Raw genomic sequence first — 72,089 nt, 5'->3', positions numbered from 1 at the left:
GCCTGGGCGGCTCTTGGTTTCAGCTCAGGTCATGATCTCACAGTTCATAAGTTTCAGCTCACATCGGGCTCTGCACTGACAGTGCAGAGCCTGCTTGGAATTCCCTTTCTCTCCCTCTCTCTCTGATCCTCCCCTTCTCTCTCTCTCAAAACAAATAAACTTTAAAAAATAAACAAAAATAGAATAGCCATCTGATTTTTACATTTAATAATTGAAATTAAGAGAAATAATTTTCATATATGTATATATTAGAATTAGATTAATTGGATGATCTATTCAGCTCTGTCCAGCAATTGTCAATGTTTACATTGTGATCACATTTAATTTTCTTAAATATCAAGGGAATGCTTTAGGACCCCATTTGCCTCTTCATCTGAGTTATCTTATGGATCTGATCAATATGATGAGCCAAGGTACAGAAAAAAAAGTTCATTTCCACTTCCAACAGGCAGAGTTGAAGACTTGAGCTCTAGCTTTAGTTCAAATTGCCCTACAATTTTACTGTTGTTGCATTTACCTGACTGTGTTGCACTATTTTGTACTTCTCAGTCTGACCATATTGGCATCTGTTTAACTGAGCCACAAATAGTAAAATAGTAAAGACCAAAGAAGCAAAAAGGATGAAACAACAGTAGAACATAGGAGTTAAATAGAACACATACTCAGTTTTACCTCCCTCTAGGGAACCTATAGTAGCTCTAACTTTTACTCCCTAAGACTGAAGTGAAGATTCTCTTTCTGCCTACCTGTTGCCTTGACCAGAATACTTACTGGACCCAACCATCTCATTTGACAAAAACATAATTTGTATGTGTGTGTATTTGCATGGGTCAAATACATTTTTATGCCAATAGTAATGATAATATTATTGTTACAACAGTAAACATTTATGCCAAGTACTATTCTAAATGCTTTATATTTTATCCCCCCAACAACCCTATAAAGTACTACTAGTGCTTACATTTTATAGGCGAGGAAACAAACTCAGAGGAGTTAAATGAAATACCCAAGCCTTCAATGTTGTAAGAGACAGAACTAGGATTCACAGCTGCCTGGCTCCAGAGTCTGTGCTCTCTCAACACTAGCATGGACCGATGCAGCTATGAACACAAAAATCCATTTACTAATGGGTTGAGGCAGAAGACATGTACAGAAACCAAACAAGAAGAGTGAGGCAATTCCTAGGAAAAGAGATTTGGGACATCATTATATTAATTCTAGGTTTTCTGTCATGTCCTCAACTGAAGTGGACACCACATTGAATACTTCCTCAGGTTATTCTTTTTCTCTGTTACACCCACTCATAGTAGTCATTCAAAATATTTATGCTGATTCATCGTCTAGGAAGGCCTGGCACCTTTCAGAGCTAGAAGACAACAAATAAGAAGTCAAGAACCTTACTTTTTGACCTCGGACCCAGTGGTCCGGTCTCAGAGCTAGGTTTCAGGCAAACGAGGCCATACTTTGAAGACTCACCTAATATTTATTGACTACATATTCCTTTATAGTAATAAAATCTTCCTCTTTAATAACATGCAGCAAAACTCCTTTTTATAGACGATTTTGGGGGATAATATTACAACCTGTTTTACATGGGATAAATCTTCCTCTGGAGATATATTTTATTCTACTCCTAGTCTATTCAAATCTGTGTACTAGATAGAATGTAGTATTTTACAGTAAAATTACTCAAAGGAGTTAGGGGATCATTGTGACCCTTTTATCCCTACCTTTTCATTTCAAACCACTTTCAGAGGCAGGAACACCATCTGTACATTCTACTAGCACATGAAGGACATATGAAGGGCTTATTTTCATATCCCCAATGTACTACTTTTGAAATATACTCTCTATTACTGTGATATTTTTCCTAATTACTCATTTCTAATTATATTCACAAGTCATTATTAATAATGACATCTTACTTCCTTATTCAGTTAAGCATTTGCATAATGTTTTTTATACAATTAAACATTAGCACAGGTATTTTGGATTATACACTGCAGGAAACTCTTTAAACTTTATACTTGAAAGGGCATATTTTACTTGTCTCACTTAAAACTATAAAATTAAGAAAATTCAGCAATAATCTTGAAAGGTCTTCTTTAAAAATATATTGAAAATAGATTTAGGGAAAAATGTTATGTGAAGACCACCTATTCATTCAGTATTGGCTGGAGATCTTGAATTTTAATGTAGCTGACACTAGATTTAGTTTATAAGACTAGTTAGGATCATCTTTCTAGTATTCAAATATTCTTACTCTGTATATTTAAATTTCTTTACTGAATTAATCTAATTTTGAAATTCAATTTCAAACCAAGGCTCCCTGGTGTTTTGTGTCTCATACTATAGGCAATAAATGATCACCAGTTCAAGGCAATAATTTATCTTCGTTCTACCTATTTATGGTTAGCACAGTATCTTTGACCCTCAGCAGCTACCTCAGTGATTTTATCTACTTTTCCAGCTTCTAGTAACATCATGGAGAGATAACTCCCAATATAGAATTCTAGACTGACCTCTCTCATTAACTTCAGCCTCAAACTTCCTATATCTTACTGAATATTCTGAGTATATCTCTTGAATATTTCACGTTCACCTCAAACTCAAATTATCTAGAGCTGAGAACATCACCTTTCCCCTTAAATTAGTCTCCCTTTCAGGTTTTCTTTTCTTCTATGAAGATTGTCTTCACTCTTCTGGTTATCCAAGCCTAAAATACTTAAGTGACGTTTGACTCCTATCTCTCCACTCCCTTCCCACCTCACTCATTGTCCATTACCAAGTTTTGTCTGTTACTTACTTCATTAGTGTTTCTTACATCCATCGCTTATTTTTCTATTGCTGCTTTCTTTGTCAAGATCCCCAATATATCTCATAGACTCATAATATCTCATATTAACTATCCTCCTAAATCACAGGATATTTAGATCAGCTATTTCTACAAAATCGGCTGCAATTTTCTTCTTCTGGGGTCTGCTTACTATTGACAACATGAGCATTAAATTCTCTGGGATTTCCCCAGCACTTTTTTTCTTGGTTGGTTTTTTTTTTTTTCCATTGTTAGGGCTAGCTGCTATACCTGAATGCCCAGATTCTTTCTGTTTTTCTATTCATTAAATCTTGTAACAGAGCCCACATCTCTGGCAATACCATCTCTCATTTGGGATTCTCATCTAGCCTTAGATCCCTTGTGTTTACAGTTTTCTCCTTTCAAATTACTGGAGGAGTGAGCCATGGTGTCAAAAGTAGATTACTCTCTCTCTCTCTTCACCTGTAAGCCCCTTGTCTCCAAACCCAAGTTCAATCTTCTCTTCCTAATCAAAAAGTGGGACTTACTTTCCCAAGAGACTACTGACATATACTAAAGTTCACAGGGGCCCAGTTGGCCAACACACTAACCTCAGTTGGCACTTAACATAAATAGTGAGATCGCTTGCATGTTTAGTGATGACAATTGGTTTTTATTCCCTATCCCATTCAGAGCTTTACCATAATGTCTATCTGCTTTGGGGTTACACTATCAACATTCTGCTGCTGCTACACATGAAAGATGAAGTTCAAATATGTGGCACATTCATAAATGTAAGAATATATATTCAGAAATAGCTTCAAATTATGTGAATTAACCAGTAATTCTGGCCCTTTTTCTTCTAATTTTATAAAGCATGCAAGTATTCAAGAGAATGTTATCATAGGAATGATCCTAAATCTTCTCTAAAAAAAAAGAGCACTATTAGCACTTTAGAAGTACATCTATATCTATATCTAGGAAGAAATTACTTGGGGGGGGGCACCTGGTGACTCAATTGGTTAAGCATCTGACTTTGGCTCACGTCATGATCTTGTAGCTCATGAGTTTGAGCCCCACATCCAGCTCTATTTTGATAGCATGGAGCCTGGAGCCTACTTCAGATTCTGTGTGTGTATATGTCTCTCTCTGCCCCTTACCATTCATGTTCTCTCTCTCTCTCAAAAACAAATAAACAGTAAAATATATTTAAAAAAATAGAAATTACTTGGGATATACCACATATCCTTTACAATAGATAGATACACCATTGTCCCATGACCTTGATGTAGACAACATTGCCATTAGTGGGTCAGCTATTTTTCTTTTTCTCCACAAGCTTTACAAGAAAGAATTGGTTAGACCTCGTGCTTAAGCTCAGTAGGGATGTATTTAAGTGAATAGATCCCTTTATCTTTTGATCAGGGACCATAGTCTCAAAACCTATGGGGGATAGGGATGTTATGTATATGAGTGAAGTAGGAAAACAATACTGTGAGCTTGAGGATAAATGACACCGCACACAGAACACAGCCTGGGAGATATTAAGGAGTGATGGGGACTATAAAAAATGGTAGAGTCTTCTGCCCATCTAAAAAATGTAGTTGCTGGGCGCCTGGGTGGCTCAGTCGGTTGAGCGTCCGACTTCGGCTCAGGTCATGATCTCACAGTTTGTGGGTTCGAGCCCCGTGTCAGGCTCTGTGCTGACTGCTTGCTCAGAGCCTGGAGCCTGCTTCAGATTCTGTCTCCTTCTCTCTCTGCCCCTCCCCCACTCATGCTTTGTCTTACTCTGTTTCTCAAAAATAAATAAAATGTAAAAAAAAAATAAAAATTTAAAAAAATGTAGTTGCTACACAAGGATGGAAGTCATTGTTAAGGACTGCAGAGCAAAAAAGATGGAAGGAACCTGGATCCCTGATGATCATGGAGCCACCATACCAATCCAGGACTTCCTACCGCCACACCCAGCTGCTAAGTCCAGGGAAGTGACAGCCTTGGGAATACCAGACCCAGGGATCAGCAAGACTTTCTTCATCTCTTAAGTCTTGCCTTCCTCTCCTTCTCTGTGTCAGCTTTGGCATCTTCTAGATTGGTTCTTTCCACATAGTGGGGAAAATGGCATCAGCAGCTTCTCATTTGGCACTTACATGGGAAGCAAAATCATTAGCAGGCTTCAGTCTCCATGCTTGGATTTTATGATCCAGAAGTAACATTGGGACATTCCTCCGCTCCTAACTCCAGCAGAAAAGTTCTGAGGAGGCCTTTGATTGGTCTAGGACAGTTACACATCCATCCCTGAACCACTGTGATTGGTCCTTTCAGAACAAGGAGGTGGGGGAGGAATTGCCTGAAGGAACTAGGAGGAGGCTGGACAGATGATAGTTCCCATCGTCCATTGCATCTCCTCTATTGTCACTGTCTTTTTAGTTCTGTCTCCTTTACTTTGTAAGGGCCTCGAAGGCAACAACTGTACCTTATTAATTTTGTATCCACCTAGCCAAAAACAGCACATGGCATATAGTAAACCTTCAGTAAATATTTGCTGACAAAAGAAATGAATAACCAAAGCCAGTCAAAGAATTTTAAGAACTCACGACAAAACTCTGAGCAATAGGTATAACCTACCAGCATTGAGCAGTGGCATTACAACACTAAGCCAGGGTTAGGTTTGGGAATTTTATACAGTTGTGGTGGAGGCGGGAACTTACTGCAATGTGGCCAGTTCATGTTGAATAAACATGTGATTAGCATACAAACTTGTGTACACACCAAGCAAATATTTTTTAGCAGGAAGTTCCTGAATAGTATCTCATAATTTGTAACAACAACTAATCTTGTTAAAATTTCCAAAAAGCCATACTTCAGAACGTATTTCAGGATGAAGGGAAGGTAAATCACTATGAGAAATCAGTTAGACTGCCCCAAATGATAACAGGTAATTTAAATTCAGAATGGCTGGAGAACTGTGAGATCATTTCACAGACAAGTCTCAGTTTTATCAACCCTTTTCCAAGCACGAGCCTGGGTGGGACAGCATAATTTAACAGGAGAATTGTGCCAAGAAAAGATAAAAATAAAAACTAACATGAATCAAGTTCAAAATTGACTTGTTTTGAAAGAGTTTGAGGATAGTGTGTGAGGGAGGCTGTGGGGTAAGAATTGCTGTATTCAGGTTTAAGTGTATATAGAGACAAGACACATGCATTAGAGTACTAGCCACAGGATCAGTTTTGAAAAAGGCTAGTTTTGAGGCAATCAATGTTAAACTTGGGGAATAAATCATTTGTTGAAAAGGTAAGTAGGACCCGGGGCATGTCGGTGACTCAGTCAGTTAAGCATCCGACTCTTAGTTTCAGCTCAGGTCATGATCTTAAAGTTCATGGGATCAAGCCCCGTGTCAGGCTCTGTGCTGGCAGAATGGAGCCTGCTTGGGATTCTCTCTCCTTCCTACTCTCTCTGTCCCTCCCCCCCTAGCAAAGTCTCTGTATCTCTCAAAATAAATAAATAAGCTTAAAAAAAAAAAAGGAAAGGAAAGGTGAGCAGAACCTGACATAGTGCTGTGGAAAGGGTAGAAGTAAAACAAGTGACAGGTATGCTTTAAAGAAATTCACTTTAGGAGCGCCTGGCTGGCTCAGTCAGAAGAGCATGTGACTCTTGATCTCAGAGTCATGAGTTCAAGCCCCACATTGGGGGGTAGCAATTACTAAAAAAATAAAGTTTAAAGAAATTTATTTTACACTCAAATTTTGAGTAATATTTCTCTTCTATAGTGTATAAACTATCCCTGCATTTGTTAAACTACTACACTCTGACTCAGTTGTCAGATGTTTGGTTTATGTTACATATTTAAAAAGTAAAGATGCGCTGAGCTTATTTACACACCAGATGTTATCCTGATCTTATGTGATGTTATTAAGGGTAATAGTATCATATTGTATTTGTCTTAGTATTCTTAGCACCTGATAAAGTTCACAACCCACAGTAGACCTTTAATACATTTTTACTGAATGAAAGATTTCTTAACTTCTGCACTGCTTTACATTTTCAAAGAAGTTTCACATGCATGATTTCATAAAATCCCATAATAACCATTTGAGGTATTTATAATAGATTTTTTTTGGGTGAGAAAATAGATTCAAATTAAGAAAATAACTTCCTGAGTCACAAAGGTTTTGAATCCAAATCTATCTTTCTTCTGGTTTAGTTTATTTATTTATTTAAAAAAAATTTTTTTAACGTTTATTTATTTTTGAGACAGACAGAGACAGAGCATGAACAGGGGAGGAGCAGAGAGAGAGGGAGACACAGAATCTGAAACAGGCTCCAGGCTCTGAGCTGTCAGCACAGAACCCGACACGGGCTCGAACTCACGGACCATGAGATCATGACCTGAGCCGAAGTCGGACGATTAACCGACCAAGCCACCCAGGCGCCCCTCTTCTGGTTTAGTTTAGTTATGATGTCTTCTTTCAATGAATGAAATATATATATATATACATATATGTATATATATATATATGTATGTATATATATATACGTATATATACATATATGTATATGTATGTATATATACATATATGTATATATGTATATATATGTATGTATATATGTATATATGTATATATACATATATACGTATGTATATATATGTATATATACATATATATGTATGTATATATATGTATATATGTATGTATATATATGTATACATACATATATATACATACATATATATATACATATATATATATATAATTTTTGAGACAGAGAGGCAGAAAGAGAGGGAGAGAGAGAATTCCAAGCAGGCTCCATGCTGTCAACGTGGGGAGCAGGGCTCAAACCCATGAATCATGAAATCATGACCTGAGCTGAAACCAAGAGTCAGACACATAACCAGCTGAGCCACCCAGGCACCTCATCAATGAATTATATATTTTATTTTATTATTTTATTTTTTTAATGTTTATTTATTTTTGAGAGAGAGAGAAAGAGAGAGCGAACACCTGCAGGGGAGAAACAGAAAGAGAGGGAGACAAATGATCTGAAGCTGGCTCTGCACTGAGAGTGAGAGCCTGATGCGGGGCTTGAATTCATGAGCTGCCAGATGATCTGAGCCAAAGTCAAACACTTAACTGACTGAGCCACCCAGGCTGCCTATAAATGAAATATATTTGAAATCACAACACACGCAGAGATATACAGACATGTATGTGTATCTAGTTTTTGTGTGTTCAGTACCACACTTTAGGGAACTAACGGTTGTTATTCACATTATTGTATCCCTCTGGTCAGTGGGGTAGCAAAATGATCCATTTCCAGCCAGTAATAGTACTCTGATGGAATTGTTTGGCTGAAGTGAGGGTATTATCCAAGCTATGTCAACCTGAGTTCTTCTCCAGCCTTTTTTAAAATTTAGAGGTGAAAGGAATTATTGCCATTTGAAATCACAGAGCCTGAACAATGTGAAGGTGGGTCTGCTTTGGCCCTGGAGAAAGAAAGGCTAGTTGTAGTTGGAAAAAATGAAGCAAGCTGACTGTGAGATGGAGTGAGATAAAGCCCCTGGACTGGTCATGCCTAATGGGTCAGCTCCACCCTAGATATGTTAAACCATATGAAATTGCCATCTTTGGTTTAATATCATTGTTGTTTGGCTCAACCTAATTTGCAAGTTAGAAGACCACACATCAATCTTATCCGGAATCTTATGTTTCCAGCTCAACTCTTTTCTTGTGATAAATGGGAACATGAGGGCCTAGAAATTTCAAAGGACTTGTTCTCAAGGTTAGTAGTAATGACAAGTAATGCAAATATTCTGCATTTCAGTCCAGGGCCCATTCCATTAAGCATAATGATTCACAATTTTAAATTAGTCATTTCCCAATTGTGTAAACCAGTTGTTTCTCACTTTTTTTTGGTTTTGTTTTTAACTTTGTATTTCTCCCCTCTTAAGCCTAGGGAAATATGCTGTTGTGACTCAAAGCAGGCAAATTTATGTGCTATAAACTTTTCCAGGAAAACTCATCTCCAGGCTTTGACTAAAACCATGAACTTTAAAACCAGAAGAAATAATTTTATTCAAGTTAAACACATGGTTGTTTTTTTTAATTATTTTTTTGTTATTTATTTATTTATTTATTTATTTATTTATTTATTTATTTGAATTTAATTTAATTTTTTAAAAAATTTACATCCAAATCAGTTAGCATATAGTGGAACAATGATTTCAGGAGTAGATTCCTTAATGCCCCTTACCCATTTAGCCCATCCTCCCTCCCATAGCCCCTCCAGCAACTCTCTGTTCTTCATATTTATGAGTCTCTTGTGGTTTGTCCCCCTCCCTGTTTTTATATTATTTTTGTTTCCCTTCCCTTATATTCATCTGTTTTGTCTCTTAAAGTCCTCGTATGAGTGAAGTCATATGATTTTTGTCTTTCTCTGACTGACTAATTTCAGTTAGCATAATACCCTCCAGTTCCATCCACATAGTTGCAAATGGCAACACTTCATTCTTTTTGATTGCCGAGTAATACTCCATTGTGTGTGTGTGTGTGTGTGTGTGTGTGTGTATCACATATTCTTCATCCATTCATCCATCGATGGACATTTGGGCTCTTTCCATACTTTGGCTATTGTTGATAGTGCTGCTATAACCATGGGGTGCATGTGTCCCTTCGAAACAGCACACCTGTATCCCTTGGATAAATGCCTAGTAGTACAATTTCTGGGTTGTAGGGTAGGTCTATTTTTAGTTTTTTGAGGAATCTCCATACTGTTTTCCAGAGTGGCTGCACCAGCTTGCATTGCCACCAACAATGCAAAAGAGATCCTCTTTCTCTGCATCCTCGCCAACATCTGTTGTTGTCTGAGTTGTTAATGTTAGCCATTCTGACAGGTGTAAGATGGTATCTCATTGTGGTTTTGATTTGTATTTCCCTGATGATGAGTGATGTTGAGCATTTTTTCATGTGTCGGTTGGCCATCTGGATGTCTTCCTTGGAAAAGTGTCTATTCATGTGTTTTTCCCATTTCTTCACCGGATTATTTGTTTCTTGGGTGTTGAGTTTGGTAAGCTCTTTATAGATTTTGGATACTAACCCTTTATCTGGTATTTCATTTGCAAATATCTTCTCCCATTCTGTTGGTTGCCTTTTAGTTTTGCTGATTGTTTCCTTTGCTGCGCAGAAGCTTTTTATTTTGATGAGGTGCCAGTAGTTCATTTTTGCTTTAGTTTCCCTTGTCTCCAGAGACGTGTTGAGTAAGAAGTTGCTGTGGCCAAGATCAAAGAGGTTTTTGCCTGCTTTCTCCTTGAGGATTTTGATGGCTTCCTGTCTTACATTGAGGTCTTTCATCCACTTTGAGTTTATTTTTGTGTATGGTGTAAGAAAATGGTCCAGGTTCATTCTTCTGCATGTTGCTGTCCAGTTTTCCCAGCACCACTTGCTGAAAAGACTGTCTTTATTCTATTGGATATTCTTTCCTGCTTTGTCAAAGATTAGTTGGCCATATGTTTGTGGGTCCATTTCTGGGTTCTCTATTCTGCCCCATTGATCTGAGTGTCTGTTCTTGTGCCAGTACCATACTGTCTTGATGATCACAGCTTTGTAATACATCTTGAAGTCCAGGATTGTGATGCCTCCTGCTTTGGTTTTCTTTTTCAAGATTGCTTTGGCTATTTGGGGTCTTTTCTGGTTCTATACAAATTTTAGAATTATTTGTTCTAGCTCTGTGAGGAATGCTGGTGTTACTTTGATAAGGATTGCATTGAATATGTAGATTGCCTTGGGTAGTATCGACATTTTAACAGTATTTGTTCTTCCTATCCAGGAGCATGGAATCTCTTTCCATTTTTTTGTGTGTCTTCTTCAATTTCTTTCAAAAGCTTTCTATAGTTTTCAGTGTATAGATTTTTCACCTCTTTGGTTAGATTTATTCCTAGGTATTTTAGTTTTTTTTGTGCAACTGTAAATGGGATTGATTCCTTGATTTCTCTTTCTGTTGCTTCATTGTTGGTGTATAGGAATGCAACTGATTTCTGTGTGTTGATTTTATATCCTGCAACTTTACTGAATTCATGAATCAATTCTAGCAGTTTTTTGGTGGAATCTTTAGGGTTTTCCATATAGATTATCATGTCATCAGCGAAGAGTGAAAGTTTGACCTCCTCCTGGCTGATTTGGATGCCTTTTATTTCTTTGTGTTGTCTGATTGCAGAGGCTAAGACTTCCAATACTATGTTGAATAACAGTGGCAAGAGTGGACATCCCTGTCTTGTTCCTGACCTTAGGGGGAAAGCTCTCAGTTTTTCCCCATTGAGGATGATATTAGTGTTGGGTTGTTTATATATGGCTTTTATGATCTCGAGGTATACTCCTTCTATCCCTACTTTCTTGAGGGTTTTTATCAAGAAAGGATGCTGTATTTTGTCAAATGCTTTCTCTGCATCTATTGAGAGGATCATATGGTTATTGTCTTTTCTTTTATTGATGTGATGAGTCATGTTAATTGTTTTGTGATATTGAACCAGCCCTGCATCCCAGGTATAAACCCCACTTGGTTGTCGTGAATAGCTTTTTTAATGTATTGTTGGGTCCGGTTGGCTAATATCTTGTTGAGGATTTTTGCATCCATGTTCATCAGGGGGTTGGTCTATAGTTCTCCTTTTTAGTGTGGTCTCTGTCTGGTTTTGGAATCAAGGTAGTGCTGGCTTCATAGAAAGACTTTGGAAGTTTTCCTTCCATTTCTATTTTTTGGAACAGTTTCAAGAGAATAGGTGTTAACTCTTTTTTAAATATTTGGTGGGAAAAATAAATAAATAAATATTTGGTAGAATTCCCCTGGAAAGCCATCTGGCCCTGGAATCTTGTGTTTTGGGAGATTTTTGATTACTAATTCTATTTCCTTACTGGTTATGGGTCTGTTCAAATTTTCTATTTCTTCCTGTTTCAGTTTTGGTAGAAACACATGGTTGTTTTTAAGGCAAACTTCACACATGTAAAGTTCTGACTGCTTTTCTCTTCTTCCTTTTTATTGGATCTTCCAAAAGAACTTCTCAAACTTCAGTGTGTACAAGAAACATCAGGGGTTACTTTTTCAACATGCAGATTGCTGAATCCCCACACCACACACTGGATCCACCCACCTGCTGGGGGTGGGTCCCAGGCATCTTCATTCTAGCAACCTTCCTGGGTGTTCTTATACACACTGAAGTTTAAGCAGTAGTGACTTAAATATTGCCATCCTCAGGGATTCTGTCCCTGAGTCTGTTTCTCAACACTCAAAGGAGAGAGTGCTGAGAGCACATTCCTAAAAAAAAATCACCATATTGTCACAGTTACCATTGGGCTGCGATGTATTGTGCAGGTGTGTTGGGCTGGAAATGGTCAGGAACCAGTGTTCCACATGTGGTACAACTCATCAATGCTCATTTTTCAGTTATTACCTATGCATATGTCCTGCTCAAATCTTTGTCCCAATCAACACAAGATTTCTAACAACCAACCAAGCATTTCTACCTCAAACCCTACATATCTTACAGCTCATTTTTTATCATTTTTCGCAAATCTGCTTTTCTTTTTATATTATCCACTTCAGTTAGTGACACCACAACCCACATAACTGATGAAGCCAGAACACTCAGATTTGTCCTCACGTCTGTGTTTTAACTGTCATCTAACTCATCACCTAGTCTGTGTTGAACCTACCTTTCGAACATCTCTCAGATCAGTTTTCTTTTCATAATTCTTATTGCCATTGCTTTAGGGTCCTCCCTTAGATGCTTGTCCTCTCTTCTGGGCTTTAGAAAAGACTTCCTAAAAGGTCTCTACTCCCATTTTTTCCCCGTAATCCATCTTTCACACTGCCATTGGAGATACATTTCCAAAATGCAAATCAGATTTTGGCATTCCTAAATCTGCTCCCTATTACCTCCCAGATAAAGTCCAATCCATTTGTATGACATATAAGGCCCTTTGCGATCATGTTTAACTTTCCAGAGTAATAGTCCTTTGCTCTTCCTGCCAGAGCTTCTGATTCAAATCTAATAGTGTTAGATTTCATTGAACTCTCAAATATTGCGTTAATTTCATCATTTGAAGATGGCCCTAAAAATAATATCCTGTTAGTGTTTATTAACTGTAAAATTTGGGGCTTTCATAAAACATTTTGAAAACTATTAATGCATAACCAAACCAAGGACTCCCCGTGAACATGAGCAAAATTGTGCCCCTGTTTCTATGCAGATAATATATGTTGCTTTATCCTATAATTTATCTATATGTAAAGATACGTTCTCATCATTATGTGAAAACTGGAAGACTTTCTCTACTGGGTCAGGTCAGGATGAACCTGATACTCTAAGCACAGCTCCTGAAAAGTTAAAAAAAGAAAACTGAAGGAAGAGAATATTACTCCCCTGTGTTCAAGGGGAGCACGAGTTTTGTTCAAACCCATACCAACTCGAGCCCCTGAATTGTAGGCATTCCAGGTATTTCTACTATAATTATTCAACTAAACCTTTCATATCTATTTCCAATTTTGCATGCAGCATTTCTTAGTGTCAGTGCTCTGTACTGCTAGTGTAGTGATCTTACAGGTCAAGAAATGATATAAGTAAAGTGGGAAAAGAATAAGACAGCCAATTAGGAAAACACAGTTTGCATTACAAATCTGTATGCACACTTTCGTAAGATTAGTTCACTTTAAGACGATAGGAAGCAGTCATTAACATAAGTGTAATAAATTGAAAAAAGTCTTAAGTAAGAAAAAGCGTATTACAAATGAAAGAACAAATAGGATTATAGGAAAGGAAAAATATACTGGTAAGTACAAAAAAACGGGGTAATTGTCATCAATGGAGTCTAGAAGGGGGAGAATAAAAATGTCATACTGACCAAGGACAGTTCATGAGGCCACAGCTCAACTAATCCTGAATACACCATTAAAGAATAGCTATACTCTTTTTTATTTTTAAATGGAGCATGGAATAACTCTTTAGGCTCTACTGTCATCTTTAGCACTACTATTGTCTTTCCCCACCCTTTCTTAATGTTTTCTCTAAGAGGTTATACTAATCTTAAACTCATGTACCTAATCTCAAATCTCAAGTGAGTTTGTCCCTCTCTATTGGCATCGGTTTGAAAATCATAAAGACTTGTGTTTTAGATGCTGGGAATCTCTTCGGTAACTGTTTTCAGAGCTGGTTAAGAGGTAGGTTTGAATTTGATCCAACAAGATCCTACCTTATTTCGAAGTTGCTTCTCTTTGTCTTCCCTTATGAAACACAGCAGACACAACTGACTGGACCTGGATGGTTACTGGGTATAATAAACACCCTGTGTCCCTCTTTCACTAAACACTGTAAGATAAACACTGTTTCCAGCCGCTCACTATCTGGACTATAATGTTCTTTTGTTTGTATTCAGGAGTAAGGTGAATTATTTGCTTCTCAACTGTGGAAAGCTTAGCCACTAGTATCTTCAAAAACAGTCCAAGATCACTGAAGTCAGCAGTATTCTTAGAATCAAGCAGCACAGTAGAAAAATTTAATAAATTATACTTTCAGAACAGGAAATTTGACAACCTCCTGTGTTAATCCATTTTAATGATTAATAAATCTGCTGTCTAAAACATTGCCATTTATGGCATGACTTCAAGTTACAGGTTAAGCCTGTTTTATCTTGTTTTGTCATCAGTGTACATGGCCACTCTCGGCCACTGTCCTGTTATTATAGAGCCTTTCCCTTATCTTGTCTGTAATTCCATTTTCTAATCTTTTTTTTAACTGTATATGTTTCTTTATAGTTCTCATGTCACCTTAGGTTCTAAGATCTTTACCTTGTTCTTAAAGTGGTGGCTGTCCAAAAAACCACACACACACACGCACACACACACACAAAGACTTGACTATAGAGAACAAACTGGTGGTTGCAGAGGGAAGGTTGGGTGGAGGGATGTGTGAAATAGGTGAAGAGGATTAAGAGTACACTTATCGTGGTGAGTATCGAGTAATGTGTAGAATTGTTGAATCACCATATTGTACACCGAAATTAATATAACACTCTGTTAATTATATGGAATTAGAATATATATGTGTGTATATGTATATATGTGTGTGTGTATATATATATATATATATACATATATATATATATGTATATATAATGTCTTTGGGTGAAAAAAAGTGATACATAGCTAATGTGTCAACCAATAAATATGGTGTCTGCCAGTGTGCAGACAAATGCCTCATAAACTTCAGAAAATATTTGTATAAGAAGCTTTTCATGGTAAGGAGAATACCTTCAAGGGAATTAACTGGTTAATTGGAGCCAGGAACGGAACTGCAGCAGCTAACACAGGATACTAAGTGTGGATGGGGAGGTTTTTCAACAATGGAGGTCATGGTTAGAGAGGAAGGTCATTCACCAATAAGGTCCAGGCGCAAAGAGAAGGCACAAATGTTCTCTCCCGGGATATTTGTTGTTGCTGTTGTTTGTTTGTTTGTTAGTTTGTTTGTTATTTCCCCTGAGTATCTAGTATAGTAAACAAACTTAGAGATTTAGGTGTAGCTCCTCAATGTACTGAGTAGGAAGTGGGACTTGGATACAATGTGCCTTGTCCTTCATAGTTAAAATATTAGGAAGGTTGCTAAATTACTATGCTGTGGCATCAATCACTGTTTATTTGGAAATACAATGGACTTAAAGCTCTCTGAGAAAAAAAGTGGTGGCTGTCAGAATTAGCAGATGTCATGGTAGAGGATTCACTAGCACTGAACACACAAGGAAGCCGACCTGATGGTCCTTGCATACCAGATTCCAGTGTACAGATCAGAAAAAAATGCAGTGCTTCACTGCTCTTTCATGGTCAGCTAGTTATTCACTTTGACCCTACATGTTTCACTAACATGCATCTGTACAGCCACAGTCCCTTTCTGACTTTCCTTTTTGATAGTTTAGTTTGTCCTTGTTGTTTGTGTTGTACCTGCCCTTACTCGGTACTTCATTCCTTGTTTCTAACTCTTCTCCAATTATCCAAGGTCATTTTGAATTCTGGTGCAGCCTTGTGGGTAATGGTTATCCATTGCCTGAGATAGTTGAGAGCATAGCTTTTATCCTCTCATCCAAGTCTACCCTAGGCTCACAACAATTTACTTAATATATCTGCAGGTATCAGTGAGAAAATCTAAAGGGGGGAGTTTCACCCAAAACAGCAACTAACTACATGAAATACCTAGAAGCCAATTTAAGAAGAAACACAGAAGACTCATATAAACAAACATGCAAAACTACTGAGCTATAAAATCATTTTTTGCATAGGTGTGTTGTAGCTGAGAAGGACTTAGCATTCTCCCAAAGGCATTATGGTGAGCTAGTGAAGTGACTGAATGCTTGCATTCCTAGGGGACAGGTGGTGAAGCCCTAACACTGTGACTTTTTACTTATGAATAGACAAAGTCAAGGACACTTGGAGGGTACTGTGTCACCTGCAACCCAAATTACGATAGGAACACTAATTACAATGAGCATTTGGTCAGGTTGCAATATTTCTTGTAGGCAATGATTTCTGTTTTACTTTAAGAGAAAATATAGGCATTTTTCTCTAGAAATTAAAAAGAAACATTATGAACTTTCATTGATAGATTTTTAAATGTGATTAATTATTTAAGGGCAGTAAACAGGCTTAGAAAATTACCTTAAATATGTAATAAATTGGACATTTGAGCCTTAATGTAGTTAATTTTTTAAAGTGTTCATGTCACTCTTTTTCATTGAAACCTTTGGTGTCTGGAACACCTAAAGCAATGAGTTTTTGAGATAGCTTAATTTTCCCTAATAGTTCTAACAACAATTAATTTTCCCTAATAGTTCTAAAATATGTAACGTTTTTAGATGGACATTTTCCTTGGACTGTTGTATGTTCTCCTACGTTTGTGAGCAGAACATTCAGAATAAAACTTAACTTTTACTTGATGTCACAGGTTAAAAAGAACAAAGGGAGGAAGGACCTTTTTCTAATCAAATCCTGGTTCTGCCATGTAACACCTGTGCACTTGGGTAAGTCCATCTATCTCTCCATGCCTTAGATCAGACATAACCTCAGCTATTTACTTTTCCAGGTTGTTGTGAATACATGAGAGAGGAAACCAAAGTTTGCATTGTATGCTATTAAATGTAGCAGTGTTGTTTTAAGTTGAATTTGGGATTCAAAAGAGAAAGAGAAGTAATGAGAAGTAATATAATTTTTTTGGAGTGATGGTCATGTGTCAAGTACTTCATCTGTTTTGTCTTCGATATTCATAACAATATTTTTTTTAAGTTCATTTATTTTGAGAGAGAGAGAGAGTGCACAAGTTGGGGAGGGGCAGAGAGGGAGGGAGAGAGAGAATCCCAAACAGACCCCATGCTGTCAGTGCAGAGCCTGATGTGGGGCTTAAACCCATGAATCATGAGATCATGACCTGAGCCAAAAGCAAGAGTCAGATGCTCAACCAACTGAGCCACCCAGGCGCCCCCGATATTCATAACAATATTACAATGTGGTTATTATTATTCCCATTTTATACATGAGATGTTAAAGCTCAGAAAAGTTAAGTAACTTGCTCTTTGTAACAAAGATGAGAGAATGAGAATTAAGTTGGCAGGACATTTTCTTCATTTCAGAAGAGGTAAATAAAAGGCCAGAATTTATCATGGTCATCACCTGGGCAAAACTAAGATTTAAACATAATCTTTTTTACTGTTCGTTCATTGGGGTTTTTGTTTTGCTTTTTTGTTTTTGATTTCTTTACTTTTCCATTTTTTTTTTTTTTTTGGAATCTGTAGAGGCAATGGCTGACTAGATATTTCTTTCTTTCTTTTTTTAAAAAAATATTTTTAAGTAATCTCTACATCCAGTGTAGGGCTCAAACTCACAACCTGGAGATCAAGAGTTGTGTGCTCTACCTACCGAGCCAGTCAGGCACCCCTACGTGCTTCTTGATGTTACAGAATTACTGTTAATTTCAAAAGTATTATAGTGATCCCCCAAGATTCATACGTTGAAACCTCCCCTACCCAGGGGATGGTATTAAGATATGGGGATTTTAGGAGATAATCAAGGTCAGATGAGGACACGAGGGTGGAGCCCTCCTGGATGGGGCTGATGCCCTCATAACAGCAGGAGAGAGCGCCCTGCCTTTCTCTGCTTTCTGCCATGTGAGGACTTAACTGGCAGTCAGCAGTACAACCTGGAGGAGGGCTCCCACCAGAACCTCACTGCACCAGCACCCTAACTGCAGACTTCTGGCATCCAGAACTGTGAGAAATAAATTTCTGTTGCTTGTAAGCTACTCAGTTTATGATATTTTGTTACAACAGCCAAGCTGATTAAGGCAAGTTCTTTCTTTCAGAGGTTCCTTCTAGAAAATTGACCAATGAACAGTTATGATTTCTGGAATTCGTTTTAAAAATTTCTTGGAGGTGAAGGGGATTGATTGTGGGCTGGGGGTATACACGAAACAAGGCCAGCATGAGTTAATAAATTATGAAACTGGGTGATGAGATCGGATTCTAAGTCCCCTTGGTTCCAAAGTGCATCCACTGTTTTATCAGGCGGGACTTCCAAACACCCTCTATTACAACACCATATTTCTTGGGTCTCCTCTAAATGAAGTGAAGCAGTGATTTTTGAAAACCACATATTAGGATGCACTCTTCGTGTGCAGAGATTTATCCCCCAGATGAAGCTTCTGAGTTATTGTTGATGCTGTGTGGTTTAGTTACAGAGGCTGCAAGTGATTCCCAAAGTCTTCACATGCTACTTGTGGGAGGGTTCTCTCTATGGGTGGCTAGCTGCTGTTGCCGCCACACACATACTTTCTACTGGGCATTCTACGGCTTCTCAAATCCGAATTGGAAATTATCTGCTCACACAGAAGTGGAGTTACTATCTGGGCTGCTTCCAAGGCCCCAGCAGTAGATGAGTGTCATGAATCCAAAGAGCACCTTAGTGTGTCCCTGCCAAGAAAACTTGAATTGCCCTGCAATCTTACAGTTGGTTTATGATAAAAACTTGATATTTTCCAAGTTTGGGCAACAGTCCTAACAATGATATTGGGAATGGCGAGCAGTGAACTTGGAAGAAACTTTTCTAATCTATCAGTAATGAGAAAAACCTTGATCAGCTGTTCTGGAGGAAAGATGAATTATCTTTCAATTTCCTCTATAGATAATATTATAAAATCACTATGGTTTAAAGATGTTATCAGAGAATATGCAGCCAAAAAATATAGGAAGAAAGATGATAGATTATGTCGTAAAAGTAACTAGTGAAATATGTTATTTTTCTGGATTTGGCAGTGTTTGTGGTGTTTGTCAGCTTTGCAAAATTTGTAATCTCTTATTGTTCTTTTTCTTATTCTACATGAATACTCATTTTTGAACTTAAGTGTTTTATATTCATAATTTTGGATTCTTTTTTTTAAAAAGCACTCCCAAATCATACCAGCATTGGGTAACGTAAAACCTGGACCTGGAGTGCCTGGGTGGCTCAGTCAGTTGAGCGACCGACTTCGGCTCAGGTCATGATCTCACGGTTTGTGAGTTCAAGCCCCATGTCGGGTTCTGTGCTGACAGCTTAGAGCCTGGAGCCTGCTTGGAATTCTGTGTTTCCCTCTCTCTCTGCCCCTCCCCAACTCATGCTCTGTCTCTGTCTCAGAAATAAATAAAAATTAAAAAAAAAAAACAACCTGGACCTACTCTGGTACCCATCCCATTCTCTCAGAATCATTTGTACACTGAAATTTTTTAAATACTGATTTTGTCTTCCTGTAGGAAGTTGACAGAGCTCCCCCAAAACTTTCTAGTTCTTCCTTTCTTGGTAGAAAGGGAGACTTAACCTGAAAAGTTGGCTCAGGATGTTGATCCCGGTGGAGGCTGACAGCGGTACGCCCATGTTCTCCTGTGTTCATTTGGCTTACAAGCGGGGGTGAGGGTGTATATTATTGTAGCTTTCCTCTTTCCTCATCTGCAATATATGTTTGATCTGGGCTGAGCCACAAGACTTACTGTGAGAGCTGGTTCCTTAGTAAGCAACCCCATACAACCAGTGACTCTAGCTCTCCTGGGGATGGGGCACATGCCCTGCCATCCTAATGAGATTTATAGTGGCTTCTCTCTTAGCTTTCCCCTTAGCAGAGGCCATCTGCATATGTTCTTCAGACTCCAGAAGAAATCCTGGCCCCTACATCATGGTCCCTGGTCTCTAGAGCACACATGACTCTCACAGAACTTGGCATTTCCTCCCAGGACACAGGTACACTCAGCCATTGACTCTCATGACCTCTGAGCTACATCATAATCATTGCTAGACTGTAGTCAATGCTGAGTAAGTTTTAGGTGTATCTGGGTAACTATTTTCTGGGTTGAAAATTAGGGAAAACATTGTGAAAATATTGAGCATCTCTATGAGGTTATGAAAATAAATGCTTAAAATCTGGAGTGTCCAGAAGTATATAATTAAAGAGAAGTTTGCCAGTGTTTTAAATGACCCCAGATTATCGTGCATTTTAAATTTGCTCAGCTGCCCTTCACACATTCTTTCTTCTCTTGCTGTCAGATTACTTATGGTTATTTCTTGCTGCTGTCTATAGGCCGGCAAGTTATCAGCACTTCTTCACAGTAGCTAGTGGTCTTAAAAGTAAGTCTGGAGCCCAGCTGCTTGGGTGGACACCTCAGATCTGTCACATGTAACCCTGGGCATGTTACTTAGCCTTTCTGCTCTCCAGTTTTTCATGTGTGAAATGGTGGATAATAACAGCACCTAGCTCATGGGGTTGTCATGAGGTTTAAGTGAAGTAAAACTACTCAGAATAATGCCTGGAAAATAATGGGTGCTCAATAAATATTTGTTATTGTCATTCTCTTTCTCATTTGTTATCTCAAATCTGCTAAGGACTAACACACCAGATAATCAGGGTTATTAAAACTCTAAACAAGATAAAATTAAATAGTCTTTGAATGAATGCCTACCCAACTAGCCCATGAGGAAAGTGAACATTAGTGCAGCTGTCCCATTCAGGCAGAAAAAGCTTTAATGAGGTATCATGCTGTCAAGACGGCTGCTTACCTGACTTGTTTCTTCTGATCAACAGAATCGTGACTCCTGTTATTGGTTTAGACAGAGTATTTTAATGTTATGCAAAAGTATTCTTCACTTAAAAAATTTTTTTTAATTAAATAAGTTTTTATTTTAATTCCAGTTAGTTAATATACAGTGTTATATTAATTTCAGGTGTGCAATATAGTGATTCAACACTTCCATAAATCATCTGGTGCTCATGACGACAAGGGCACTCCTTAATCCCCATCACCTATTTAACCCGTCCCCTTACTCATCTCTCCTCTGGTAACCATCAGTTTGTTCTCTATAGTTAAGAGTCTGCTTCTTGGTTTGTCTGTCTTTTTATCCTTTGCTCATTTGTTTCTTAAATTCCACATATGAGTGAAGTCGTAGGTATTTGACTTTCTCTGACTGACTTATTTCACTTAGCATTATACTCTCTACTTCCATCCATGTCATTGCAAATAGCAAGATATCATTCCCTTTTTTTGTTTGAGTAACATTCCATTGTATGTATACACCACATCTTCTTTATCCATTCATCAGTCGATGGACACATGGTCTGTTTCCATAATTTGGCTACTGCAGATAGTGCTGCTATAAACATTGGGGTGCATGTGTTCCTTTGAATTCATATTTTTGTCTCCTTTGGGTAAATACCTAGTAGTGCAATTGCTGGATCATCGGGTAGTTCTAGTTTTAACTTTTCGGGAACCTCCATACTTGTTTTCCACAGTGGTAAAAGTATTCTTTATTCCAAATCTTTTAGAATGACAAAAAAAAATTACGTGAAAATGGTTCGGCCTGAAACATAAGCATATAACTTACAAGTTGCTATATTAAACATAATGATGCTCAGAACAAACTTTAATGTTCCGCATTCTGACGTGGATCTCTAGTATTCTATCTCTGGGATTGTTGGCACCTATAGTCAGCAGTGGATAAAGGAAAAGCGTCTGTCGCCATTCAGTTTCGATCCCCTTCTTTCATCACCCTGGTTATCATGAGTTTCAGAAACTGTTTCACTCATTCTAGCTTTCCTTCTTTTTTGCCTTTTCCGGGACAGGCCCATGTAACGTTGACATTTCCAGTGCACAGTCAGCTTCGGCCTGATTCTGAGACAAGGCTTTGTCCCGGAGATGAAAGTGAGCACAGACCATGATGCTCAGCAGACGGTAGTCTCTCTCTCACTCCCTCCCCGCCCCCGCAAAAGATTTTATTTTTAAGTAATCTCTACACCCAAAGTGGGGCTTGAACTCACAACCCCCAGATCAAGAGTCACCTCAGCTCTACCAACTGAGCCAGCCAGGTACCCTTTTGGAGTCTCTTACTAAATATTTATTAAATGAATGGACGATTGCTCTGGCTTTCATTGAAAGAGAATAATGAACATCATCTAGAAAAACTCCCCCAAGTGTGCAGAAAATGTTGACCTTAAACTCTTGTCATTTTCTTTGCCACACTATCAAACATCACCCTGGTTCTTCCGGCCAGGCCCGTATTGTTTAATGCATACACAAGCCATACTTGTGCTGTTTAATGTGTACACAAAGCCATCTATACATGAGGACATCTATACACAAACTATGTGACACTTGTTCTGGTGGGTCAGAGGTATTTTTTGCTTAGCTCAACGGGATGGGTCACATTGTTCACCAGCAGATTACAGATAGGAGAGTAGCTGATGTAGTTGTTAAGCATGTTAAAGTCTGTGGAAGTTGAATTTCTAATTCATTTTGCTTGAAATTCTGAATTTTTATTTGCCTATGGCCCATCTTTTCACACAGAGCTTTAAATACACTAATAGCAAGATGTTTTTATTAAATTTTCTCGGCCAGAGATTATAATAAATGTCCAAACATCTGATGAGGAAAAAAGAAAAGGGAGCAGATAAGAAATAAATGACTTAAAATTGAGACTCAATTCAAAACAAGCTTAACGTTTTGCCGGGAGTGAAAAATTCCAAATTTAGTTGCTCCATCTAGTGGTGAACCGTTGTATGACTTTAGTGAAGAGCTTTTAGTTTTTCACAGTGGACGTTTTATTCCAACTAGTAGGTAGAAAAAAAATGTTTAATAGATTCCCAGTCTTATTGACCCACTAAAATGAACAGAAAATTTCTCCACATAAAAAGAAAAGATCACTGCTTAATGAATCTGAATAGACTTAAAGACATATTTACTAACCAACTCAAATTTCAAATCATGGTTCCTTTCTCAGTCTAGGACCTCGCATCAATAGTGCTATCTGTACCTATTACTGTATTTTTAATCTGTATATCATCCTGAAAATATAAGACAATTTAGGCCTAATCTGGATTGGTGGAGAGAAACGCTGATAGAGAGAGGAGCTCTTCTGCAGTTAATAGCATGAGTTGTTGACCCAGGCCTTAATAAGGCCCGAAAAGTGCTCTGAATTGTGTGAAAAAATATCAGTCCAGTCAATAGGTGAAGGGGATTAAGAGGCACAAACTTCCAGTTGTAAAATAAACAAAAAATAAAGATTGCATGTCGACCTGAATGTAATGAATTGTTCCCGTTAACAGGGGCTCTAGGTCAGACTACTTGGGTTCCAATTCTGACACTAGCACTTATTAGCTGTGTGGCCTTTGTACCTCAGTTTCATTGTCTATAAAATGAAAATAATGCTACCCCTCACATAGAATTGTGAGGTTAAACTAGATACTGCATGGAAAACACTTGGAACTATATCTGATGCAGAATAAGTGCTCAATAACATTTTCATGATATTATTTTCTAAAAAAAATTTTAAGTTTATTTTTTTGAGAGAATGAGAGAGAGAGAGAGAGCGAGACAGAGAGAGAGAGAGAGAGGATGCCAAGCAGGTTCTGCACTGTCAGCGCAGAGCCCGATGTGGGGCATGAACTGTGAGATCATGACCTGGGCTGAAGTCAAGAGTCAGATACTTAACCAACTGAGCCACACAGGCACCCCTATTATTATTAGTTTTTAAATGCTTACTTATTTTTGAGAGATACAGACAGAGCATGAGCGGGGGAGGGGCAGAAAGAGACGGGGACACAGAATCCGAAGCAGGTTCCAGGCTCCGAGCTGTCAGCACAGAGCCCAGTGTGGGGCTTGAACTTGTAAACCGTGAGATCATGACCTGAGCAGAAGTTGGACGCCTAACCAACTGAGCCACCCAGGCACTCCCATTTTCCTGATGTTATTATTAACTTTGTGTTGTGTATTCACAGATTTCGTGGTGTTGGTTTCGTGTGTAATTGAATTGTGTCAAGTAATCAGGTGTCCATTTGGTAAGCCATTTGGAACCTCTGATTTCCCTGACTCAGTGGAGTTGTTCTCACTCTGGGAGGGAGTCTTCACTGCAATATCTTAACTGTAACAGCAACCCATATCCCATTCTGCAACATTATTTATATAGTCAGTCTCTCACTTCCCAAATTCAGCTTTGCCTCCCAGAATTTCAGCACTCACCTGGAAAGTAGAGATGGCATGCTTGCTCCTGGGCATGCCCACAGTTTGTTCATTTTCTCCTCAGGACTTCAAAGTCATGGTTTAGCTTTAGTCTTTCCTGAGAGCAAACTTTCCTCACAAAAAGTGGAAGGACAGATTCCATGAAGCTAATTGCATACATATTCTAGGAAAATAGCACACTGCGTTGACAGTATTAGAGTACATTTTCTTTTACCCTTAGAAAGTTGTCTGTCATGAAATACCTCCCTTCTTCCAGGGTCTAATTGTAGATGCTTCTAAGAGCATGGGCTATGGAGCTGGAGGTGTGGAGTTTTAACTCTTAGCTCCACCATTTAGTGGTAGAATAACCTTGGAGAAATTATTGACTTCTGTGGGCCTTTGTTTATTCATTATTAGGTACAGGGGAAAACATAGAAGCTATTTCAAAAGTTGTTCTGCAAATTAAATGAACTAATATGTATAAAGCACTTAGAATAATGCATGGTATGTGGTAAGTGATATGTAAGGGTTAGTTGTTGCAGAGTTGTTATTAGTGGATATTCCTTATTCCGTGGAGGATAAACTGTTGTATATTTCTAGAGATTCCAAATTCAGCATAATCTAAGAGTTATTCTTTCACTTTCACCCTTTGTGACATTTTCTATATATTCTCTTCCTGACTCAGGTCTTGAATTTTGTCTTTTCCCAGTCTTTTCTTTACAATTTTTCTTCTTCAATGGTAGTGTCCACTTCAGAAACTCTTTTCTCCTGTGAAGACATTTTACTCTCACCCCTTTACTTCTTACCAAGGAATTTCTCAAGGACATAAACTATGTTTATTCTTTATATGTTTCTGATGCTTTGCACAGAGCTCATAGTTGCCCAATAAAGATGCATGGATAAAATATATAGAAACACTAGCTTGCATTTGCACCTCAGGTTTGTGATTGCCTTAGAAAAGTATACCTATAATTATAATTATTGTCCTTTACTTAGTAGCTATCAATGCTAGGCACTATACTAAGGGTTTTAGATAGCATGACTCATTAAATGGCACCAACAATTTTAGAGGTGTAAATCCTATTAGTTTCATTTTACAAATTGGGAAGCAGAGTTTTAGAAAATATAAATTGCCTGTCCAAAGTGACAGTGTTAGTGGCTAAAGCCCCTTTCTCCTGAAAAAATCCTCTATTGGTTACTGGACATCTTCATGTTTTATTCCTTCTACTATGTTGGTTTAGGGTGGGGCCACAGTTCTCTGGTCTTCCATCTCCTGCAGGTAAATGGTTTTGCCGAACTCCCCCAGAGCCACACATTTGAGAGGTTGCAAATTCAAATACCATAGGAGGCACTCAGAGAACAGTGTTTGTTGTGTGAGGGTATGGGTCGTGTCTTGAAAATCCAGAGTTTCCCCCATCCTGTCACCAGGACCTGTGAATTTGCTGTGAATAATGTTGGTTATAGACTCTCCATCCTCCCCTCCTCCCATATCACTCTAGTTCAAGTCCTTGTTACCCCAAACCACTGAGACTGTTGCAAGAGTTGCTTAAGTCCTCTCTGTAGGTCTTGTGTCTTCCTCTCCTTCTGTTTATCAGAGCAAAACAAATTTTTGAAGTTGTTAGCTCCTTATTAAAAAGGCTTTATGGTTTTCCACTGTTAATTACTGAGTCCAGACTTAAGGTTTCATTGTAGACCAGCCAGAATATATTCACACCTAACACTCCATTCTTATACCTTTATGCAAATCCTCTGCTTTTGTCAGAATGGTTCCACTGGCAGTTCCTGAAAATGCCAAGCACAGACTTTCTTTTTCTTTTCTGCTTATGATCTTTTCTTAGCTTCTTCCAGTTAAATAAATCTTATCCCAGATTCCTGTTCTATACTAGCTTTTTGTTTTTGTTTTTGGTGAGACAAATGTTCGCCTTTCTTTCAGTCCTTCCTTTTCTTTCTTTCTTTCTTTCTTTCTTTCTTTCTTTCTTTCTTTCTTTCTTTCTTTCTTTTTCTTTCTTTCCTTCCTTCCTTCCTTCCTTCCTTCCTTCCTTCCTTCCTTCCTTCCTTCCTTCTTCTCTTTATTTCTTTCCCTCAGTATAATGCATTTCCTATACCGTTTTGTAGAAAGGCAGTAGAATATAGTAGTCCAATATAGACTCTGGAGCTAGGCAACTGACTTCAAATCCTGGTGCTACCACTTACCTTTCTGGTGACCTGAGTCAAGTTACTAAACCTGTCTGTGCTATAGTGACTTCTACCTTACACTGAAGATAAAATAATGCCTGTCTGACAAGACTGCAGAGAGGATTAAATGAATCATTGCATGTAAAGCAACGTGTGGCATAAGGTAAGCACTAAATAATGATGATGACAATGGCGGTGATGTTATTTGCTCTTTTATGTGTACTACATTCTTTCATAACTGATTTGTAAACTCTTTCAAGTCAGAGATTTCCATATATCCTTGCCTTGCCAGTCAGGAGACTGGGTGTATCACATTAGGCAGGTCTTCAACCTTAAGACCCTTTTTTACTTTTGTGTAAAATGGAAAGAATTTTTTCTTACATTAGTATAATGTATTAAAATTGGTTTTTCATGTATAAAGTTTATTTATTATCTGCCTACCCACCTCACATATGAGATAATTTCTGCAAAGCATGTTGGAAACTGAGGCATGTGGATGTTAACTGTATTACCAAGATGCTCAGTAGTGCTGTTTGAAGAATGGGATCAAATGCTTGTCTTTCTTTCCCCTCCCCTCTAATCTAAATACCATATAAAAAGAATTGGAAGAATTTCTTTTTGATGTTTTTCATCAATAGTGTCTCAATCTTCTCATGGCGCATCCTTCCACCTCACCTTCCAGAAGAGCGTTATTTTTTTTTTAGAAGGGCAAGTTGTGACTGTGAATACAAGCCTCTGGTTCTATGGTATACTAGTGCCTGGAGGAATAGTAGGATTTGAAGAAGTCTCCTAAAATAATGTTCTAATTCTTGCTCCACAGAATTTAATTTTTTGTCTACTATTTATCAGGGTGGTTACAATCTCTTTTCTGAGGTAAAAGGAGATACTAGACTTCGAGGAAGGGGAGCGGAACAAGTGAGGAATGAAATCCAAATTATCATCATGGGAGAAAAGAAAATCAGAAACTGGCAACTGAAGTAAGACAATAAAGGTATTTGTTTAAAAATGAATATAAGGTGGGGGGACCTGGGTGGCTCAGTCAGTTGAGTGTCTGACTTCGGCTCAGGTCCTGATCTCGTGGTTTGTGAATTCGAGCTCCACATCAGGCTCAGAAATGTCAGCCTGTAAGTGCAGAGCCCACTTTGGATCCTCTGTTCCCCTCTCTCTGCCCCTCCCCCACTTGTGCTCTCTCAAAAATAAAATAAATATTAAAAAAATGAATAAAAGGTGGAGCCACAGAAAATGAATATGATTTTTTAAGGCAAGAAATTGTGACTTGTTTAGTCTTTGAGAAGCAGAATATTATCAAAAACATAGTAAAATAATGAGTACAGAAGGGTATATGATATGGCCAGCTGTGGGAATTTCTAGGCTGGCTTCTGTGCTAATTATTAAATATCCCAGCTCTCATTCCATATTCAAACTAAGCATCCATGAACTTCTCTATCTAGCAGGATGAGACATAGGAAGATATTCAAATACGAAAGTAACTATGGAAATAGGAAGAACAAAGCAGAATTCTTGAAAGTCTCTGGGTAAGGATAAAAGGAAAACAGAATAAAGAAGATCTCACAGCAGGGGCCTGTGACAGATCTCCAAATCAAGAAGTCAGGGAAGATGAAGTGGAACAAAGGCAAATCTCCACAACCAGGGAGATGGTCCATAGATTTCAACTACCCAGTTAACTTTCAGATAACTCACTCAGGAGAACAGAACTGGAAACATATAAAACATAAGTTTAATTCTCTCAGTAAATGATGCAAAAAGAGTAGCAAGAATTTTGAAAATGGTCTTACATTTTGAAGAAGATTTTATAGACTGCCTGAATGTCTTAAAAAACCTAGAGAAGAGCGATCCTGGATTAGCCAAATTCTAAGTATGAACACTATTTCAAAATGTTAGGAAACCAAGATTAACTTGCTTATAAATTTGATGGGTTAAAAAGAATACATATATAGATATATGTGAGTGTGTGTGTGTGTGTGTGTGTTTGTGTGTGTTATGCCACACCGAATCAAAGGCAAGAGGTACTTTGAAATATATATTTATGGTAAATGCTTTATTGGGTCCCTGTTCTTTTCTCTCCGCCCACCCCCCCACCCCGTTCTTTTCTTATAGTCTGAATTACCTGTGTGTTTTGGTGATGTATACATTATATATTTCTATGCAGAAAACACCCCCAAAGTTAAAAGTTTCCACGTGGTTTCTTGTCAGCTTGTGTGGCGTGTTCACAAGGTCTCTTGAAGCCTAGGCTTTGAATACAAACAATGTCACTTTGTCTTCATTCATTCGAACCAAATCTCAAGGGCAGCCCATATTCAAGGGGTGGGACAATTGACTTCACTTTGTGGGAGGAACTAGAAAGAACCTGTGGCTATTTTTCATCTATTGTAGGTGTTTAATTCAATTGCAAAATGAGATAAAAGATACGGAAGACTCTGACTTGGATTGAAAACTGCTAAATTATTGTGAAGTGTTATTATTATGTGGCTGACCCGATGTTCCTTCCCTCCTTCTCTGGGGTCTTTTTTGGGGCAGATATCCTCATAAGAAAGCTCAACACAGGCTGCTAAAACCATGCTGAGCCAACCGAAATGGTGTTAGGGGTCTTGGCCACTACCTATTTATTCAGTATCTCATGGAGGAGTCTGCTACCAATTCAGTGACATACAAAGTACACTGAATTTCAGAAAGAAAGATTTTGTGTGTGTGTCGTAAATCTTGTGATAATATTTGTCATTAGCTCAAGCACTGATCCCTGGTTCAAAGGAAATTTATGCTTCAACTGAGCAGGACAGGTTTTTATCTTCTTAAATCATGGTACCAGAAGCTGAAAGAAAAATAAGCCAAAAAAAGTGAGGTCAAATTACCTTGTTTATTCAGCTCTCTGACATCCTCACAAGATCTCAACAGTGACCATGGGCTTGAAGGATCAGTGAGTATTTGTAGGAGGCACCTCTTGTGGTGGCTTCACATCACAGGGTTCCCCTTTACTAAGGGGCTGCTGCCTGCACAGATATGTGCTCTCCTTGCCCCCACTCTGACAGACATCTCAAAGTTAGGAAAGAGTCTTTTGGACCATGGCTGACTGGACTAGGCCTGTCATTTGACCTAAGTAAGCCCGTCAGTTTACTGCTGTCTGTCATGAACTAGAAATGTTGCCAGAAGAGCCACCCTGCTCTTGGAAGTTGTTTCTCTGGAAGGAAGGCCCACCACCTCCTGCAGAAGAAATACATGGAATTGCACTAGTTCCTACCCTTTCTGAACCTTGGTTTAATTCTTCCTTAGATCTGGTAAGATATTCCACTGTTCTTACAATCAATTCCCTGTTTTTGCTCAAACTATTAGAGTGGCTTCTGTTACTTGTAATCAAAAGAATCTTAGCAGAAGACAGCCACAACCATGGCTGAATGGTTAGAAGAAAATGGTTTATCTGGATGCCATTCTATCAACTCATGGATTCATTAGTCATTTATTGAGGACCTATTATATGTCAAACACAGAGAAAAGTACACAAATAAGACATAAGGAGATGTGGGGAGATAGTCATGCAAACATATAATCACACTAAACTGTGATAATGTTCTGGTAGAGATAGTACAAAGCGATGTGGGAGTATAGGTAAGAGTATGAATGAACTCCCTGGGTGGGTTGGGGAACTGGGGTTAATCAGCTTGGAGAAGGATATAAGTTAAGGACTAAATCAAAGCTATGCAGAAAATTCACTCTCATTACATTACAGAGGTAGCAAATGAGGAATTGCTACATGGAGGCCGAAGACCAGCTGTTCTCAATATCAACTTAGCTCTGCCAAGTGGAAACTGATTTGAACAGCAGTATGAGAGACTGAGATTATATATGGAAGAATTTCCTGACAGTGAGAGTAGTTAACGTTGTGAGATTGTAGAATCTTCTCCTCTCGAGGTTTAAAAAAATAACATAGCTCATCATCTGCCTGGGATAGCATTATTGTGATGCTGTCTAAAAGTAGGGAAATGGAAGATAATTGCTCAAGCTCTTTTCTAGCTTAGAGTTTTTATAAATCTGTCACTTTTAAGGAAAACTATTGAACCAATGAAAAAATTACAGGCAGAAAAGTAATGCAAAAGAATAAAAAAATAATCAAATTATTAATTCCCCCTTGGTTCAAGAATGAGGAAGAAATAAAGAGACTAAAAAGATTCAATATGTGCTATTTTAGAAATTTTTTTGAAATCACATGTCTATTGGTTGTTCAAAAAACCCAGGTTTGGGCTCAACTGGTTGCTAACTAATAGTCCTGTCTACTCCATCCTAACCCAGAGTACTTTAGTTTCTCCTGAATCGTGTTATAACTGATTTCTTCAGCTTGTAGAACATTTTCTATGTGTTTTCTATATGTTAATAAATTTCTTTTTATTGTGAACTTAAGCACATTTATAAAATAAAATAGTCAAATGAACATCAGCTTTCTCCATCACTCAAAATTTACATTGTCCTTTTTAAGTTTAGGTACCTACATTCTGCTTATAGGAATTTTGAATTCTGCTTTCTTCCACATGATTGATATCATTTATACTCTTTCGTGTGTTAATGTATTCCCCATACTTGCCACATTTAACAGCACTTGAGCACATCACTGCGAATCCATAGATTTTGATCATATGTAATAAGTGGGGTAGCTGGAGCCGACTGGGAGGACAAATGCCCTGAGCGCATCTGTGACGCGATGAAATCATCACTGCCTCTCACCTGTCACTGGAGCCTCCCCATCCTCCCCTCCTTTCCTGCCCTCCTTTCTTCTTCCCTCCCTCTCTCCCTTCCTCTCTTTCTTCCAATTAAAGAGACTGGCATGAGCTTAAAATTAGAACATGTATTCAGAGAATTGTAAGTCCTGTTGGGCTCCCAATAAAATATATGACTAGAAAATAAAATTAGAAAATTAAGTTAGGTAAAATTATGTAGAATTTGCTAAGACCGCAGAGTTTAGTTTGTTGGGCAGGCATCGGGAAACAAATGAACACAGCATGTGGAAGATAAGCATGGACATGTTGCACAGTGGAAGGCTGTAGAGAATGGTAATCAGTTAAAATTTTTTTTATTTATTTATTTTTTTTGAGAGAGAGAGAGAGACAGAGCACAAGACTCAGAGAAGACTCAAGAGAGAGAGAGAGAGGGACACAGAATGTGAAGCAGGCTCCAGGCTCTGAGCTGTCAGCATAGAGCCCTGCATGGGGCTCAAACTCACAGACTGCAAGATCACAACTTGGGTTGAAGTCAAATGCTTAACAAACTGAGCCACCCAGGCGCCCCTAAGAATGGTAATCAGTTTAATGACTCAAAGTGGGGAATCATTCAAGATGAGACACATATTGACATTTTATTTTATATTAAACCCCAAGATATACATACATACACCAATATTTTGATATTGGGATAAGGCCTTATTTTATTTTTTGAATGTGAATCCACTCATTGTTCTAAGTTGTTTTTATTTTTGTTTTAATCATAGTCATAAATCATTGTTTATGACTTTCCAGTTTTAGTTGCTTGAAAGCTGAACAAAAGTTTAGAGATATTTTCAAAGCAGTCTTAGTGTAACATTCTTTGAGATTTTAAGTTTTTTCACCAATCTTTTTATCTCACTCACACTTAATTTGATGTTTTTTTTTTTTTTTTTTGGAACTGCCTTTATCTTATTTTTACCAAAACATTCAGTTTAAGTTTCATAAAAATCTACATCTCCCTCTTTTCTCACACATATTTCATCAGTTTATAGAAAAAAAACCACTTTTTTTTAAGTAGCCTTCATGTCCAGTGTGGAGCCCAATGTGAGGGTTGAACTCAGGACCCTGAGATCAAGACTTGAACCGAGATCAAGACCTGAGCTGAGATCAAGGGCCTGATACTTAACTGACTGAGCTTATAAAAGTCCCCAGCTTATAAAAGTTTTAACTCAATAAAGAAATTAGAATAATAAAAACGCATCACAAACTGATTTTGTATAAGCATGCAACTTGGCTGATGGGAAGAGAAGGTATAGGTGTGGTAGAAGATAGGATACTAACCAGGAATGTTTGGTGTACTTGGACATAAGACTTATAATTTAGGATGGGGTAGAGAACACAGATTAATCTGGTATGCCAATTAAGAGAGTTTAGGGAAAGGGGGGGGATCCCTGGAATTTAGTTTTGAGTCTTTCACCAGGAAATAAAAGTTCAGTTTTTGGTGCCCCTATATAAATTTAATATACCACCTTTGATATACTAACTTCCATTCATATCTTTCTGTCTCCCTCATATTCACTTTATTTTTCAATTTCTTTGAGATTCTAGAGCATAAGGGGAGGTATTGGGCAGAAATATTTCAGTGGCCTAGATAGGACCCTCTTCTGGGATGAGGACATCCTTGAGAAAGACAGAAGCTCTTCTTGTTACTCAGATTGTAGAGGATTAAAAGAAGGATGGTTTTGTGTCTTGGTTTAGAATATCCTCATTAGATTTTGACTTGTAACCCTTTTTTTCCCAGGTTACACTTTCCACTAGGAATATGATGGGGTGCAATTCAGAGTTTTTGGCTTTTCTTGATAGCTTCTGGGATTAACAGATCACCAACATCTCCATCTGGTAGAATTGAGAGGAGGAGGAAGAAGAGGAGGAGGAGGAGAAGGAAAAGAAGAAGTCGTTCTTATGGTATGGAAAGAGTAAATATATCCTTTCCCCTACCTTCTCCTTGAAGTGACTTGCAAAGTTAGGACCCCGGACACCTTCAGAAAGTGACTTTCCTAGCTCAGTGCTTTACTTGGTGCTGATTCACATGAGACTTTGTATCCTGGGCATCAGAGCTACCTTGATAGTTGACCTTGTGGAAATAGTATAAACTCATTTCCTAAAAAAGAAAATATAAAATTATAAATGATTTTTCCTTTAAGAATAAAATCAGGTTTCACTAAAAAGCTGGAAGGACTGCACTGCATCCTATAGTGTAGCATAAAATCCTTCAACCAGTTACAATTTCAAATGACAATGAGGGTGTCTTTTTTTCCGATAAAGATCAGGAATCTACTATTGTCCCCAAACTCAAGACGTGCTGCTACTTGTTTCAAGTGGAATGGAAGGGTTTGCAGCAATTATTGTGATGAATGAAACAAAATGAAAAAGAGTTGGAATAGTTCAATGTTTATTCACATGATCAGCTGGCGTATGGCAGCCCTAGGCTCTGCGGTGGGGACCCCGTGATGGAGTATCCTATGTATTGAAAATTCTAGACAAAACCTAAATTCTAGAAGAAAAACTGCTCTCTAGTGGTGTTAGTGGTACTTTCTTTTGACACTGTGAATTTTGGGTATATTTATGTGAGTTCACTACCTAAGTCACTCAACAATGCTTGAAACTAATGAAGCTTAGCCTCAGGGCCCCTCACTTGCATGGGCCTTTCAAAAAAAATTTTTTTTCAACGTTTTTTATTTATTTTTGGGACAGAGAGAGACAGAGCATGAACAGGGGAGGGGCAGAGAGAGAGGGAGACACAGAATCGGAAACAGGCTCCAGGCTCTGAGCCATCAGCCCAGAGCCTGACACGGGGCTCGAACTCACAGACCTCGAGATCGTGACCTGGCTGAAGTCGGACACTTAATGGACGGTGCCACCCAGGCGGCCCAGTTGCATGGGCCTTTCAAAATGCTCATTTGGTCATATGCTTTTGTGAAGTTTGAAAAAGTGGAATACTTTAACTGCAATTTGTTAAAATCACTTATGTGTAAGCTTGACTAAGCCATGAAGTGCTCAGATATTTGTTCAAATGTTATTCTGGGTGTCTGTGAGAGTGTTTGGGGATGAGATTAACATTTGAGTTGGTAGACTCAGTAAACAGATTGCCCCCCACCCCCATGTAGGTAGCCCTCATCCAATCGGTTGAAGGCTGATCACTTACTCTCCCACAAGTAAGAGGGAACATCTCCTGCTTGACTGATGAGCTAAGACTTCACTCTTTTGCTGCCTTCAGACTTGAACTGACACACTGGCTCCTCTTGGGTCTTCAGCCTGCTGGCTTTCGGACTGGAACTACACCACCACTGCTGATTCTCCAGTTTGCTGACTGCAGATCTTGAGATCACCTCCACAATGCTGTGAGCCAATTCCTCAAAATAAATCTCTAAATGGATATATATCCTTTTGGTTCTGTTTCTCTGGAGAACCCTGACTAGTATCCTTCTTTCATATTTGCCCTTGAGTTGGCTGATATTGGAAGTGTTTTGGGGATCGGGAGGACATTTAATTGGGAGATCATTTAGCTGAGTATATTTGTATACTTAACAGTCACTTCTGGGAACAGTAAGCTAGCCTCATGTGGAAATGGCTTCCAGCTTTAGTCCCCTGTCCACTGTACCAGCTTATCTGATAATGTGACTGAATACCCCTGCCCGGAGGTCTATCGCTATGAGACTATGAGACCTGGCACTGAAAGTATGTGGATGGTGGAGGCAAAATGATGTCAAAGATTCACCCCATAGAGGGTTAACTCCCTTTTCACTTATGGGGATTTCTTATATGGATACTGTAGCATCTGTGCCCTGATATCAATACAGAAGCCTCAGGGCAATGAGTGAGACATGTGTAGCACGGGCATGAGATAAGATATAATAAGGTTGTGCTTGCAAACAGTTGATCATTGCAGCACTAACTCAAACAAGAGACAGGTAAGACAGATAGCTAAGACTGAAATACACGCTAACATGGCATATGAGACATGCTTCATACATGGATCTTTCTTCAATTCTAGAACATTCCCTGCCATTATATCTTCAAATATTAGATCTTTATGATTCTTGATGTCTTGAAATCCCTAGTAACTGTCTGTTGGAATTTGTTAGTCTATCCATGATTTCTTTTAACTCTGCTTTCATGTGTTCTATTTGCTTTTTTCTCTAAGCTGTATTTTGACTGATTTTCTAGTTTCCATCTTTTAATTAATCAGTTTTCTCTTCAGTGGTGTCTACAGTTCAACCCATCCATTATGCATTTAATTTTAATGATTGTATTTTTCATTTCCTTAAATTCTGTATTATTATGTTTTTGTTGTTTTAAAAAATGTTTTATTTATTTTTGAGGGAGAGAGACAGAGCATGAATGGGAGGGGGGCAGAGAGAGAGGGAGACACAGAATCCGAAGGAGGCTCCAGGCTCTGCATCAGCATAGAGTCTGACTCAGGGCTCAAACTCATGAACCGTGAGATCATGACCTGAGCTGAAGTTGGATGCTCAACCAAGTGAGCCACTCAGACACCCCACATTATTATGTTTTTAAAAACATAGTTTTTTAAATTTCCCTATTATGTTCTTCTTTCATTATTTTGAACATTTCAATATGTTTATTTTCACTTTTTTCCAGAGTTTTCTTTTTTTCTAGTTCTTAAGGGTGAAAATTCTGTTTTTGTTTTTTTCCCCAATGTGGACTGCTTCTTCCTGTGTTGGTTTTCAAGGGAGTCCTTGGTCCTGGAAGATTCCTATGAACAGTTTCAAGTTTGCTGTTGCCAAAGCTTTAAGAGTTCCATCTTTTCTGGACCAGGGTTTTTATTTTTATTAAAAAAATTTTTTAATCTCAGTATAGTTGACACACAATGTTACATTAGTTTCAGGTGCACAATGTAGTGATTCAACTGATAACATTTGATTATTTTAGCTTATTCCACTTTATAGCTCGGTCTTTGCCCCCAAAGAGCACAGGGCTTTAACTTGCATATGACTTCTAAAGGCAGAGGAAGGCTAGATCAAGGTTAGTGGACTGCAGTGTGGATTTTCTCTTGGTGCCCAGCCCATGTAGTATCAGGGATGTGAGCATGAAATACATATGTTTCAGGACGGAGGGAATTTAAAAGAGTTTATACAAGGAATTTACAACTTCTTTTCACCTCTCCTATGAAATTACTTGTACCTCTACCTATTTTTTTCTTAATACCCAAACCTTCCCGTCAAAGAGATCCCTTTTCTCCTGTACCTTCAACTTTTCTATTGATTCCATTCCAGTGACATTTAAATGTGTTAAGTCTTTCCCACTAATTTGAACACTGATTTTGGGCATCTTCTTAGACTCTCCTGATCACTTTAAAAATTTTTTTAATTTATTGTTTTAAATGTTTGTCTATTTATTTTTGAGAGACAGGGAGCACAAGTGGGGGAGGGGCAGAGAGAGAGAGGGAGACACAGAATCCAAAGCTGGCTCCAGGTTCTGAGCTGTCAGCACAGAGCCTGACATGGGGCTGGAACCCACAAATAGCGATATCATGACCTGAGCTGAAGTTAGATGCTCAACTGACTGAGCCACCCAGGAGCCCCTCTGATTACTTTTTTAAATAAAGACACTGCTTGACCCTGGACTGTGCTGTTTGTCACCACTGCCATCGCTGCATCTTCGCTGCAGTCTCAGTTGGTGCCTTGAACCTACATGACTCTGGTGGCCCACACACTGAGCCCTTTGTTCCACGGTGTCTTTAATGTTTCATTCAGATTGGATTACTAACTACACTTAGGACCTGGAACTGGACTTCTGGATGACTGCCAGGGGGCTGGATGATATAGCCTGGAAGTGTGGAGGAGTAAGTCTGTCATAGGATGAATCCTGACCAATGAGAATCTAGAGTAGCAAAGTAAAAAGTAAATTCCCAAGGCTCTTGCCCACCCCTTGCAGACTACTCTCAGGTGTGCTTCCTTCTTATAGCCCTTCAAAAAGGCCTGCAGATATACCTGCTGAGCAACCTATTGTGTATCTTTCTATTCTTTTTAAGTTTGTTTATATATTTTGAAGGTGCGCACAAGTGAGGAAGGGGCAGAGAGAGAGAGGGAGAGAGAGAGAGAATCCCAAGCAGGCTCCGCACCACCAGTGCAGAGCCTGATGTGGGGTTTGAACTCACAAACTGCAAGATCATAACCTGAGCTGAAGTCGGACCCTAACTGACTGAGCCACCGAAGTGCCCTGCCTAGTGTGCTTCTTGGTGGATCATTATGAAGTGGCAGTCAGTGCTTTAGAGCAGCTCTTCGCATTGGTTTGCATTTCCTTGCTTTATTCCTCCTTTCCTTACCCTTGTTACCCTGGGCTTGCATCTCACAAATGAAGACTGGTGTTTTAATCCTTACTTCTGGTGTGTTTCCTAGAAGACCTGGGCTAAGGTACCCATTATAAAAACATTTTCCTTAATGTCATGTCTCCTGTCATCTATTCCTTTTATATCTCTCTCCCTTGGAAACTTAAAAAAAATTTTTTTTTATTAAAATTTTTTTTCTAATGTTTATTTATTTTGAGAGAGAGAGACAGAGTGCACGTAGGCGGGGCAGAGAGAGAGGGAGATACAGAATCCGAAGTAGGCTTCAGGCTCTGAGCAGTCAGCACAGAGCCTGATGCAGGGCTTGAACTCATGAGCCGTGAGATCATGACCAGAGCCAAAGCCTGACGCTCAACCAACTGAGCCAGCCAGGTGCCCTGGAAACTTTTTGAAAGAGTTTTTTTTTTTTTTTTTTCTACTCTTAATCTCTGTTTTCTTATCTGCCATTCATTCTTCAGTATAGCTTCCCTCTCCCATTTCTCTTAAAACTGCTTTCACCAAGATCAATATTGACCATGTTGTTAAACCCAAGGGGTAATTTTCAGCCTTTATCTTATTTGATCTGTGTGCAGCACTTGACACTGACCTCATGTCTGTCTAACATTGTCTTGCCCTGAATTCTAGGCAATGCACTCTTAGCTTTTATCTTGCCATCGTAGCTGTTCCATCTTAGTCACCGTTACATATCTTGTAAATACTGGTGTTTCCTATGGTTCTATCCTCTGTTCCCTCCCCTTTCTTCCTCTCCCTTTCCATTATTCCCCTCTCTTTCTCACCTCTCCTCTTCTCTTCTTTTCTCTGGTATAAACCATCCCTAGGAAGTCTGACTTATTCACGTAGCTTCAAGTGCCATCTATGTGCCACTAACGTCCAAACTATATTTAGATCTAACTTTGTCTTTCAAGTACTAGATTCTTAAAAGGATCTGTCTATTGGACATTTCTTCTTTGCTTCCTCCAACCTGTTCTCTGAATTGCTGCTAGAGTCATCTTTCTAAACTATAACCACGATTGTGTCATTTTTCTCCTTAAATCTTTGTAGCCTTTTTTTACTTGCCCTAAGATAAGGGGCATATTGGGGCGCCTGGGTGGCTCAGTTGGTTAAGTGTCCGACTTCAGCTCAGGTCACGATCTCGCGGTCCGTGAGTTCGAGCCCCGCGACGGGCTCTGGGCTAATGGCTCAGAGCCTGGAGCCTGCTTCCGATTGTGTCTCCCTCTCTCTGCCCCTCCCCCGTTCATGCTCTGTCTCTTTCTGTCTCAAAAATAAACTTAAAAAAAAAAAAGCCACTGAGGATTCAACTCAGTTTAAAAAAAAAAAGATAAGGGGCATATTTTTTAAGATAGCTCACATGACCTCTCATAAAATCATCCTACTTATTCTTCCAGGCTCATCCCTTATCACTGTCCTCTTACACTGTATATAAGCCCAGATGTCAGCTGTCTCCTCTACAAAAGCAGCCTTTTTAAAATTTAATTTTGCACTCACATGGACATAGAACTTTTGCATATCTTTACATTCTCTATCCTGAGCCCACTTCTACAAAAGTCTTGGTAGGAAACACAGAATTCACAGAGAAGATGAAAAGGATATTCTGTCATAGCAACAACCCCTTAATTCACTAGTTGACATTTTTTTTTTTCTCCAAAGTTCCTTCTCAGCTGTGGCACTCCTAGGATTTTTTTTCTTTGTCTCCACTTTTCCTCCAATGTATACGGTCTTCCTGGATCTACTCCCCCACTTCCTGCACCCTCACACCAAGCTCTTTGCACTCTTCTCTTTATTATCCTGAGTGATTTGTCTTGCTCCAGCTCCTGTTTATAAATGTACATTTCCAGCTCCATACAAGGGTTCAGCAAAAGAAAGTGTCCTTCTATTTCAAGATCCCATTCTTGCTTAACACCATCATTTTTAGCTTAGATATGTCCCTTGGGGTCTCACCTCTCATCCCAAGTAGCTTGTTAAAATATTTCTTGAAAAATATTGTGTTACACTCCTAGGGGAATTGTTCTACCAGCTACTAAGGGAGTAAAAGCTTCTTCCTTTTGTTACCTGCATTTCAGTCTTGCTGGCTTCCCTGTAGTTCTCATAATTTTCTTGTTTTCTCCTACTATGTCTTTGTATAAGCTGTCAATCCACCTGGGACACTTTACCACCAAATACCTTAAAAAAAGAGAAAGAAAAATTTGCCTAATAATATACCTAAAATTATAATATTTTTATGTCCCTTGCCAAAATTTGTCTTCAGCATCAAGAAAGATGGACTGCCTTTGTAAATGGAACTGGTGTTAGATGTAGTTCATGGGGCTTGATTTGGACAAAGAAATTCCTAATTATATCATGACTCATTTTAGCATTTTAAAATTTTTTTTTCAACGTTTATTTATTTTTGGGACAGAGAGAGACAGAGCATGAATGAGGGAGGGGCAGAGAGAGAGGGAGACACAGAATCGGAAACAGGCTCCAGGCTCTGAGCCATCAGCCCAGAGCCTGACGCGGGGCTCGAACTCGTAGACCGCGAGATCGTGACCTGGCTGAAGTCGGACGCTTAACCGACTGCGCCACCCAGGCGCCCCAATTTTAGCATTTTTAATCATCATGGCATGATGAAATTCATTGCATTGGTCTCTAGGGGATTAGAAAGAAAACTAATTTCAGTTTCTGAAAGTCATTTTCAAGACCTCCAAAGAAGGCTTATAAAGGACATAAAAAGGACCTAAGAATTATATAGTTTTTAGTTTGAGTCTGAGAATTAGTACAATTAATCAAAATTGCAATCCACAATCCCTTAGAAAACAACAATATGCAAAACACACGGCCATTGTGTGCAGTCCAGGCAACAATGTATGTTTATAGGTAGGTTATATTCAATTAACCTAGTTTATTTTCTTGATAACATCTTTGAATATATCTTCATTTTTACTAATGCAAATGATTGAATATTTTAAGATGATAGTAGAATAGATTCATGTTGCATATGAGGGTCACACTACTTGGGTTTCTCAGTGGCCTTCCTTAGTTCTAGAACCCTTGAGTTTCAAAGACCTGAGAGGAGTGTGGATTAACAAAACAAATACAGACTTCCATACATACAGCTATATTTTCTTAAGTCATTTTGAAGTCTCTGCACTCTCTTGTCTTTCAAACAGTCTTCACACTCACATTTTACAAAAATGTTTATTTTGAGAGAGAGAGAGAGAGACAGAGAGAGAGAGAGAGAGAGACAGAGAGAGAGAGAGAGAGACAGAGTGCAGGCACATGAGTGGGGGAGGGAACAGAGGATCCAAAGCAGGCTCGCACTGACAGCAGAGAGCCCGATGTGGGGCTTGAACTCATGAACCATGAGATCATGACCTGAGCCAAAGTTGGGTGCTTAACCAATTGAGCCATCAGGTGCCCCTACACCCGCATTTTAAAAGAGAAATCTTCCCTTGTTTCTTTCTCCCTTAGAAAGGCAACGTAAAGTAATAGATATGAAAATACTTTGGAAACAAAAAAAAGCTTTCCAATCGTAGATGGGCCTGTCATCTTTTAAATTTGCAAAAGGCACTTCCTGAAGTGCCAGGACCTGGATAGTGTATATCCCCTTTCTAACATAGTAGCACTTGAAAGGTGCAGGACACATAACGAGCTATCAAAACACATAAAAGACAGAAACCTAGCCAAAGTGATGAAATGGAAGAATTCCCTTCAAAAGAAAATTCAGGAAAGAATGACAGATGGAGAATTTCTCACAACAGATATAAATAATATATCTGAACAAGAATTTAGAATAAAAGTCAAAAAATTAATAGCTAGGCTATTAGTCTGTTAAAAAAAGCATAGAAGACAGCAGAGAATCTATTGCTGCAGCGATCAAAGACCTAAAAAACCATCATGATGAATTAAGAAATGCTATAAATGAGATGTAAAATAAACTAGATACAGTGGAAGTGAGGATGGAAGAAGCAGAGGAGAGAATAGGTGAAATAGAAGAGAAAATTATGGAAAATGATGAAGCTGAAAAAAAGAGGGAAAGGAAATTATTAGACCACGAGGAGAGAATTAGAAGCCTAAGTGATTCAATGAAATGAAGTAATATCTGTACCATAGGAGTCCCAGAAGAAGAAGAGAGAGAGAGAGAAAGGGGAAGAAGGTTTATTTGAACAAATTATAGGTGAAAACTTCCCTAATCTGGAGAAGCAAACAGGCATCCAAGTCTAAGAGGCACAGAGAACTCCCTTCAAAATCAACAAAAACAGGTCAACACCACAACATATAGTCAAACTGGAAAAATACAAAGATAAAAAGAGAATTCTGAAAGCAGCTAGGGACAAACAGGCCTTAGCCCACAAGCGTAGACACATAAGGGTAGTAACAGACCTGCTCACTGAAACTTGGCAGTCCACAAGGGAGTGGCAGGAAATATTCAATGTGCTGAATAAGAAAAATATGCAGCCAAGAATCCTTTATCTAGCAAACCTGTCATTCAGAATAGAAGGCAAGATAAAAACTTTTCAAGACAAACAAAAACTAAAGGAGTTCATGACCACTAAACCAGCCATGCAAGAGATCCTAAGGGGGACTCTGTGAGTGGAAAACAGCAAAGACTACAAAGGACTAAAGACATCACCACAATCATGAAACCTACAGATAACACAATGACACTGCATCCATATTTGTCAATAATAACTCTGAATGTAAATGGACTAAATTCCCCAGCCAAAAGACATAGAGTATCAGAATGGATAAAAAAAAACCAAGATCCATCTATATGCTGACTACAAGAGACTCATTTTAGACATGAGGACACTTGCAGATTAAAAGTGAGGGGATGGAGAACCATCTCTCATACTACTAGATGTCAAAGGAAAGCTGGAGTAGCCATACTTACACCAGACAAACTAGATTTTAAAACAAAGACTATAACAAGAAATGAAGAAGAGCATTGCATCATAATTAAGCGGTCTATCCATCAAGAAGAACTAACGATTGTAAATGTTTATGACCCCAATGTGATGGCACCCAAATACATAAGTCAATTAATCACAAACATAAATGTATAAATAATAATACCATGTATAATAAATGTATAAATAATAATACCATGATTACAGGGGACTTTAATACTCCAGTTACAACAATGGACAGATCATCTAGGCAGAAAACCAATAAGGAAACAACAGCTCTGAATAACACATTGAACCAGATGGACTTAACAGATATATTCAGAACTTTTCATCCAAAAGCAGCAGAATACACATTCTTCTTGAGTGCATATGGAATGTTCTCCAAAATAGGTCACTTATTGGGTCACAAAGCAGCCCTCAACAAATATAAAGGGACTGAGATCATACCATGCATATTTTCAGATCACAATACTATGTTACTTGAAATCAACCACAAGAAAATATTTGGAAAGTACCTAAATACATGGAGGTTAAAGAACATCCTACTAAAGAATGAATGGATCAACTAGGAAATTCAGGAAGAAATTAAAAAATATATAGAAGTAAGTGAAAATGAAAACATGACAATCCAAACCCTTTGGGATGCAGCAAAGGCAGTTGTAAGAGGAAAATACATTGCAATCCAGGCCTATCTCAAGAAGCAAGAAGGGTTGCAAACACACAACCTAACTGCGCACCTAAAGGAACTAGAAGCAGAACAGCAAAGAAATCCCAAAGTCAACAGAGGGAAGAGAAATAATAAAGAGTAGAGCAGAAATAAACCATATAGAATCCAAAACAACAACAACAACAAAATAGTAGAACAGATCAATGAATCTAAGAGCTGTTTTTTTGAAAAAAATAAACAAATTAGATAAACCCCTAGCCAGACTTCTCAAAAAGAAAAGAGAGAGGACCTAAATAGATAAAAATCACAAATGAAAGAGGAAAAATCACAATCAGCTCCACAGAAATACAAATAATTATTAGAGAATACTATGAAAAATTGTATGCCAACAAACTGGACAACCTGGAAGAAATGGATAAATTCCTAGACACACACTACCAAAACTCAAATGGGAAGAAATAGGAAAATTGAACAGACCCATAACCAGTGAAGAAATTGAATTGGTTATCAAAAATCTCCAGCAAATACGAGTCCTTGGCCAGATGGCTTCCCAGGGGAATTCTACCAGACATTTAAAGCAGAGTTAATACCTATTCCTCTCAAACTGTTCCAAAAAATGGAAATGGAAAGAAAGCTTCCAGACTCATTCTATGAAGCCAGCATTACCTTGATTCCCAAACCAGGCAAAAACCCCACTGAAAAGGGGAATTACAGGCCAATATCCCTGATGAACATGGATCCAAAAGTGCTCAACAAGATACCAGCAAATCGAATTCAACAGCATATAAAAAGAATTATTCACCATGATCAAGTGGGATTCATTCCTGGGCTGCAGGGATGGTTCAATATTCACAAATCAATGTGATATATCACATTAATAAAAGAAAGGATAAGAACCATATGATCCTGTCAATAGATGCAGAAAAAAACATTTGACAAAATACAGCATCCTTTCATGATAAAAACTCTCAAGAAAGTTGGGATAGAAGGAACAGACCTAAACATCATAAAAGCCACATATGAAAATCCCACAGATAAATCATCCTCAATGGGGAAAGACTGAGAGCTTTCCCCCTGAGATCAGGAACACAACAGGGATGTTCATTCTCACCACTGTTGCTTAACATAGTGTTGGAAATCCTAGCCTCAGCCACCAGACAACAAACAAAATAAAAGGTATCCAAATTGGCAAAGAAGAGGTCATAATTTCACTCTTCACAGATGACATGATACTCTACATGGAAAACCCATAAGATTCCACCAAAAAACTGCTAGAGCTGATACATGAATTTTGCAAAGTTGCAGGATATAAAATCAATGTACAGAAATCAGTTGCATTTCTATACACCAATAATGTAGCAACAGAAAGAGATATCAAGGAATAGATCCCACTTAACAATTGCACCAAGAACCATAAAATACCTAAGAAGAAACCTAACCAAAGAGGTAAAAGATCTGTATGCTGAAAACTATAGAAAGCTTATGAAGGAAATTGAAGAAGACACAAAGAAATGGAAAAATATTCCATGCTCTTGGATTGGAAGAAACAATATTATTAAAATGTCTACCCAAAGCAATCTACACATTCAATGCAATCCCAATCAAAATAGCACCAACATTCTTCACAGAGCTATAACAAACAATCCTAAAATTCGTATGGAACCACAAAAGACCCCTAATAGCCAAAGTAATGTTGAAAAAGAAAACCAAAGCTGGAAGTGTCACGTCTCGGTCTTCAGCCTGTGCTACAAAGCTGTAATCATCAAGACAGTATGGTATTAGCACAAAAACAGACACATAGACCAATGGAATTGAATAGAGAACCCAGAACTGGACCCACAAATATATGGCCAACTAATCTGACAAAGCAGGAAAGAGTATGCAATGAAAAAAAGACCGTCTCTTTAGCAAATGGTGCTGGGAGAACTGGACAGCAACATGCAGAAGAATGAACCTGAACCACCTTCTTGTACCATACACAAAAATAAACTCAAAATGGATGAAAGACCTAAATGTGAGACAGGAAACTATCAAAAAACCTACAGGAGAAAAGAGGCAACAACCTCTTTGGCCTCACCACAGCAACTTCTTACTAGATGTATCTCTGAAGGCAAGGGAAATAAAAGCAAAAATGAACTATTGGGACCTTATCAAGATAAAACATTTCTGTACAGCAAAGGAAACAATCAGCAAAACTAAAAGTTAAACTATGGAATGGGAGAAGATATTTGCAAATGACATCAAATAAAGGGTTAGTATCCAAAATCTATAAAGAACTTAGCAAACTCAACATCCAAAAAACAAATAGTCCAGTGGAGAAATGGGCAAAAGACATGAATAGACACTTTTCCAAAGAAGACATCCAGATGGCAGACACATGAAAAAATGCTCAACATCGCTCGTCATTAGGGAAATACAAATCAAAACCACAATGAGAAATCACCTCATACTGATCAGAATGGCTAAAATTAACAACTAAGGAAACAACAGATGTTGGTGAGACAACAGAGAGTAGAGAAAGGGGAACCCTCTAGCACCCTTGGTGGGAATGCAAACTGGTGCTGCCTCCCTGGAGGTTCTTCAAAAAATTAAAAATAGAATTCCCCTACCACCAGCAATAGCACTAGTAGGAATTTATCCAAAGGACAAAGGAGTGCCGATTTGAAGGGGCACATGCACCCAATCTTTATAGAAGTACTGTCAACAATAGCCAAATTATGGAAAGAGAACAAATGTCCATCAACTGACAAATGGATAAAGAAGATGCGGTATATAGGGGCACCTGGGTGGCTCAGTCGGTTAAGCGTCCAACTCGCAGGTCATGACCTCACATAGGGCTCTGTGCTGACAGCTCAGAGCCCGAATCCTTGTTCAGATTCTATGTCTCCTTCTCTTTTTTTCCCCTTTCCCACTCTTACTCTGTGTCTCTTTCAAAAATAAATAAATATTTTAAAAAATTAAAAAAATATATCTGGTGTATATATACACACATACAATTGAATACTACTCGGCAACGAAAGGGAATGAAATCTTGCCATTTTCAATAATGTGGATGGAATTGGAGGGTATTATGCTAAGGGAAATAAGTCAGTCAGAGAAAGACAGGTATCATATGATATCACTCATATGTGCAATGTGAGAAATTTAACAGATAAGCATAGGGGAAGGGAAGGAAAAATAAGATAAAAACAGAGAGAGAGGCAAACCATAAAAGACTCTTAAATACAGAGAACAAATTGAGGGTTGATGGGGATGAGGGGGTTTGGGGTGGCGGGGAAAGTGGGTGATGGGCATGAGTAGGGTACTTGTTGGGATGAGCACTAGGTGTTGTATGTAAGTGATGAATCACGGGAATCTACTCCTGAAGCCAAGACACTGTATGCTAGCTAACTTGAGAATAAAAAAATAAATTTGCAAAGGGCAAGAATGAAGAGATTCACTGTACCAATCTATTCATCCTTCCTACTATTCAACTATCCATCTATCTGTCTTACTCTTCCTTCTTTCAACAAATATTTGAGTACTTAACATTTGCATATAAGGGACATGATCCCTGTCCCTTATGGAACTTACACTCTTGTGTAAATGGTACATAGACTACTTAAGTTCACATTGGAAAGGCTATAACTGAGAAGGAAACTGGGATGGTTGGATCAAGTAGGGTTGTGGTTAGGGAAGGTTTTCCACAAAAATGATGTGTACAGTGAGAGCTGAAAGCTCATAGAAAATATGGGAAATGTGTTATGTGTCATGGGAAGTATGGGTAATATCAGGACAAAGAGAGATGATAGAATGTTCCAAATAGAAAGAACACAATGTGCAAAGGCCCTGAGGCAAGTGTGAGTATAGTTCAGCAAAATTCTCAAGGTAGCTGCTCTGCCAGGTGAGAAATGTTCATTTGAATTATTTATGAATGGTATAGTAGCTAGTTCCATAGAATATCTGACGTGTGAAAGGTGTGTGGTTTACTCATTTGCAGCTGTTCTTTGTCCTTAAGTTCTAGATTGAATTGTGCTACCCCTGGCAGCTCTCTTTGTCCTTTTTTTTTTTAACCAGCCTTTGAAAAGTAGATTGCTAAGACCAAAGCTTTTGGTTTTTAAGACATGGCACTTTAAATTGAAACACTGCAATTGTCAGAGTACTCAATAAAAAAATTTCCATCTCTTCTCATTTTAAAGAGGAGGAAACTGGGTTGCAGAGAGGCTAGATACTTTTCTCTAGGTTCCACAGCTATTGAATCGCAGCTGTTAAATCAAATAAAGGCTAGACTTGGAGTAACAGTGACCTCCACATATTAGACTCAGGAGCAACATGACCACTGGAGTACGTGAAGAACGAGAACAACCACACAGGCTACCTACTACCTTTAACAATACAGAATAACAAGGCTACTCAAACTCTTATCATGGACAAAAGCATGTTCTTTGTCTCTTTTGGTGGGTAAAGTCTTCTAGTCTGAAAACTTTTCCAATAATACCTGCCATGGTCCTTCCTAACATCCTATTATTAGAGTAGTTGAGTCTTGAAAACATGAGTTGTCTCCAAGCATTCCTTTGAAGTTGATAGCTAGTTGAGCACAAGATAGGGTCCTAGACAATGGTTGGAAACCTGGAGCTTCAGAATAAGAAAAAGGCAAATGAAGTGGAAATTTAAGAAACCCCCATGCAAGCTTCTCTTTACTTAGGGCTGACAGTTTATGATTCCTAGGGAAATTGAGTAAACATAATCAGAATAATTACTAAACACCTCCAGTCTTGACCAACAATCACAAGAATGACAGAGAAAAGAAAAATTTGAATACCTGTGTAGTTAGGTATGGTGAATAGAAGAAGATATGTCATGTGTGAAGGTAGCAGTAATATTTCAAAAGTCTAAGGGATGTATATATCACACCAAGAAACATTAATGATTCAAATCTCTTCACACACACTTCCCCTAGTAAATATACATCAAGCAGCAGCAAAACTTTTGTTGTAATTGTTTTCCTGCCACAGGAAATGTTGCAGATGTTGTCCTAACCCTTGAGTGAAATCAAAAGACCCTAAATTGAAACTTCTCTTTATCAGAAAATTTCTACCATAAAACTTTCTGTATTTTTTAGGAAATTTCAGTTACATGTTAACAGAATACCTAACTCAAACTGGTGTAAAAAACACATTTATTAGTTTATACATTTGAAAGGGCCAGAGGTAGGACTTGTCATAGATGTGGTTTGATCTGGGGGATCAAATGATGGTTTTCTCATCCTGCTCAACCTTTTCTTCCTTTGTGTGTGAGCTTCATCTCTAGGTTGCTTCTTTAATAAGATGAGATGGTGGTAGCATTTCTGAGCTGTGTATTTGCATCTACAAAATTTGGTGGAACAGTGAAAGCTTGTCCTTCTCAGAGACAATCACCATGGCCCAGGACCTAGGGTTGTGAGGTTTTGCTTAAGTTAGTTAAGGTCCTCCATGGAGATGAGCAGTGGGATCATTTCCACCCAAACGAGTCAGCAGAGAATGTAGATGGGAGGATTTACCCAAAGAGAACTCTACTACTAGATAAATGGGGGAATGGATGCTAAATAGCAAAGAAAAGATATTTGCTACCCTTGATTTTTTTTTCTTCTTTTTTTTTGAAATTCCACCTGGAGGGACTCTCAGTAAAGTTTAGCTTCTGTATTGGTTACAATATAGCTTTAGGTGTGTGAAATGGGGACTCAAAATAACAGTATATTAAAGAATGAATGTTACTTCACTCATTTAAAAAAAATTTTAATGTTTTTATTTATTTTTGAGAGGCAGAGAGACAGAGTGTGAGTGGGGGAGGGGCAGAGAGAGGGAGACACAGAATCTGAAGCAGGCTCCAGGCTATGAGCTATCAGCACAGAGCCCAATATGGGGCTTGAACCCACAAACCATGAGATCATGACCTGGGCTGAAGTTGGATGCTTAACCGACTGAGCCACCCAGGTGTCCCACTTCACTCTTCGTTAAAGTCTGAGATGGTATGGGGGCTTTGTATTCTGAAACTTTGAAGAATCAGAGTCCTGCCTTGCTCTGTCATCTCTAGGGTGTTGTTTCAATCTCTGTGATCAAACATGGATCACTACTATGTCCTAATCTGACTTGACAAGGGTAAAGAAGGGGAGGCTATGTCTCTTCCATTTAATTCAGAGTTTTTCAACATTGGCACCATAGACATTTTGGGCCAGATAATTCTTTGTTGGAAGGGAGGATGTCTTGCACATTGTAGGATGTTTAGCAGCATTCCTTGACCTTTATCCACCAGATGCCAGTAGCATCTTCCTTTCCACTAGCTGTGACAACCAAAATAATTCTAGATTTGCCAAATAACTCCCTAGGGGTGCATATTTTACTTCTGCTCATATTCTTTGTGTAGAATTGAGTTGTATGGTCATTCATAGCTTCAAGAGACTGGGAGGTGTGGCCCTTTTCTTTTTTCCTTGGTGGCTATGTGCCATCAAAAATGGGACCACCAGTATTGTCTATCAGTGTCCAAATATAAGTATGTCATTCCCTGTTAACATCAATTGAGGGGCAAAATATGATAATGGAAATAATTTTTGAACCTTTGCCTTTATACATTTCTATAAATTCACAAAAATTTTCCAAAATATTTCTGAAACTCTTTAGGATACATTTCACAATTGTGAACATTCTTCTGGACTTTGACAATGGGAAATTTGAAATCCATGAAATGGTATGCAGGTGTCCTACAAATAATATTTTCACTGATGTCCATTTTGAGGGCAATGAAGTCAGTGTCAAATGCAATTTTAATCACTCTCAAAACTTCCACTCTGAAGCTGCTGGTGCACCCTTATGCCTGCCATTACTGCTAAAGCCATTGGTGTCAACAAAGGCTACCAGCCATCCCACTACATCATAAATCTCTCTCCACCCCCCGTCTTTGGTCTTGATGATGTACTGATGAGGGCTTCCAATATGTTATAGACATTTTAGTAAATCTAGCCTTCAACATTGCTTCTTCTGTCCTTAGGACTCACAGAAAGATTGCGAGTGTTGGGATGGAATGGAAGACAATTCTGAGTTAACACAAATCTTGACGTTCTTAAAATCATTATTCCATTTTGATGATTGAAACATTGTTATTGAATCTCTTATTTGCTTAACACCTAGCAGAATTATTTCCCAGAATTATTTCTCAGTTTCATATGTAAATATATTTCATGTATACTATCCCATAAGTTTTCCTGACCAGCCCAAACATGTGGAGATCCAGTTTAGATTCAAACTGTAATCCTTTGCTATTTATTGATTCAGTCATACATTTCAATCATTCATAATTTTCACTCATTTATTCAATAATTTATTCAACAAGTAATTGAATCAATTTATTCAATCATTTATTGAATGTCTACTACATAAAAGTGTGTTCTGGGTCTTAGAGTTGAAACTGTGAGCACCTCTGACATGATCCTTATTTACATGATTTAATAGGTGCTATGGTGACAGTTCCCTCCTCCACAGTATCAATTTGTGAATTGCATACATTGTACATTCTTTCATTGGAAGTTCTTAAGTTAGACAGTATCTCTCTGCTACCCATTTGCTGCCATTGGTGTGTACCCAGCCAGTTCAATATTTGTGTAGGTCAGTAAAATTATTCAGCCATATATTCTCGAGTTAAGCAGAATGCTTCAGTTATCAGGAGTCTTGGATTGTCAGGTGTGAGGGTGATCTGATTGCTACATCTGTCACCCCATTGATTGCCAGGGTTGATTAAGCTGATCTGGCTGGCTAGGCAGGTGTCCCCTTCTTCACTCACTGCCCCATGTGCGTCTCTCCCGAAGCTGTGAAGCTGCATGCTAGGTCAAAGAGGATGACCTTCTCTGATGGAGGAGGACCATTCTTCAGTCAAGGGTATATGAGTAGCTGTGCTCTCCTGCTAGAACCTCCAAACATGCTCTAAGGAATCTTGGATTGTCTAGTATTTGTTGAATCTGAGTTGTTCTTTTTCTCCAAGAGCTTAGGTCAGACTGAAGGGGAACTACCTCATCATGTGTGATTTGCTCTGTAAGATCTCATCATCTGAACTGCTTTTTATTTTTTTAGAATTATTAAAAATATACATATGATAAGATTTATTACTTTAACCATTTTAGGTGTACATTAAATACATTCACACGGTTGCTCAATCATCACCACCATCCATCTCCAGAGTTTTTCATCTTCCCTAGTGGAAACTCTGTACACATGTAATGATAATAACCCATTAACCCCCTCAGTCTAGACCTTGGTAACCACCATTTGACTTCCTGTCTTTATGAGTCTAGGGACCTCATACATGCGGAATCATACAGTCCTTTTGTGACTGGCTTATTAATCTCAGTATAATGTCTTCAAGGTTCGTCCACATTGTAGCCTGTGTCAGAATGTCCTTTGTTTTTAAGGATGAATAGTATTCTATTGTATATATAGCCTGAATTTTGTTTATCCAGTTATTCATTGATGGACAGAAATGTTTTTTTTCTGCTTTTTAGGAGGAGTCTCATCTTGAATACCAAATTATGCATGCCCCCCAAATCTTGCACTGGTAAATGTCAACACTGTAAAGTAGAGTACTTAACTCTGTTGTATCAATGGACAAGCTATAAAATCTGCAATTGCCAGTCAAGAAGAAAATGTAATTTTACAGTAAATCAAATTACTGCCACCCTTTTATTAACAGTAGAAGCCCTAAGATGGGATTATGAAATTACTGGTTTATGAAAAAAATCAGTTTAGAAATTTTAGCAGTCTTAATGCCATTAAGTATATTTAAAAATAATGAAAAATCTTTCTCTGATGTGTTTGTGCTGACCAATATGTTAACTACCAGCCAAATGTAGGCTTTAAAATTTAAATTACTTAAAATTAAATGAAATTAAAAATTCAGTTCCTCAGTCACACTAGCCACATTTCAAATGCTCTATCACATCATTGTTAGGGGCTACCGTATTGAACAGTATAGACATAGAATGTTTATTTAAAAAATTTTTTTTCTTAAGTTTATTTATTTATGAGAGATAGAGATAGCATGAGTGAGGGAGAGGTAGAGAGAGAGGGAGACACAGAATCTGAAGGAGGCTTCAGGCTCTGAGCTGTCAGCATAGAGCCCGACGCGGGGCTTGAACTCATGAACTGTAAGATTATGACCCGTGCGGAAGTCGGATGTTTAACCGACTGAGCCACCCGGGTGCCCCTAGAATGTTTCTATAATCCCAGAAAATTATATTCTACAATGCTGATTTTGTTAGCTGGGATTTTCTTCCCCAAAGTCTTTAGAGACCATTTAAACTTCATAAAATTCATTGCTGCCTTATAGAGTATGATATTCTGAATGCTCCTTGGCTTTGCTAGCCTGCACTCTGTAGATGAAAGACAGGACTTAATCTTCTGTGGAGCATAAGAATGTATCAATATATAGTCTTGGTTGCTAGCCAGTCACTCACATAGGCACACAGAGCCCAGTATGCACAGAGGAAAGAGGAAAGGTAAAACTCCAATAAGGGCTAAGGAGGCAGGAAATGAAAACATAAATTCTCATAAGTTAATAGCATTTTAAGTCTTCATGGTTTTAGAAATTTAGTTTGTAGGCTCTCAAACACCAAGTAGTAAAAATGCACATAGATGGAAACCTTCAATAAATAACACATTTGGACCTAATGTCCCTTATTTCTTAGGATGGGATACCTGGTAATCTATTGTAGAGAGAACTCTCATGGGGATAGTAAATGGGGCCTGATTATGACCGAGGCAGACTACTTTAGACTTTCCTTTTTTTTCACAGAGTTGATTTTCAACCTGTCTTTGCAATTGAGATATCCTGGTAGTAAAGATTTATTTATAACTGTTATTCTATTTGTATGACATCACGCGCTCTTAAAGAGGAGCCAGTAAATTTCATTTTCAGGGTCTTGACATCCCTTTGACTTATTAGGACAGAGGCCTTTTTTTTTTAAGCAACTTTCTGTATACCTAGAACCTAGCAGAGTCCTTGTACATAATTGGTGCTCAACAAATGTTGAATGAATGAATGAATGAATATGAACACCTAGAAGTTCTGGAAGGCTGGGGTTGGGAATCATTCCTTTCGGAAAGTTGATTTTCCCTGAAAGAGACTCTATTGAACCTTCATCTATAGGCTTGTGGGGTCCTTCAATTAACAAAGAAGGAAGGGACACAGGATGGTGTTAGTCATAATATAAGATGGCTTGAGTTCCAGTTCCATCTCAGCCTCTCATTAGCCATGTGAACTTGACCATATTAACCTTTTGAAGTTGTTTCCACATTTGAAGCACAATAATAACTATATGGTAAGATTTCTGTGAGAATCAAATTAGATACACAAACTATTTAGCTAAGTGCTTGACACATATTTAGCTCTCAGTATATGTTAACTTAAAAAGAGCACACTTTAGGGGTGCCTGGGTGGCTCAGTTGGTTAAGCATCTGACTTCGACTCATGTCATGATCTCACGGTCCGTGAGTTTGAGCCCCGCATGGGGCTCTGTGCTGACAGCTCAGAGCCTGGAGCCTGCTTCGGATTCTGTGTCTCCTTATCTCTCTGACCCTCCCCCGTTCATGCTCTGTCTTTCTTTGTCTCAAAACTAATTAAACATTAATTTTTTTTTTTAAGGGCACACTTTAAGTATCTGTGGGGAGAATCTAGGCTTGGGCTAAAAGTAAGAGAAGGAAAGAGAGTGTGTTACGGGAATCTAGGAGAAAGAGAGAGAGCTTGTGACACACTCCACAGAATCAAGAATAAAGAATGAAGAGTAGGTGGAAATCTCACTGATGCAAAGGAATCCTTATGTTCTGGATACCTACTAGGTACTTGACAGACCAAACACATTCCAGCCTCTCGGCCTTTGCTTTTTTTGGTCTCTGTTTGAAGTTGTTTTCCTGCAGATATCTGCATATCACTCCCTCAGTTCATTCAGGACTTTGCTCACATGATGCTCCTCTCTGTTGAGCCTATTGAAAAAGGTACTGTCTGACCTTCTAATGCCCTATCTTCAATTATAATGATAATTATTCTTCACAGAGCTAGAACAAGCAATTCTAAAATTTGTATGGAACCAGAAAAGACTCCCAATAGCCAAAGCAATCTTGAAAAAGAAAACCAAGGGGGGAAGCATCACAATTCCAGACTTCAAGCTGTATTACAAAGCTATATAATCATCAAGGCATCTGGTACTAGCACAAAAACAGACACATAGACCAATGGAACAGAGAACCCAGAAATGGACCCACAAATGTATGGCCAACTAATCACTGAAAAAGCAGGAAAGAGTATCCAATGGAAAAAAGACAGTCTTTTCAGCAAGGTATTGGGAAAACTATACAGCACACACAGAAGAATGAACCTGGACCACTTTCTAACACCATACACAAAATTAAACTTGAAATCAATTAAAGACCTAAACGTGAGACAGGAAACCAAAACTGTAGAGGAGAAAGCAGGAAACAACCTCTTTGACCTTGGCCACAGCAACTTCTTACTAGACACTTATTCCTGAGGCAAGGGAACAAAAGCAAAAATGCACTAATGGACCTCATCAAGATAAAAAGCTTCTGCATAGCAAAGGAAACAATCAGTAAAACTAAAAGGGAACTGATGGAATTAGAGAAGATATTTGCAAATGACATATCAAATAAAGGGTTAGTACCCAAAATCCATAAAGAACTTACCAAACTCAACACCTGAAGAAATGGTGAATGTCCAGTGAAGAAAAGGACAAAAGACATGAATTGACACTTTTCCAAAGAAGACATCCAGATGGTGAATAGACATATGAAAAGATGCTCAACATCACTCATCATCAGGAAAATACAAATCAAAACCACAATGAGATACCACCTCACACTGGTCAGAGTGGCTGAAATTAACAACTCAGGAAACAACAGATGTTGAAGAGGATGTGGAGAAAGGGGAACCCTCTTGCACCCTCGGTGGGAATGCAAACTGGTTCAGCCACTCTTGAAAACAGTGTGGAGGTTCCTCAAAAACTTAAAAATAGAATTACCTTATGACCAGCAATAGCACTAGTAGGAATCTGTCTAAAGGATAAAGGAGTGATGATTTGAAGGGGCACATGCGCCCCAATGTTTATAGAAGCACTATCAACAATAGTAAAATTATGGAAAGAGCCCAAATGGATATTTGGGCTGACAAAAATGGATATCAACTGACAAATGGATAAAGAAGATGTGGTATATAGGGGTGCCTAGGTGGCTTAGTCAGTTAAGCACTGACTTCGGCTCAGGTAATGATCTTGCAGTTTGTGGGTTCGAGTCCCACATCAGGCTCTGTGCTGACAGCTCAGAGCCTGTAGACTGCTTCAGATGCCATGTCTCCCTCTCTCTGCCCACATGTACTGGGTGTCTCTTTCTCTCTCTCAAAAATAAATAAACATTAAAAAATTAGAAAAAAGAAGATATGGTATATATATGTAGTGGAATATTACCCAGCAATCAAAAGGAATGAAACCTTGCCATTTGCAACAACGTGGATGGAACTAGATTGTATTATGCTAAGCAAAATAAGTCAGTCAGAAAAGATAAAAATCATATGATTTCACTCATATGTGGAATTTTAAAAACAAAACAGATGAACATAGGGGAAAGGAAGGAAAAATAAGATACAAACAGAGAGGGAGGCAAACCATAACAGACTCTTATACAGAGTCTTAATATAGAGAACAAAATAAAGGTTGCTAGATGGGTGTTGGGGGGTGGGCTGGTAAATGGGTGATGGGCATTAAGGAGGGCACTTATCCGGATGAGCACTGGGTGTTATATGTAAGTGATAAATCACTAAATTCTACTCATGAAACCATTATTATACTGTATGTTAACTAACCTGGATTTAAATAAAATAAAACTAAATACGTAAGTAATAAAATGCAAGAAAAAATGGTAATTACACACGGTACTTTTTTTTAAATGAACACTTTTACGGTTTACACTATTATATACATCCTTGTCACCCACTATATTCTAATTACATGTGGGTAGAGACTGTCTTTTTTTTTTTTTTGTCATTGTTCACTGTATTTTGAATAGTGCTTGTTAATAATAGACTTGAAATGAATTGTTTTTTGTTGAAATCACATTTTTATCATTTGACCCTCATTGGTAAGAGCCTTAACCTAGGCTGTGGGGGAAAACATGGAGCTCAGAGAGGTTAAATGACTTGCTAAAGATCTCTTGATCTTTTGAATGAGTCTTGAAACCAATATTTGTGATTCAAAAACAAATGGTCTTTCTACTATACCACATAAATTAGTTTATACTCTTTTTTCAAAAGGACTTTCAGGTTAAATGGGGGTAGTACTTATGCAAAATAAGGCAAATAGGGATAAAAGAGAACAGAGATCTTGTATATAAAGTTAAGGAAATAGTAGTCTCTTAATCTGAGATAAGCAAAATGTTGCCACAGTTCTTCTTCTTTTTTTTTTTTTCTAGGCCCAGAGCAGCTGGTAGAAGCAAACAGGTTTGCATTGACCTTGGCACTCAATCTCTGTTTTTTTTGTTTTTTTTTTTAAATTAATTTATTATTTATTTATTTATTTTTAATATGAAACTTATTGTCAAATTGGTTTCGATACAACACCCAGTGCTCATCCCAACAGGTGCCCTCCTCAATGCCCATCACCCACCCTCCCCACCCTCCCACCCCCCCATCAACCCTCAGTTTATTCTCAGTTTTTAAGAGTCTCTTATGGTTTGGCTCTCTCCCTAATTTTTTTTTCCCCCTTCCCCTCCCCTATGGTCTTCTGTTACGTTTCTCAGGATCCACATAACAGTGAAAACATCTGGTATCTGTCTTTCTCTGTATGACTTATTTCACTTAGCGTAACACTCTCCAGGTCCATCCACGTTGCTACAAAAGGCCATATTTCATTCTTTCTCATTGCCAAGTAGTATTCCATTGTATATATAAACCACAACTTCTTTATCCATTTATCAGTTGATGGACATTTAGGTTCTTTCCATAATTTGGCTATTGTTGAAAGTGCTGCTATAAACATTGGGGTACAAGTGCCGCTATGCATCAGCACTCCTGTATTGTCAAACTGGGTAACATACAGTGTGTAAAGTGTGCTCTTGGTTTTGGGGATAGATTCCTGTGATTCACTGCTTACATACAACACCCAGTGATCATCCCAGCAAGTGCCCTCTTCAATGCCCATCCCCCCATTTATTTGCAAATATCTTCTCCCATTCCATCGTTTAACTTTTAGTTTTGCTGATTGTTTCCTTTGCTGTACAGAAATGTTTTATGTTGATGAGGTCCCAATAGCTTGTTTTTGCTTTTAATTCCCTTGCCTTTGGAGACGTGTTGAGCAAGAAGTTGCTGTGGCTGAGGTCAAAGAGGTTGTTGCCTGCTTTCTCCTCTAGAGTTTTGATGGTTTCCTGTCTCACATGTAGGCCTTTCACCCATTTTGAATTTATTTTTGTATATGGTGTAAGAAAGTGGTCTAGTTTCACTTTTCTGCATGTTGCTGTCCAGTTCTCCCAGCACCATTTGCTAAAGAGACTGTCTTTTCTCCATTGGATACTCTTTCCTGCTTTGTCAAAGATTAGCTGGCCATAGATTTGTGGGTCCAATTATAGGTTCTTTAGTCTATTCCATTGGTCTATGTGTCTGTTTTTGTGCCAATACCATACTGTCTTGATGATTACAGCTTTGTAGTTGAGGCTAAAGTCTGGAATTGTGATGCCTCCTGCTTTGGTTTTCTTCTTCAATATTACTTTGGCTATTCGGGGTGTTTTGTGGTTCCATATAAATTTTAGGAGTGTTTGTTCTAGTTTTGAGAAGAATGCCCGTGCAATTTTTATTGGGATTGCATTGAATGTATACACTGCTTTGGGTAGTATTGACATTTTAATAATATTTATTCTTCCAATCCATGAAGAATGGAATGTTTTTCCATTTCTTTGTGTCTTCTTCAATTTCCTTCATAAGCTTTCTATAGTTTTAAGCGTACAGATCTTTTACCTCTTTGGTTAGGTTTCTTCTTAGGTATTTTATGGTTCTTGGTGCAATTGTAAATGGGATCAGTTTCTTGATTTCTCTTTCCATTGCTTCATTATTGGTGTATAGAAATGCAACCAATTTCTGTGCATTGATTTTTTACCCTGCAAATTTGCTGAATTCATGTATCAGTTCTAGCCATCTTTTGGTGGAGTCTTTTGGGTTTTCCTTGTAGAGTATCATGTTATCTGTGAAAAATGAAAGTTTGACTTTTTCTTTGCCAATTTTGATGCCTTTTATTTCGCTTTGTTATATGACTGCTGATGCTAGGACTTCCAACACTATGTTAAACAACAGTGGTGAGAGTGGACATCCCTGTCGTGTTCCTGATCTCAGGGGGAAAGCCCTAAGTCTTTCCCGTTGAGGATGATATTAGCTGTGGGCTTTTCATATATGGCTTTTATGATGTTTAGGTCTGTTCCTTCTATCCCGACTTTCTTGAGGGTTTTTATTATGAAAGGATGCTGTATTTTGCCAAATGCTTTTTTCTGCACTTACTGACAGGATCATATGGTTCTTATCTTTCCTTTTATTAATGTGATATATCACATTGATTTGTGAATACTGAACCATCCCTGCAGTCCAGGAATGAATCCCACTTGATCATGGTGAATAATTCTTTTTATATGCTGTTGAATTCGATTTGCTGGTATCTTGTTGAGAATTTTTGCATCCATGTTCACCAGGGATATTGGTCTGTAATTCTCCTTTTTAGTGGGGTTTTTGTCTGGTTTGGGAATCAAGGTGATGCTGGCTTCATAGAATGAGTCCAGAAGTTTTCCTTTCAGTTCTTTTTTTTGGAATAGCTTGAGAAGGATAGGTATTAACTCGCTTTAAATGTCTGGTAGAATTCCCCTGGGAAGCTATCTGGCCCAGGATTCTAATTTGCTGGGAGATTTTTCATAACTGATTCAATTTCTTCACTAGTGATGGGTCTGTTCAAATTTTCTATTTCTTCCCATTTGAGTTTTGGCAGTTTGTGTGTGTCTAGGAATTTATCCATTTCTTCCAGGTTGTCCAGTTTGTTGGCATATCATTTTTCATAGTATTCTCTGATAATTGTTTATATTTCTGAGCGATTGGTTGTCATAAATCCATTTTCATTTGTGATTTTATCTATTTGGGTCCCCTCTCTCTTCTCTCTCTTTTTTTTTTTTTTTTTTTTTTGAGAGTCTGGCTAGGGGTTTATCTATTTTGTTTATTTTTTCAAAAAGCCAGCTCTTAGTTTCATTGATCTGTTCTACTGTTTTTTTTTTTTTTTCTGGATTCTATATTGTTTATTTCTGCTTTGATCTTTACTATTTCTCTTCTCTTGCTGGCCTTGGGGTTTCTTTGTTGTTCTGCTTCTAGTTCCTTTAAGTGTGCTGTTAGATTTTGTAGTTGGGATTTTTCTTGTTTCTTGAGATAGGCTTGGATTGCAATGTATTTCCCTCTTAGGACTGCCTTTGTTGCATCCCAAAGGGTTTGGACTGTCATGTTTTCATTTCCATTTGTTTCCATATACTTTAAAATTTCTTCTTTAATTGCCTGGTTGACACATTCATTCTTTAGTAGGATGTTCTTTAACCTCCATGCATTTGGAGGTTTTCCAAACTTTTGCGTGTGGTTGATTTCAAGTTTCACAGCATTGTGATCTGAAAGTGTGCATGGTATGATTTCAATTCTTCTATATTTATTAAGGGCTGTTTTGTGACTCAGTTTGTGATCTATCTTGGAGAATGTTGCACGTGCACTCGAGGAGAATGTGTATTCTGCTGCTTTAGGATGAAAAGTTCTGAGTATACATATCTGTCAAGTCCATCTGGTCCAGTGTATCATCAGGGCCATTGTTTCTTTATTCATTTTCCTTCTAGATGATCTGTCCATTGTTGTAAGTGGAGTATTGAAGTCCCCTGCAATGACCACCTTCTTTCCAATAAGGCTGCTTATGTTTGTGATTGTTTTATATATTTGGGTATTTCCGAATTCGGTGCATAAACATTTATAATTGTTAGCTCTTCTTGATGGATAGGCCCTGTAATTATGATATAATGTCCTTCTTCATCTCTTGTTGCAGCCTTTAGTTTAAAATATACTTTGTCTAAGTATGGTTACTCCAGATTTCTTTTGACTTCCAGTAGCATGATAGATGGTTATCCATCCCTCACTTTAAATCTGAAGATGTCCTTGGGTCTAAAATGGGTCTCTTGTAGAAAGCAAATAGATGGGTCTTGTTTTTTTATCCATTCTGATACCCCATGTCTTTCAATTGGAGCATTTAGTCCATTTACATTCAGTGTAATTATTGAAAGACATAGATTGAAAGATATAGATTGTGTCATCTGTAGGTTTCATGCTTGTAGTGATGTCTCTGGCCCTTTGTGGTCTTTGCAACATTGCACTCACAGAGTTCCCCTTAGGATATCTTGTGGGGCTGGTTTAGTCGTGATGAATTCCTTCAGTTTTTGTTTGTCCGGAAAAACCTTTATCTCTCCTTTTATTCTGAATGACAGGCTTGCTGGATAAAGGATTCTTGGCTGTATATATTTCCTATTCAACACATTGAAAATTTCCTGCCACTCCTTTCTGGCCTGCCAAGTTTCAGTAGATAGGTTCTGCTACTACCCTTATGTGTTTACTTTTATAGGTTAAGGCCTGTTTGCCCCAGCTGCTTTCAGAATTCTCTTTATCTTTGTATTTTGCCAGTTTCACTATGATATGTCATGCAGAAGATCAATTCAAATTATGTCTGAAGGGAGTTCTCTGTGCCTGCTGGATTTCAATGTCTGTTTCCTTCCCCAGATTGGGGAAATTCTCAGCTATGATTTGTTCAAGTACTCCTTCAGCCTCTTTGTCTCTCTCTTCTTGTTTTGTAACTCCTATGATATGGATATTATTCTGTTTCATTGAATCACTTAGTTTTTTAATTCTCTTGTGGTCCAGAATTTTTTTAAATCTTTCTTTTGCTCAGCTTCATCTTTTTCCACAATTTTATCTTCTATTTCACTTATTCTCCCCTCTGCCTCTTCAATCCTCACTGTCACCACATCTAGTTTATTTTGTACCTCATTTACAGCATTTTTTAATTTGTCATGATTATTTTTTAGTTCCTTGATCTCTGCAGCAAATCTCTGCAGCAACAGATTCCCTGCTGTCTTCTATGCTTTTTTCAAGCCCCGCAATTAATCTTATGACTATTACTTTAAATTCTTGATCAGATATATTGTTTATATCTGATTTGAGCAATTCTTTAGCTGTCATTTCTTCCTGGACTTTCTTTTGAGGAGAATTCTTCCATTTCATCATTTTGGCTAGTTTTCTGTCCCTTACGTGTTTTAAAAGCTTATTATGTGTCCTGCACCTGTGAGCACTACTATATTAAAGAGGGGTCATACACTGTTCTGGGCCTGGCCCTTCAGGAGGTGTTTTTTTGGAGTGTGTTACCTGCTCTCTGTTGTTGTGACTTTGGTTACTTTATCTCCCTACTCATAGTGATGTTTTGAACCCTCCACCAGGTGTGCTTTGCTTTGTTTGTTGAAGTAATTCTGGAAAGGAAAACAAACAAAAAACAAAAACAAGCGCACACACAAAAATCCAAAAACAAAAAAATCAGAACACCAGCTACAAGTAAACAACAGGGTGGAGGTGGTGCTGATGGAATAGTCCTTGTCCCATACAAGGAGAAAAATGACAGGAGTGGGGAAAAAGAAAAGAAAGGAAAATTGACCAGAGAATGAGACTATATGGCTTAGTCCAATGAGAGAGAAAGGAAAATAAAGGAGGTGTAGAACATGTATAAAGAGAATAGATTAAATATGTCTGCTTAAACAAACCAACAACCAGAATAACCAGACTAGAGGAGGGAAGAGATAAGAAGGAGAAAAGGAAGAATATGTACATTTATAATAAGAATTGCCCGAGAATTAAATGAGGCAATGCAACAGCGCTGATCAGGAGGAGGGGCTGGCTGGTTTGTCAGCATCAATCCCGCTCGTGTAGACAGGCAGTTACCAGGCACAGAGGGGTGTGGCTTGGTGTACGCGGGTCCCACCTTCACTGTGGGCCCCACTGCCCCTTCCCTGAAGGCCCACCTTGTTTGTGATGGGGAGAAAAATGGCAACACCCCAGTCTTTCCTCCACGTTCCAGGTGTTCCAAACCACTCGGTTCAGGCAGTCCTCCCTGTGCTGCAGGTGCTAATGAGGTGGTTTGTCCCGCTCCGCCTACGCCCACACCGCCTTGGCACTTGGCTAGGATTTAAACCAAGATGTCTTAAAAAGTCCCATTCCGGGCGATTCCGGGGAAGAGCAGCTCTGCGCCGCCTCACTGTGCGGTGCGCACGCGCGGTTTGTCTTACTCAGCTGACTCCCGCACCTCCCTGGCGCTCAGCTGGAACGTAAACCCCTGTGTCTTAAAGGGTCCCTCTCTGTGCGCGCGGTTAGGGGAAGTGCCGCTCCACCCTGCGGCTAAATGGTCTCTGGCTGGCGGGCGCAGGCAGCCTTTGCCCTTTGAACGGATATATACCTTCATCCCCCAGAACTCCAGGGAGAGGATTACTTTCTCCCACTGCAAACTGTGCCTTTGAACTAGTTACTGAGCCTGGGACTGGCTCCCGTCTTCCCCAGGTGCGCAAACAGGGCAGCCGGCCCCAGCCGGGAGAAAGCCCCATAGTTAGAGATTGGATCTTTCTCTGTCCCGGTCGGTAGTTTTCCTCTTGTCCAGATACAGTCCTACGCTCCTCCAGCCTCTCTTTCTCTTCCTTTTGTCTCTCTGCAGAAGGGGATCCTGCCTCTCCATTCCTCCACTGCCGGTTTTCTCTCTCCCAGTTCTCAGTCATGAACCTATGGCCCACCAGTTTGTCCCAGTGGGTCCCTGGAGGCGTCTCTGTCACTTTGCTGCCTGGACTCTTGGAGTTCAAAGTTCCTTTGGTCTCAACACTGCTGTGTTTGCAAGAGGAGGGACCTTCATATCCCCCTACTTCTCCGCCATGTTGGATCCCTCTGGCACTCAAGCTCTTATCCCAAGTATTTGAGTTCTAACCCCAGATGGCTGAATCATCAAGTAAGTCTGTTTTCTTTATTACAGTTATTACAAAGTCTTTCAGAACAGAAGCTGTATCTTAACATCTGAGTCCCTTACATCCTTTAGGATGATGCCTTGCCAGATGGTCAATGTCTGTAGAGTGACAGATATCTTGCTTCCATGCATGGCAAGGGAGGTTACACTAAATGCATTCTACCATCCTGGCTACCTCTAAGAGTCTACAAATTTTTGGAAAAGTACTTGGAGTGTTGATATGTGCTTACTAAAAAAGTTATACATGTCAAACCCCAGCATAAGAGAAATTGAAAGGGAATAGCAGTGGAAGTTTACATGGCATATGTTCTCGCCTCAGTAGGTGGCTACCCATCTGAGCATGAGCACTGAGCTGGAGAGCCTGTAGGTGGAGCCTCCTTTGTGTTCTGGAAAAGAGCTTTGACCTAATGGGCAGATAAGCCTGAAAGCTCTGTACTGTATACTACGGAAGAGATAACTTTAAGCAGATATAGTTTTGAGTAAATGTACAATTTGATTACTCTTTCATCAAGTAGGAATTACATTTGGCTATGTATAATAGAAACCCTAAACAATAGTGGCTTAAGTCAGACAATAGTTTATTTTTCTTTCATAAAACAAAAGATCTGGAGGAAGGTAGGGATGGTACAGAAGCCCAAGGATATCAAGTTTCTAAGATTCTTGTGGTTCCTCATAGTGTTTCCTTTGTGGTCAAATGCAAGTGGCTGCTGTGGCACCTGCCATCATGCCTGTGCTTGAAGATGCATGAAGGAGAAATTAAAAAGAGCACAAACGGCAAAAAAGGCATTCCAGCTGAGTCTGTCCCTTCCTTTTTTATGTTTTTTTGTCTCTCCTGCCTTCAAACACCTACTTATATCTCCTTGACCAGAACCTTGACATATGGATACCTCTGTCCACGTATACAATATCTGCAATGGAATCTGGGAAATTTAGTTTTTATTAGCTGGGCACTTTGCCCTCGTTGTCCAATAAAATAAATATTCTGTCAGTAAGGAACAATGGGAGAATTAATGGACGTTTGATAAATATCTAGCAGACTTGCCATACTATCCATTAAAAAAACCTCAGAAGGGTCCCATGGAACCATGGTTATGTTAAAGAATACTGCATTTTGATGGGTCTTCTGACGAGTTAGTTGCATGATACAATCTGAAGTAGCTTTATGAGTTTATTTTTTGATAGGGATATTTAAGAGTTCTCTGAAATGTTGGATATTACATGGAAGGCACCCTGGAGTTGGTTCAAACTTTGGCTTCACCACAATTCACTGTGAGCTACTTTGAGGTTCAGTTGAATTACATGTAAAAGGAGATAGGACAAACTGAATTTTAAATTTATATGCAAAAGCAAATGATTAAAATAAACAAGACATTCCTAAAGAAGTACAGGGTGGAAGAAATTCCTTATCAGAAATTAAAAATTTATTATAAAATTCTATTTCTTCAGATGGTCTGGGATTAGGTGCAAAGCTACATAGGTTGACCAATGAAATAGCGAAAAGAGCCCAGAAACAGACCAACACAAAAATGGAAATTTTATTTATGACTGAAATGACACTGAAAATTGATTAGAAAAATACATACTTTTCAATATATGGCACTGGAACAATTGGTTATCTAATGTGAAAAGATGAAATTGGAACCCTATCTCATACCACATATAAAAAAATCAAATCTACGTGAGTTAAGACTTATACATACAAGGCAAAATGTATAAAGTTGAGCAGAAATAGTAAGTTTCCAATGTGTTTCCACTTAAGCAAAGCACAAAACCATGCAAAACCACATAATATATTTCTTAATAATATAAATATGGTTAAGTATAAATAAAGTAAGGCAAAGATGAAGAGAAAATTTAGGATTGCATTTCCTCTTAGGGGAAATGAAAGGGGACATAGAAGACCTAAACATTCTTGTTCTTAAATTGGGTGGTGTCTACAAAGAAGCTTTGTATATCATTATTTCTTTTGCCTTACACATTTTTATAAGGATTCTTTTGTACCTACATATGACTTTGAAAAGATTTAAAATGCAGATAGGGAAGATAACAATCTCATTGGATTATTATGAATATTAAACATGAAGTATTTGAAAAAGCATTTGATGAATATAAGTTATTTCTGTCCACTACACTGTGTACTTCTTGAGGGCAGAATTATTTATTATTCATCTTTGTATCCTTAGCCCAGTGTCTGAAATACAGTATGAACCTAATAAGCATTTTTTGAATGAATGAATGAATGAGTGAATAAATGAATGGGAAAGCCATTTTAGTGTTAGCATGTATTTATACCGATTTTTAATGTTGGTATTATTAAAACTAAGCTTCCTTCTAACATTCATTAACAAACATATCACTTTATGCACTCATTTACTCATTTATTAATGTATTCATTCTTCAAATATCTAATAAGGCCTACCATGTTCTAGATGCCATGCAGGTTGTTGGCAGAACTGAGATGAGTTACCCATATTTCCTATTTCCAGCAAGCTCACAGTCTAGTGGAAGAGGCAAACAGGTAGTTAGGCAATAATTATTGCTTCTGTAAACCATTACTAGTAGTGATAAGACTATCACTACTAGCTATAATACAGGATGCTTATTTTCCTGTTGACTTTTTCTTCTCTTTAGATAATAAGGACATTTTCAAAGTGTATCTTGATCAGTGGTAAATCAACTTACTGAGCTCTATTTCACAGGCATTCTAGAGAAATGAGATTTTATTATCTCACATGAACTGGAAGCTGAGGTGTAGGCATGCTTTTGCCTTTAAATTGAGTTCAGTTTAGACTGGAAATCAGATATGAATAGGAAAAGGATCTACTTAATCAGTACCTGCGAGGACCCTAGTGACAGAGAGAAGTGCTTTAAGTACAGAGAGTTTGTATTTGACAGACTTCAGCACCTGGCTGGTGACATAACAGCCAATGCCAATATGGGAGTTGATAGCTGTGGGGGATATGAATGCAGCCAAGATGAAGTCCACAAAAAGGAGTGAGGAAGATTGAAACTTCAGCTGGGTTGACACTAGGGTGATTACATTAAACAAGACAGACAAGTGTTGAGGACAGGATTTCCCAAATTGTATTCCTTGGAATGTCATTCCTTCAAAGATGCTTTATAAAAAAAGGAATAGAAATACATTTGGGAAATGCTGATCCTCTCCTTAGATTCACAATGCAGAGTATCATATTTAAGCCCCCATGAAACCACTTCAACTTTGTTTAGAAGATGACAAAATGATGTGAAGACACTGTTCAATTTTTGATGTATCTGTCCTTTCTATTTTTAGTTATGTCTTATTTTCCCAACAATAAATTCTTGAGTGCCTACTGTAAGGCAATTTAATTGACTATTAAATTAATTGTAATTTGGGAGGAGTAAAAGAATTTTAAATGAAAGAAAAAATATGATACTGGGTTATTGTCTCTGGGGTGACAGCACGAAGTATGTATAGCAACCTTAAATTAAAATGTCTTGGGGGTGCCCAGCTGGCTTGGTTGGTGGAGCATGCAACTCTTGACCTTGGGGTTGTAGGTTCAAGCCCCAGGTTGGGTGTAGAGATTGCTTTAAAACACACACACACACACACACACACACACACACACACACTCACACACACACAAAATCTTAAAAAAAAAAAAAGTCTTGAATATCTGCTAGAGAAACACTGTAACACCTAGTGACAGTTCCTGAAAGTGCAGGTACATCCCATAGATGGTTTTCGATCCCTTCCCGGAATGGAGATAATGGCCCTCCTCACACAAACTGAGATCCTTAAAAAGTAAATGGAGCTTGGGTGGGCCATGAATTAAAAACAAAATTATTGCAAAAGTAGTACATGTTGATTATAGAAAACATAAGATATACAATTACAAAAGAAAAATAAAAAGAAACCGTGTGTGTGTGTGTGTGTGTGTGTGTGTGTATGTATGCTCACATTTTCTGTGCATTCATATATACTATAAATGTTTTATAGTGTAAATTGTACTATAATTAGTAATTGCAATAAACGCTCTTTTATAACCATATTTCACATAATAATTCTAGACTATAAATCTAGATGCTTAAAATTTATTGCATAATATTCTATTATATGGTACATTATAATAATTTAACCTTTTCCTATTGATGAACATTTAGGTTGTTTAAAAATTCTCATGATTATAAATAACACTACAATGAACATCTTTTGTATTCTTGACATTTATTTCTTCAAACTAAATTCTTAAGAAATGGAAATGCTGGCCTTTAAGATCTACACATGTAAATTTTAAAATTTTCTCTCAAAAAGTTTTTACCAGTTTACATTCTCACCTGTAGTGTTATGAATCTCTTTCTTGCCATACCTTCACATACTGAACAGTTACACATAGAACACTGAATTTTATGCATAAAACTAATGTGCCAATATGAAGACAAACATATTTCCTTGTTTTAAGTTGCATTTCTTTGATTAATTTCTGTGTTAGAACCTCTTTTCCTGATGTTTACTGCTGGCTGTTTCCTTTTCTTTTCCTACTCAGCTTGTTTTTTTTCTATTGGGGGCTGCCTTCTTACTGGTACACCATCAGATTGCTTTGCCTGTGTTTTTGTGTGTTGGTTGTTTTCAACTTTTTATTTTGAGCTAATTTTGGACTTACAAATTTATAAAAATGGCACAAAGTGTTCCTGTATACCCTTTACTAGTTTCCTCTAATATGTTAATCTTATATAACCATAGTACAATCTACAAAAGCAGGAAGTTAACGTTGGCACAACACTATAAACTAAACTACAGACTTTGAGTTTCATCAGTTTTTCCACTAATTTCCTTTTTCTGTTCCAGCATGCAGTCCAGGATCCCACATTGCATTTAGCTGATATTTCTCCTTAATCTTCTCCAATCTGTTACTGTTCCACAATCTTTCTTTGTTTTTCATAACCATGATACTTTTAGAGAACTGATCAGTTATTTCATAGAACGTCCCTTAATTTGGGTTTGTCGCATGTACTCCTCAAGATGGAATGAGGTTAGGGGCGCCTGGGTGGCTCATTTGGTTAAGGTCCTACTTTGGCTCAAGTCATGATCTCCTGGTTCGCAAGGTGGAGCCCCACATCGGGCTCTCTGCTGTCAGCATGAAGCTGCTTTAGATCCTCTGTCCCCCTCTCTCTCTGCACCTCCCCCGCTTGTTCTTGCGCTTTCTCTCTCACACAAAAATAAATAAGCATTAAAAAAAAAAAGTTGGAATGAGGTTATGCATTTTGGGCAAAAATACCACAAAAGTGATGTTCTGCCATTCTCGGTGCATCTTATCAAGTGGTTCATGATGTTGATATATTATTGCTGGTGATGTCATCACTTAGTTAAGGTGGTGTCTTCTGGGTTTCTATAAAGTTTCTATCTTTCTCTTTCTAGCTAATATCTGTCTTAGGTGAGATACTTTGAGGCCAGGCAAATCTAGTTTCTCCTCAACTAATTAAGTTCTTGCTTCAAATTGAATAAATTGAAACTGAAAATTGTGTATGATAAATTATAGATGGGGTTGTTATAAGACAGACATTTAGGATGGCAATCACTGGGCCCATTCTCAAACAAAAGTCTTTGGTTCTACATTTTAATAAATGGGTGAATAAATATTTTATATCATGTTTTATATAAAACATATAAAACATTTATATGTTTTAACAAAATAAAATATTCAAAGTATTTATTATCTTTTAATGATTTCATACTTTCACTGATTTCTTCAATTAACAACTTAATACTGGCCCTGATTACATTTGATAAGAAGGCTCCTACTGTAGAAGGAATTCTATGCAATATTACTCAATTGAAACCTTAAATCTGCAGAAGATAATTTGAAGAAATATTAAATGCTAAAAGAATTGTGGCCTTGTGTTTCTTTATAATAGATCAAATAAAATCTTATGAGTGTTGACATTGCAATATTCTCTTTTTGCATATCTCCTATCCCTGAAGAGACATAATAACTTCAGAGATATAGTTCAATTGTCCTGGAGAAAACTAGACTGTGTTTGAATTCTAAGATTGCCTCTTACTAGCCATATGACCTTGGACAAATCAAGTCACCTCTCTAAGTCACCTGTCTCACAGGGCCATTGTAAAAATCAACTCATAGAACACTGGCCAAAGGGGTTTGCAAACCATAAAGCAATAAACATATGCCAAGGATTATTAATACTGTAATCTTTTATTAGCTCTTTTTTTTTATTAGCTCTTAAGACCATTCTTGGAGGTATAAGTGTTGGTTACTGTGATGTCAATTTTGTTTCTAGGGAATAAAGAAGTATTACAAAGCACATGGCATGTGCTATAATATTTTTTGTTTTTGTAATATACAGTATTGCATTTGATTCATTTCTATATTATTTTCTTGGTACAACTTCCTACCACACTTTGACAAACAAGGAATGAGCTGCTTATCTATAAAGATTTATAGTGTAGGGATTCTATAGTCTTGGGAAGATGTCATTGGCAGTGCAAATAGCAAGGTTAACATGGTTGTTTACGAAATAAATACAAACTTCAGTTAGTATTTCATCTTGAAAACCGGTTTAAGCACTTTTTAGATAACCTCTTATAATTGAAGTCCTTTTATAAGCTTGGCCTTTATGTTGAGTTTTGTCAAATTCAAGGTCAGGCAGAAATTCTAACATTAATCGGTTCAAAATTGTGGCCACTGTCTTCTCATGAAATATACTAGCTGCTGCTTGCTTTTCTATCATCTTCCCTTTTCTTCTTATATCTCATATGTATAGTTTTTTTTTTAATAATTTCATTAAGTTGAATTAGTCACAGTGGAACAGAAGTTCTTGCCTTTTGGTTTAGTGAATACCTTCTGACTTATTACACCCACAGTCAAAAGCAGTTCATTCTGATTTGATAAATGCATTGAAAGCATCTGAAATTGTTTCATCCTTTTTCTTTCTTGCCTTTTCATCTTTTGGTGCAATCAAATGAAATATCCTCTAGGTTTCCTAATCGAAGCTGTCTGCTCTGGCCTGGTGTTAAAAATGTGTGTTTCAATAAGTGTTCCTGTGTGACAGTAAGTTCCCCAATCTTGAAAGTATGTTATATTAAAGCTTTAAAACAGAACACCTTAAATCAATTTCTAATGTTTTCAAGTTGTGCATTTGTTATTAAATCAGTATGTGAATATTTCACACATATGTGCAATATATTATACATATTACACATATTACTAAATATAATTATATAGTTGAGTGAGAGAAATATTGTTTATTAGTTGTTTTGTTAAGTAGGGCACAGGCATCCATGGTAACTTCTATGCTTGCATTTTTTCCATCCATGATTTTAATGCTAGTACACATTCATGGAATTATGATCTAAAACATCATGTGAGTTTTAAGATTTTTTTCACAGTCTATCATCAAGAGCATGAGAGCACTAACTTGACATTGCTCGCTTACTAGATCACTAGTTAATAGTTAACTTGAAGGACACACACATTTAGAGTTAATATTTGATGTAGGAGTTTTATTTTCTCTGTGGAATTGTCCTGCATGAGGTCATCTTCAATATGCCATGCTTTCATTGTCATAATTACTTTTTGTTTTGTTCTCAAGAAGGTTTGTACTCACAGTTGCTGTGATTTCTCTCTTTTCTCTTAAAAACTCCTTTTATCATAATGTCATAGTGATGTCTTCTGTGATGCCATTTTTATATTATGCAGCCACTAAAAAGGAGAATTACACATTGCTGAAATGTATATGGTAGTACAAAATGCCACTTGTGCCCCCCAATAACTTGTTGAGAATGTGATGACAGGACAATGATTGAAATCATGTAGCAGTTGTTTTCATACTTTAACAAAAATGAGAAAGAGCTGGTTTAAAGGTGTGGTGGCACTTTCAGAAGACATGCACCTGTCATCAGACAGTGGAGTGACAGACAGGCTAGTGAGGAGTTGAAATATCATCCAGATATTCTAGGCCTCTGCTAGCATAACTTGGTGCTGAAATTATACGAGTTCCTGAATGCTTCCCAGGAGTTCTTTATTGAAATCTCTGCTAAGGAATCAACAGGATGGATTATTCTTGCTTGGATTCATTTCAAGAGATTGATTTTAGGAAGAAGCATTGTCTGTTTCTTGTATCTGTTACTACTTATACACAAAGGCAATAGGTAACCACAAATTATTATATGGAAGGTTTTTTTTTAATTGTAAATTAAGCTCAGCTGTTTAAAAATGGTTTAAAGATTCTTTAAATTTTGGAGTTGATAAAATATTCCTGCCATGTTCAGTCAGATATTGTTTTAATGTATGATTTAATAGAAATGACTGTTATTGGGGCGCCTGGGTGGCTCAGTCGGTTGAGCGGCCGACTTCCGCTCAGGTCATGATCTCGCGGTCTGTGAGTTCGAGCCCCGCGTCCGGCTCTGTGCAGACAGCTCAGAGCCTGGAGCCTGTTTCAGATTCTGTGTCTCCCTCTCTCTGACCCTCCCCTGTTCATGCTCTGTCTTTCTCTGTCTCAAAAGTAAATAAAACGTTAAAAAAATATAAAAAAATAAATTAAAAAAAATGACTGTTATTAAAACTTTGATTTAATTAATTCATTAAATGTAGCATCTACTGTGTATCAGGTTTTGTGCTAAGTGCTGGGGATACAGAGATGGGTAAGACCTGACTTTTATGTGAGTCTTGTCCTTAAGAAATGTAGTGGGGTTGGGATGGAATTTGGCTTTTATGCAGAGGCAAAAGTGGTGGAACATCCCCACATCTGTATAATATATGTTCTTTGTTCCTTGGCGTTTAAACTACAAGATTATAGACGATAGGCTCTTCTGTTAAGCAATTAAAACTTGTGGTTGCAAAAATGTGACATGGTCACA

General features: G+C 38.1%; 1 long non-coding RNA gene across 1 annotated transcript; it reads right to left on the bottom strand.

Annotated features, from left to right (window-relative positions):
* Positions 1-29,301: 29,301 nt before the first annotated feature.
* LOC128312045 (uncharacterized) lies at positions 29,302-42,793 on the bottom strand. Its single transcript, XR_008290833.1, has 4 exons — positions 42,694-42,793; positions 39,628-39,738; positions 33,207-33,369; positions 29,302-29,721 (listed from the first exon to the last, which is right to left on the bottom strand). It is a non-coding gene; the product is annotated as an uncharacterized LOC128312045 (long non-coding RNA).
* Between the last annotated feature and the right edge of the window lie 29,296 nt (positions 42,794-72,089).

Source organism: Acinonyx jubatus, chromosome C1 (assembly GCF_027475565.1).
Source record: "Acinonyx jubatus isolate Ajub_Pintada_27869175 chromosome C1, VMU_Ajub_asm_v1.0, whole genome shotgun sequence".
Lineage (NCBI taxonomy): Eukaryota > Metazoa > Chordata > Mammalia > Carnivora > Felidae > Acinonyx > Acinonyx jubatus.
Note: the sequence above shows the minus strand (reverse complement) of the source record. Positions and strands in the feature narration are given on the sequence as shown.